The sequence below is a fragment of the Melanerpes formicivorus genome, unplaced genomic scaffold (genome assembly GCF_026170545.1).
Source record: "Melanerpes formicivorus ecotype bairdi unplaced genomic scaffold, bMelFor1.0.p_v2 SCAF_60, whole genome shotgun sequence".
In the NCBI taxonomy this organism is placed as follows: domain Eukaryota; kingdom Metazoa; phylum Chordata; class Aves; order Piciformes; family Picidae; genus Melanerpes; species Melanerpes formicivorus.
The window spans coordinates 3,408,283-3,471,677 of NW_027142412.1; the positions used below are offsets into that span (position 1 = coordinate 3,408,283).

The 63,395-nt window shown below is 56.8% G+C and overlaps 3 protein-coding genes and 1 gene segment (V, D, J or C); all 4 read right to left on the reverse strand.

Moving 5' to 3' along the window:
- Positions 1–3,754: 3,754 nt before the first annotated feature.
- On the reverse strand, positions 3,755–11,056 carry IGLL1 (immunoglobulin lambda like polypeptide 1). Its single transcript, XM_068161880.1, has 4 exons — positions 10,986–11,056; positions 10,561–10,858; positions 8,340–8,371; positions 3,755–4,262 (listed from the first exon to the last, which is right to left on the reverse strand). Exons 1-4 carry the CDS (start codon positions 11,029–11,031, stop codon positions 3,940–3,942), a joined length of 699 nt encoding a protein of 232 aa, XP_068017981.1. The 5' UTR covers positions 11,032–11,056; the 3' UTR covers positions 3,755–3,939.
- A 30,167-nt stretch (positions 11,057–41,223) lies between these two features.
- On the reverse strand, positions 41,224–41,789 carry LOC137452912 (Ig lambda chain V-1 region-like). The segment is given in 2 exon segments: positions 41,224–41,489; positions 41,735–41,789. Coding segments are annotated over 2 exon segments (321 nt in total).
- A 4,870-nt stretch (positions 41,790–46,659) lies between these two features.
- Positions 46,660–48,708, reverse strand: LOC137452903 (pre-B lymphocyte protein 3-like). The gene is made up of 2 exons (XM_068161721.1): positions 47,574–48,708; positions 46,660–47,338 (listed from the first exon to the last, which is right to left on the reverse strand). The coding sequence occupies exons 1-2, from the start codon at positions 47,620–47,622 to the stop codon at positions 47,007–47,009; spliced, it is 381 nt and encodes a 126-aa protein (XP_068017822.1). The 5' UTR covers positions 47,623–48,708; the 3' UTR covers positions 46,660–47,006.
- Positions 48,709–51,112: 2,404 nt separating this feature from the next.
- Positions 51,113–52,842, reverse strand: CHCHD10 (coiled-coil-helix-coiled-coil-helix domain containing 10). 2 transcript variants are annotated; one of them, XM_068161881.1, is made up of 4 exons: positions 52,740–52,842; positions 52,472–52,655; positions 52,023–52,161; positions 51,113–51,371 (listed from the first exon to the last, which is right to left on the reverse strand). In XM_068161881.1, exons 1-4 carry the CDS (start codon positions 52,793–52,795, stop codon positions 51,352–51,354), a joined length of 399 nt encoding a protein of 132 aa, XP_068017982.1. In that variant the 5' UTR covers positions 52,796–52,842; the 3' UTR covers positions 51,113–51,351. The 2 variants fall into 2 exon arrangements, with proteins under 2 accessions (XP_068017982.1, XP_068017983.1); XM_068161882.1 differs by having other exon boundaries at positions 52,023–52,158; positions 52,740–52,841.
- Positions 52,843–63,395: the final 10,553 nt, after the last annotated feature.

A 63,395-nucleotide genomic window follows, 5' to 3' on the forward strand; every position in this document is an offset into this window, starting at 1 on the left:
CTTTGCTGCCCCAAAGACAAGGGTCTTTGAGCTGTAGCTTGAGGGCACAGCTCTCACCGAGCTCCAGCCCTGCCATGGGACTCACTGCTTCTCTCTGCGGCTGCATAAAGGCTTCTGAAGCATCTTATTTACTAAATTAGCTTCTTCCCCATCTTAAAATTGATGCCAAGCTGGGAAAACAACAGCAAAAAACTGTTTAAAAGTGCAGCAAAGGAGGCAGAGGAGCAAGAGCTGCAGCTGGGGAGAGGCACAAGTCTTGGGTTCACTCAGCACCCCACCAAGGGCAGCTGTGGGAGCAGGATTGGCCTTTTCCTCCTGAGCATCTCTGCCCTCCTCTCTGGGAGCTGGATAGGGCCCTGCTTAGAACCATAGGATTGTCAGGGCTGGAAGGGAGCTCAAGGCTCAGCCAGCTCCAGCCCCCTGCCATGGGCAGGGACACCTCACACCACAGCAGGTTGCTCACAGCCACCTCCAGCCTGGCTGCAAACACCTCCAGGCAGGAGGCTTCCACCACCTTCCTGGGCAGCCTGGGCCAGGCTCTCACCACCCTCCTGGGGAACAACTTCTTAACATCCACTCTGAATCTCCCCACTTCTAGTTCTGCTCCATCCCCCCCAGCCCTATCCCTCCCTGACACTCTCAGCAGTCCCTCCCCAGCTTTCCTGCAGCCCCCTGCAGATCCTGGAAGGCCACCAGAAGGTCTCCTGGGAGCCTTCTCCTCTCCAGCCTGCACAACCCCAACTCCCTCAGGCTGTCCTCACAGCAGAGCAGCTCCAGCCCTCTGCTCCTCCTCCTGGCCCTGCTCTGGACACCTTCCAGCACCTCCAGATCCTTCCTGGCACAGAGGCTCCAGAGCTGGCCCCAGAGCTCCAGCTGTGGTCTCAGCAGAGTGGAGCAGAGGGGCAGAATCCCCTCCCTGCCCTGCTGGCCACACTGCTGCTGCTGCAGCCCAGGCTCTGCTTGGCTCTCTGGGCTACAAGTGCTCACTGCTGGCTCCTGCTGAGCTTCTCATCCCCCAGCACACCCAGGTCATTTTCTTCAGGGCTGCTCACAAGCCAGTCCCTGCCCAGCCCATACTGGTGCTTGCGATTGCCCTGCCCCAGCTTATGGCCCAGCAGGACCTGTCCCAACCTGAACCTGTGAAAAGCTCACTCCAGTGTCCTGTGACACAGGCTTTACCTGTGGGATCTGTGGAAAGCATTTCTCTTCCACTCCTTTCCCACCAGCCACCTCCTCCAACGTGGCATCTAGCAGGGTAGAACCTGTCAGCAAGGCTGGGGTAGGAGCTCAGGGGCTACCCCATCATTCACAACCACTGCCCAAGGATGTGGTTTGCCAGCTACTGGAATCAATAATTACTGAGGTTTGAGTTCCCAGTGGAGGAAAAAAGTGAGAATCCTTCCTGGCAGCAGGTCTGAGTCCTTGGGGCATGCTTGGCTGGCAGAGACCCAGGTAGCTGCTCTCCTGGGCCACAAGGCTGGCACACAGCTGGCAGCCCTGCTCAGAGCAGTGCTTTCTCCTTGCTGGCTGCTGGGAGCTTTGTCCCAAGCAAGGACAACGTGGGGAGTGCCCATCCCATAGAGGAAGTGTTGACTGCTCCCTGGCGTTCCCAGGGCAGCTGATTGTGAACAGGAGGCAGGGAGGAGTGAGCCATGGTGGTCATGGAGGTCCAGGTCCCTGGGGTGGGCTCAGGCATTGCTCTGAGTGGGGCTGAGGATGTCATTCCCCTTGGCTGTGCTCTCAGGGGTCTGGTCCTGCCTCCTGTGGTCCAGACTCAATACAAGATGGGAGGCTAAGGGATTGAGAGCAGCCCTGCAGAGAAGAGCTTGAGAGCACTGGTGGATGAAAAGCTGGGCATGAGCCAGCAGCAGGCACTCACAGCCCAGGAGGTCAGCCTTGGGCTGCACCCAAAGCAGCATGGCCAGCAGGTCAAGAGAGACGATTCTGCCCCTCTGCTCTGGTGTACTGTGGAGTACACCTGGAGTACTGTGTCCAGCTCTGGAGCCCTCAGCACAAGACATGGACCTGTTAGAGCAGGTCCAGAGGAGGCCATGAACATTACAGAGCGTTGGAGCACCTCTGCTCTGAAGCCAGGCTGAGAGAGCTGGGGCTGTTTAGCCTGGAGAAGAGAAGGCTTTGGGGATACCTTATTGCAGCCTTCCTGTACATAAAGGGAACCCCCAGAAAGATGGGGCCAGACTCTTCAGCAGGGCCTGTTGTGGCAGGACAAGGGCTGATGGCTTTAAATTGAAAGATAGGAGATTCAGACTAGGCAGAAGGAAGAAAGCTTTTGACAGTGAGGGTGGCCAAACACTGGCCCAGGTTGCCCAACACTGGCCCAGGTTGCCCAGAGGGGTGGTAGGTATCCCATCCCTGGAGACATTGCAGGTCAGGCTCCAGGGGGCTCTGAGCACCCAGCTCTAGAATGTGCTGCCCAGGGAGGTGGTGGAGTCCCCATCCCTGGAACTGTTCATGAAAGGCTTGGATGTGGCACTTGGAGCCATGGTTTAGTTGTCAGGAGGTGTTAGGGATTAGGTCACAGGTTGGACTCGATGATCTCTGAGGCAGTTTCCAACCTGGCTGCTTCTGTGATGCTAGGCTTCTGTGATTCTATCACTCTGTGGTTCTATGACTGTGATTCTATGTCCCTGCTGACTGCAGGGGAATTGAACCAGATGATCTTCAAAGGTCCCCTCCAACCCAAACTGTTCCATGGCTCTGTGATGCTGTGTCCCTAAGAAGGTGTCTGTAGAGACATGTGGCAACCCACAGCCTGGTGGGGCACAGGCACCCCACTGGCACTGTCATAGCTCAGGGAGGGGGATGTGGTGGGGCTGTGCCCTCTTTAGCAGAAGGCTGGTGAGAGGGCATCTCCCCAAGAAGTGCACACAGCATGGCTGGGTGCTCCCATCCCCCTCCCCTGTGCCATGGCACAGTGTGCAAGGGACAGACGGCTGCGTGTGGATGACTGGTGACTGCACTGCACCCCTAACCCAGGGGGCATGGTGCTGGCTGAGAAAGCAGGGACAGAACCAGGTCTGGCCAGCAAAGGGACCTGGCTGGCCATGGCCCCACCACAAGCCATGTGTCCCTGCAAGGAACCTGGCAAACAGAGGCCAGCGTACAAAGGATGAGGATGGCGCAGCCAGGGCCATGCGCTTGCTGTTGTCATGGGGATTCAGACCAGGCTGCTGCTCCTGGGTGCTCCTCCTCTGGCTTTGGTGGTGCCTGGGGGGTTCATGAGAGTCCCCAAAGATTGCAGGATACCAGGATGTCAGGGGTTGGAAGGGACCTCCAAAGACCATTGAGTCCAAGCGCCCTGGCAGAGCAGGAGCAGAGACTCCAGCACAGGGCACACAGAACACATCCAGATGGGGCTGGAGAGGCTCCAGAGCAGGAGACTCCACAACCTCTCTGGGCAGCCTGCTCCAGGGCTCTGGCAGCCTCCCAGGGCAGAAGTTCCTCCTCCTGCTGAGCTGCAACCTCCTGGGCTGCAGTCTCCATCCCTTGCCCCTTGGCCTATGGCAGGGTGCAGCTGAGCAGAGCCTGTCCCCTCCCTCCTGCCCCCCAGCCCTCAGAGATTCAGAAGCATTCCTTAGATCCCCTCTCAGGCTTCTCCTCTGCAGACTAAGCAGCCCCAGAGAGTCCCAAGGAGCCCCAGCAATGTGTGTGTGTGCTTCCACCTCACCCTCCCTCATCCTGGTGCCACCAGGGCGATGCTGGCCGGCGCTTAGGAAGGACACAGAGACAGGGATGCTGAGGCAGCACTGGTTCAGTGTCAGTCTTTATTTGTGTGATACTCTGGGTGGGGAGGCAGGAGAAGGGAAGAGAGGGATGAGGGAAGGGACATCGGTGGTGGTGGTGAGATGCTGCTCCCAGCATCAGGGAAGAGGGAGGGGGCCGGCAGGGGGCTGCCGGGCAAGAGAGATCCCCGCGGGCTTAGGTGCACTGGGATCTGCTCACACTCTTCTCCACGTCGCCAGCCTCGTGTGTGACCTTGCAGCTGTAGGTCTCATGGCTGTGCCACTCTGAGTAGCTCAGGGACAGGTAGCTGCTGGCCATGTACTGGCTGTTGCTCTGCCGCTGCGCCACGCTGGTCTCCACACCGCTGGTGAGCGGTTGGCCATCAGCCAGCCAGGTCACCTGCACCGAGCCGGGGTAGAAGTCTCCAATCAGGCACACCAGGGTGGCCCTGTCCTGGTTCGAGAGCTCCTCGGTGGACGGCGGGAAGAGGTTGACCCTGGGGGCGGCTGAGGGCTGACCTGCAAGGGAAGAGAGCAGTGCGGGTGTCACATATATGTGTGTATAGATATGTGTGGATATGTGTATATATAGGTATATATACACACACACATATGTATATGTACACACATCTATATGTATATATATTATACACATACACACATATGTATATCTATTGTTTATATATATATAATACATATATAACAGATATAAATAAATCTATCTATGAAAACCATGTCTCAATATATACAGACATCTCCAGTATAAATGGTGTCTGTGCATGTTCATGCCCCCAGTGTCCGTTCCAGATAGCCCTACAGACGGCCAATAAGCACCACACAGATGTCTGTGGGAGATCACCTACATAACATACACAAGGTCCTACCCATACGTGCGGGGTACCTTGCTACAGCAAAGCCTCTGTGCTCTGGGGGGGTTTATACAAACACACCTGCCCCTGTGGCCAGCGATATTCTGTGTTCTGCATTACACAGGGACTGTGTTTGACAGAAAATCTCTCTTACCTACGGTTTACATCAACTACCCTTTATATTTTCCCTATCAACAGATAAATTGCATGTTATGTTTTTTATGTTCATAGATAAACATATTTTATACATTTTTAGATGAGCTTTTTTATGTCTAGATAAACTATCCTTTGTATTTTTCTCTTTAGAGATAAAATGCATTTTATATATGGTCATATTTGTAGATGAACTATCCTTCTTATTTCTAGATGAAATACCTTCTATGTATTTCTAGATAAAATATCTTTTATATATTTATAGATTAAATATCTTTTATATATTTATAGATGAAATATATTTTATCTATTTATAGATAAAATATCTTTTATATATTTATAGATTAAATATCTTTTTTATATTTATATATTTATAGATAAAATATCTTTTATATATTTATAGATTAAATATCTTCTATATATTTATCGATAAAATATCTGTTATATATTTTTAGATGAAATATCTTTTATATATTTTTAGATAAAATATCTTCTATATATTTATAGATGAAATATCTTCTATATATTTATAGATAAAATATCTTTTATATATTTATAGATAAAATATCTTTTATATATTTATAGATGAAGTATCTTTTATATATTTATAGATAAAATATATTTTATATATTTTTAGATAAAATATCTTCTATATATTTATAGATGAAATATCTTCTATATATTTATAGATAAAATATCTTTTATATATTTATAGATGAAATATCTTTTATATATTTTTAGCTGAACTATCTCTTTTAATTTACAGACAAACTAGCTTTTCTCTTTTTCTATTTACAGATAAAATGTCTTTTATATGGCCTTATATTTTTAGCTGGACTATCTTTGTTTAATTTATGGACAAAGGATCTTTTATCTTTTCCTATTTCTAGATTAATATATCTTTTATAGCTTTTTATATTTTTAGATGAACTATATTTTTTTATTTAGAGATAAACTATCTTTTGTATTTTCATATTTATAGATCAAATGTCTTTTATCTATTTGTATATTTTTAGATGAACTAGCTTTTTTTATTTAGAGCTAAACTATCTTTTATATTTTCCTATCCACAGGTTAAATATCTTTTATCTATTTGTGCATTTTTAGATGAGCTAGCTTTCCTCATTTAGAGACAAACTCTCTTTTGTATTCCCATTTACAGAGAAATGTGTTGTCCAGCTTCATTTATAGACACAATATATTTTATGGCTTTCCTCTTTATAGATAAACTATCCTTTGTATTTTTAATTTATGATACTATGAAGGTATTTCATACTTTTAATTTGAAGAGAAAATAGATTTTATATTTTCCCCATGTACAGATAAATTATCTTTCCTATTTTTTTTTTAATTTATGGATAGATGTATTTCCTATTTTTTTATTTACAGATAAATGCATTTTCTATTTTTTGATTGATAGACAAATGTCTTTTCTGTCTTTAATTCACAGGGAAAAGACACCAGAGGTGGCTTCCCTATTGATATGTCACGTATATTTCCTAGGTCTGCATTTATAGACAGACTAACTTTTGTATTTTGAATTTATAGATAAACTCGATTTCATATTTTTTTCCCCTATTTATAGATAGATCATAAAATTGTCAGGGCTGGAAGGGACCTCAAGGCTCAGCCAGTTCCAACCCCCGTGCCGTGGGCAGGGACTCCTCACACTGCAGCAGGCTGCCCTGATAAAACTCTCTTTTATGGTTTTAATTTACAGGTGAACTGCCCTTTCTATTTTTAATTTACAGATAAGCTTTCTTTTATCTTTTTAATTCAGAGATCAGCTATCTTTTAGATTTTTTTTTCTATTTCTAGCTAAACTGCCTTTTCTAGTTTTCCTATTTATAGATACACTATTTATAGATATTTATATATCATTTTATATATCATTATAGAGAAAATTATCTATATTTATATATATAATTATACATATAATTGGCTGTATATTTTATATATATTTTATATCTGTATTTTTATATTATATATTTTATACATTATATATATTTTATATATATTTTATATGTATTTTATATATTTAATATATATTTTATATATAATATATATTTTATATATATTTTATATATATTTAATATATATTTAATATATTTATATATTATATTTTATATATATTTATATATATTAAAATGGTATCTATATAATGGTATCTATATAATTTTTTTGGGGTATATATTTATAGATAAAAATATTTTCAAGTATTTTTGTATCTATAGAACCCCCCAAAAAAAACCCTTTTTGGGTTAAATATACATATAATCCTCCCCCCTCCCCCTCAATAAAGTTACCTTAAGCCCATTTCTTTCCTTTGGCAAAGTTATTTTTCTTCTAAACACCAACATTTCAGAGCCAACCCCCGCCCTGCTCTCTGCCCAGTTCTGCTTTCAAACACTTGCAGGCTTGTCTCAAGGGAAAAAAGTATAACTAAGACTTAACCTGAGGGAAGGCAGAGAAAACATCTCTGGGCTTTCTGAGGTGGTTCTGCTGCCTCCTCAAATGTGCAACGTCTCTATTGCCTCTATCTCTGTCTCTCTCATCTCTCTCTCCATCTCTCTTATCTCTCTCTCTCTCTCTCATCTCTATCTCCATCTCTTTTCTCTCCATCCTCTCTATCTCTCTCTCTTCTCTATCTCTCTCTTCTCTCTCTCTCTTCTCTCTATCTCTGTCCTCTCTCTCTTCTCTCTATCTCTCTCCTCTCTCTCTTCTCTGTCTCATCTCTGTCTCCATCTCTATCTCCTTCTCTCTACCTCTCTATCTCCATCTCTACCTCGATCTCTTATTTGTAATCCAGGCCCTTTTCTACAGGCCTCTTGCCTTTAAAAATCTTTCTCCTTGAGGAAACTGTCAAACCCCATTTTAATTTCCACCCCCCCTCTATCTTCTGCCCCTGCAAATTTGCCTCCAGTTGGCATTTTTTTGGCCAAATTCCTTTACAGAAGGCAGAAACTGCTCCCAGCAGAGTTTTCGCCACAGTGTCCTCTGGGTTTGATGTGGCTTACCTGGGCAACCACCTCTCTAAGACACTCCTGGGAACATTTCTTGGGAGATGCCAGGAATGTGCACATCCCAAGACACAGCTGGAGGTGACTTCAGCCCACTCACAACCCAGGACCCACAGCCAACCCCCAGAGAAGTCCTCGCTCCTCACTGACAGTCCTCAGGACTGAGACTTGAGGGCTCGGACCTTAGACTGACTAATTCCCTTAACCAAGACAAAAAAATTGGCTTTCTTAGAGACCTAGCCCCAGGTCTCTCAAACAGGCTTTCTGAGACCTCAGGCACATTTTCTGGCCAAATTTGAAGACCCTTCAGTTGATAAAACACCCTCTCCCCCTGCCACCCCCCAAGTCTTCTGTGGTGCCTGACAGAGTCCTCTGACTCCGCAGGGACAAGTCACAGCCCACAGCCCTGCGCTCGGTGTCCGGCTCCAAACTGGCGTCAGAGCCCAGCCCAAGGACGAGTCCGGGGGGGAAACCCCCCAAAATCACGGAAAGTCCCCCAAAAGTCACAGTCTGGTGGTGGGGAAGGAAAGACCGAGAAGAAGTCGGCGACTCACCCGTGACGCTCAGCAGGGTCCCGGCCCCGAATACACCACACAGTGATACAGAGCCATACAAAAACCTCCTGGCTCGTGGCAGGAACAGTCCTGGGTCCCATGGGTGTGACAGGACGGTGGTGATGGGATGGAGATGCCTTGGTGGCTGCAGCAGGATGGAGGTGATGAGATTGAAATGCTCCAATGCGTATGGCAGGATGGAGGTGGTGGGATGGGATGGAGGTGCTCGAGCAGACACAGCAGAATGGAGGTGGTGGGGTGGGAGTGAGCCAATGGACTCAGCAGGCTTGAAGATGATAGGATGGAGGAGTCTGAAGAGACACAGCAGAATGGAGGTGATGGGGTGGAGGTGCCCCCATGGACTCAGTAGGCTTGAGGATGATGGGATGGAGGTGCCTTGATGGACACAGCAAGCTGGAAGCAGGGTGCTGGACATGTCTCAGTGGATATGACAAGGCAGGAGCACTAGGACAGCCACGTGGGGATGACTCCAGCACGTCCTTGCTGCAGGGGTCACAGCAAAATGGATGTCCTTAGCCCTACCATCTGCATGGTCCTTGTTGGCTGGGCTCTCCAGAGCCATGGCTGCACCACTGGCTGCTCCAGGGACACACTGCTACCCAGGACTCTGTGCCTTGGGCTCCTTACAAGCCCACAAACCAGCCTGTGATGCGGGGATGTTAATCCCAGGGGAGGAAGGACTGGTGGAGGCTTTGCATGCCCCTAGGGCATGACAGGCAGCACCTCGCCTGGACCTGCATTGCTGCCATGCAGGTGGCTGTGGGATGCTCTTGAGTGGCTCTGGCCACTGGAGGAAATGAGCACTTCCCTGCCTCACACCTGGCCTCTTGGCAATGGAACAGGCACTGGTGTGAGGTTGGTGCCAGTGTGGGGGAGTTCTGAGCCCCACACAGCCAATGAAGCCTGCCAGCATGGGCATGCCAGACAGTTTTCTTGCAGAGGAGCTAGGGAGACTGCAGAGACCTGCAGGTTTGCTCCAAGCACCATTCCAGCAATATTCCCTCCCCAGCCAGCAACTCAACTTCCTGCTCCTGGCAGAGCCCTACTACTAGCCCCTGCCTTCACAGCCCCTTGGAGCAGGAACATCTGCCAAGGGCCAGGGCATGCAAAGGAGGATGGAGAGGAGGCATCAGAGCCTGTTGGTGAAGAGGAAGAGCTGGGACTAGCAGAGAAAAGCAAGCAGGAGTGTGAATGCCTCCAGGTGCATAGCCAAGGCAGGGATGAGCCAAGATTGGTTTCAGCTGAGGCTGATTAACCTCAACATCTCTGGGCAAGGCTTGGCTGCTGCTTTGTAAAGCATTTCCCCAGGATGGTGCCAGCCCCACAGGGTGCCCAGCTCAGAGCACACAAGCTCTTGGAGCACTGACTTTCAGTAGTAGTACAAACTCCTCAGCTGAACCACAAGATACTCAAATGCTGTGGTTTGTGCAAGTGCTCATAGAGAGATGCAGGGTCAGGGAACCTCCTGAGTCACCAGCAAATAGAGGATGCTTCGAAGGTTTTGTGGTTTGAAGCACTTTCTGTCTCAGGGGTTTGGTTTGCCCCTGTGTAGGTGTCAGACATGGGTGCAAAGGCTGAAACTGGCCCAAAAGCTGACTGAAGTTGTCTGTGCCAGGCCTGTAGCTTAAGCCAGTGCCCATCTACTGTGGACAAGTGGTTTCAGTTCCATTTCTCAGACTGCAGTGGGCTTTTGGTTCCACTTTGTGGGAGGACAATAAAGGTGAGAAACCTTCACTTCCAAAGTCCAGCTCCTTGGAGGAGGAAATGGGGGAGTGGTGCTGTGCCTGGACACAGCCAGGCTGTTTGCTGTCCCTTCAATGCTTGCCTGGCACATGGTCTTGGCAGGAGTAGAGGCAGGTGAGGGCGTGCTTGTTCCTGATGGGGGGCACTAAGGAGACTAAGCACAGGTGCTGTGACCTCTCTCCAGGCAGGGAGCAGCCTGGCAGGGCCCTGGGTGCCAGCTGGGGAAAGCAGCATGGCCTTGGACCTGCAGTGTGGAGCTGCTGGGGGCCATAACCACAACAAATGACCAGGGACAAGCATAGACCTGGGGCTCTAAGAGATGGCTGAGCTGGGACACCAGGCACAGGGCAGCAAGGGCATCTGCCCCAGCACACCGAGGAGACAAGAGAGCCTCTAAGATGCCTTTGTGGTGACAGGAGGTTTTTGTATCACTTCCCCATTGCCACAGGTCACTGTGATATAACTGCTGCCATCGTAGCCACCACAGTAATAGACAGCCTCGTCCTCAGCCTGCACCCCAGTGATGGTTAAGGTGCCTGTGGTGCCAGACTTGGAGCCAGAGAATCGTGAAGGGATGTCTGAGGGTCTGTTGGTATTGTAGTAGATCACAGTGAGAGGGGCAGTGCCAGGCACCTTCTGCTGGTACCAGCCAACAGCATTGCTGCTGCCAAGCCCTGAGCAGGAGATCTGGACGGTTTCTCCTGGCTTCGCTGACACCGAGGGTGGCTGAGTCAGAGCTGCCTGGACCAGGGAACCTGGAGAGGGAGAGAAGAGAACACCAGAGTCAGCCAGAGCCCCAGGGGCACAGCCCTCCCCGGGCAGAGGGGCGAGACCCCTGTGCCCAGAGGCCCCTGGTGGGCTCAGCCAGTCCGGTCAGGGCACCTGGTCCGTGGGCGAGAACCGCAAGGAGGAGAGGGACCCAGGCCATGGTGCGGCGCCGCCAGATCCGTACGGCCACAGGGATGGTTCTGTGCCGAGGACCTCAATGCCCTTTTAAGCCCCTGCCCACCCCGGGCACGGCCCCTCCATGCAAATCTGAGCCCTCATGCCTGTGGCCAGATCCTGCCCATGTGCTTGTGCCCACCTCCTTCCCTGCTCCCCGCCCAGCCCAACGCTCCAGCACCCCCAGCTGCCGCGGGGCTTGTCCTGGGACACGGAGTGGAGACACAGCTCAGATCAGAGCCCCAGACTCTCCAGCAGGGACCTCTCGTCCCCGGGCAAGCAGCTCCAGGGCCAAAGGGTGCAGGAGAGCCCAGCTGCTGGATGCAAGGGAGTCTTGGTGGGGCAGGCATCGCTCACCGCCCCAGTGATGGGGGTGGGATGTCACCAACCTCAGCATCCCCCAACAAACTTTCCACATCTTCCCTCACTCTCGGCGTCCATGGCCTCATTTCTGCCCTTCTCTGATGCATGTGGGGCCTGGCAGTGCTGCCCTAGTCCCTTCTCCTGCTGCAGCCACCCAGTGCCCTTGTCCCCTGGGAGGGCACGCTGGGGCTGAGCAGCTGGCAGCCCCCTGGCAAAAAAGGCCCCAGGGGACCAGCAGGACAGCAAGCTACACAGGAGCCAGCAAAGTGCCCATGGGCTGTGTTAGCAGGAGCATTGCTGGCAGCCAGGGAGAGACACAGCCCACCACTGTGCCAGCTCTGGGCTCCCCAGGCATGGATGGGCACAGAGGGGAGCGAGGCCCACGAAGGGCTCTGGGGATGGTGAAGGACTCAGAGCATTGTTTTTACAGACAGAGGCTGTGCAAAGTGGGATGGCTGAGCCCAAACCAGGGACACTCAGGGGTCTCATCAATGTTATGAATACCTCTTGGGGGCAGGAGAGAAGAAAGAGCCAGGCTGCTCTTCGAGATGTCCACTGGTGGCACAGGAGTCAGCGGGCACAAGCTGAAGCATGGCAAATCTCCCTGAACACAGAAAGCCTTTTTCTGCTGCAAGGAGAGTCAATCACAGCAAGGGCTTGCCCACAGAGCTGTGACATCTCCATATTCAAAACCCACCTGGACATACTGTGGGCAACCTGAGGGAGCCAACCAGGCTTCAAGCAGCTGGCAGAACAAGACAATCTCCAGAGGCACCTCACTCCACTGTTCTGGGGCTTTCCCCAGCAAGAGCTGTAGGTTGCACCTGAAGGGACCAGGCTCACAGGATGTCAGGAGTTGGAAGAGACCTCTGAAGATCACTGAGTCCAACCCCCCTGGCAGAGCAGGAGCAGAGACTCCAGCACAGGGCACACAGAACACATCCAGATGGGGCTGGAGAGGCTCCAGAGCAGGAGACTCCACAACCTCTCTGGGCAGCCTGCTCCAGGGCTCTGGCAGCCTCCCAGGGCAGAAGTTCCTCCTCCTGCTGAGCTGCAACCTCCTGGGCTGCAGTCTCCATCCCTTGCCCCTTGGCCTATGGCAGGGTGCAGCTGAGCAGAGCCTGTCCCCTCCCTCCTGCCCCCCAGCCCTCAGAGATATTTAGAAGCAGTTATCTGAGGGCTGGGTGATATTGATCTAGATTGGGCTCTTCCATTAAGCTGGTTCTCATTTCCACACATGGATCTCCTTCTGTACTTCCAGTTCTCCTCTTCTGCTGGAGAGAGGTCGTTGGGTGATAGAGCAACTGCTGTAGTTTAGCCCCAGATATGAGCTAAGCACAGGCAGCTACAGACCTGCTGTTGCCCCAGGTGGAACAGGGATCTGCTGCAGGGAGTCCAACAGAGGCTCCCAGGATGAGTGAGGGACTGCAGCACTGCCCTGGGAGGAGAGGCTGAGAGCCCTGGGGCTGCTTAGTCTGCAGAGGAGAAGCCTGATCTAGCTGGGGATGTCCCTGCAGGCTGCAGGGAGGTTGGACTGGATGACCTTTGGAGTTCCCTTCTGGCCTGGACCATTCTCTGATTCTATAATCCTCTGATCCTATAATTTGATGATTCTGTAAGCTTACCTCACTCCCTTGGCCTGCTGAATGCCTTCTGCTTTGAGCAGCAGCTTGTTTCTCTTCTTTTCTGAGCTGTTTCTTGCTCCCTGCCTCTGCACCTGACCTTGCCTGCAGCCTGCCTAACCTTCTCTTTGGGCTACAAGGAATTGCAGGTAGAGGGAGAGCTGGGGCTGGAGGTAACACACAGCCCTCTGGGCCCTTTTGTGTCCAGAGAGGGGGTGAGAAAGCTGAGGTGTGTCCAAGGAGGGTGTTGTGGTGGTGTTAAACTGTGAGTTTATGTGAGCATATTTCATTTGTGTTCAGTGCTTTCTATCCTCTTACAGTTAGTCCTCTTTTGGGGGGGGTGTGGGGGGGTGGGGTGTTGTATATACAGTTTCATTTTGGTGTTTTTTTGCTTCCAAAATTCTGAGTGTGGAGAATTTACCCCAGGGAGCAAATTTACATTCACATTGTTGGGGACACACACCCACACTGATCCTAACCCACCACAGTCAGGAGGAGCCCAAACAAGACCAGGGACACAAGCAGGAGTCCACCTGTCCTCAGCAAGCTTCCCCTCTCTCTCACACTGAGCATGAAGGTCATGGCATGGAGCACACCTGCAGCCAGCACAGGTCAGCTGCCCTGGCTGACTGGAAGCTGCTAAGGGCCTGCAGGTCATGCAGGCTGCCCTGGGGTTGTGTCCCAGCAGCACCAGGACAGTGCCTCAGGTCTTCAGTGCTGGGGGCTGCAGTAGCCTTGATGAGCACTCCTGTCCCAGCCAGCACAGCACTCCACACACTCATGAGCCTTGGCCTCAGCTTAGGCACTAGCAGTGGCTGGGGTGGCTATGGGGAGCAGCATGTTCACAGGGGCTAGATGACCCCTGCCCAGCTAACCAGGGATGGGCACAGGCCAGGGGACCTAAGAGACAGCTGAGCTGGGACACTGGGCACAAGCACCTGCAGCACAGGGCCACGAGGGGCACAAACTCCACCATCCAAGGACAGCAGAGACTCCTAAGGGGCCCTGTGATGGCAGGAGATTTTGTATCACTTCCCCATTGCTCCATGTCACTGTGCAGCACTACTGCTGCTGTCATAGCCAGCACAGAAATAGACAGCCTCGTCCTCAGCCTGCACCCCAGTGATGGTTAAGGTGCCTGTGGTGCCAGACTTGGAGCCAGAGAATCGTGAAGGGATGCCTGAGGGTCTGTTGGTATTAGCATAGATCACAGTGAGAGGGGCAGTGCCAGGCACCTTCTGCTGGTACCAGCCATAGTAGCCATTGCTGCTCCCCAAGCAGGAGATCCTGATGGTTTCTCCTGGCTTCGCTGACACCGAGGGTGGCTGAGTCAGAGCTGCCTGGACCAGGGAACCTGGAGAGGGAGAGAAGAGAGGGGAGAAGATGAGGGTCAGCCAGAGCCCCAGCAGCACAGCCCTCCCCCCCCCAGGCAGACAGACGAGACCCCTGTTGCCCAAAGTCCCAGCCAAGTCCATCGGGTCTGGCCAGGGCACCTGAGGTGTGGACGAGCACCGCGAAGAGCAGAGGAGCCCAGGCCATGGTCGCCACCAGATCCGTGTCCCCACCACGATGGAGCTCTTTCACTGACCCCACCTTCCTTTTAAGCCCCTGCCCGGGTGGGGCACAGCCCCTCCATGCAAATGTGACCCCAGTGTCAGGGCTGGATCCTGCCCTCCGCGCCTCCCTCCCGCTCCCCACCCAGCCCCGACGCCGCAGGGAGCGGCGGTGTCCGCCCCTCCTGGTCACTGCACTCAGGGTGGGCACACGTCCAGCGCTGTGCCCAAACCACACCCAACACACACCGTGCCCAGCCTGTGCTGAGAGGGGGCAGGAGAGCCAGGCTGCTGGGGGCAAGGGGGAGGCCGGAGCAGGGCAGGCAACAGCCACAGCACCAACCTCCCCCTTGTGAGGGGTGCAGGGCAGAGAAACGGAGAGCCAGGAATGGAATGAAAATCCCTTGGCCAGGCTGCTGCCTCTGGTGGATTTGGGGTCCAGCTCTGCCCAGCTGGGCCCTGCCCGAGGGAAAGGGCTGGGAAAAGGCAGGAGCCAAAGTCCTGTTTCTGTCCCTGCAAGCTCCTCAGCTGAGCTTTATCTGTGCCCCTGAGCATGCAGGACCTTAACCTGGAGCGGGTGAGGAGTGTGGGGCTGGGAGCTGTGCTTGTTGGGGAACACAGGGTAGCCCTCAGTGCTGGGACCTCAGGCTTCTTGGTTCAGTTCTGCCATGCCCTGCTGGCCCCAGCCCTGCCCCCACCACAGCCCCAGGCACAGAGCTGAGGGACAAGGCACCTGGGCTCTGGCTGCCCACGTGGCAGCTCCTGACACCACAAATGCAGCCCCCACGGGGCCAAGGCTCCTGCTCTTAGCCTTGCTCTATTACACACTCTTGCCACGACCCTTATCCCCTGCCCCATTGCACACATGGGGGTGCAAGAAAGGTCCCTGCCAAAACCAAGCTGCCCCCCACTGCAGGGAGCAGCTGGCCCCTTTGTCCCCCGCGACAGCTCCGGTCCCAGAGTCCTGCAGCAGGGTGGGGGCAGGGGCAGGGTGCGGGCAGGGGCAGGGTGCTGGGCAGGGGCAGGGGCAGGGTGCTGGGCAGGGGCAGGGTGCAGGCAGGGGCAGGGTGCGGGCAGGGGCAGGGTGCTGGGCAGGGGCAGAGGCAGGGTGCTGGGCAGGGGCAGGGTGCAGGCAGGGGCAGGGTGCGGGCAGGGGCAGGGGCAGGGTGCAGGCAGGGGCAGGGTGCGGGCAGGGGCAGGGTGCTGGGCAGGGGCAGAGGCAGGGTGCTGGGCAGGGGCAGGGGCAGGGTGCGGGCAGGGGCAGGGTGCTGGGCAGGGGCAGAGGCAGGGTGCTGGGCAGGGGCAGGGGCAGGGTGCGGGCAGGGGCAGGGTGCTGGGCAGGGGCAGAGGCAGGGTGCAGGCAGGGGCAGGGGCAGGGTGCAGGCAGGGGCAGGGTGCTGGGCAGGGGCAGAGGCAGGGTGCAGGCAGGGGCAGGGTGCTGGGCAGGGGCAGGGGCAGGGTGCAGGCAGGGGCAGGGGCAGGGTGCAGGCAGGGGCAGGGTGCTGGGCAGGGGCAGGGGCAGGGTGCGGGCAGGGGCAGGGGCAGGGTGCTGGGCAGGGGCAGGGTGCTGGGCAGGGGCAGGGGCAGGGTGCAGGCAGGGGCAGGGGCAGGGTGCTGGGCAGAGGCAGGGTGCTGGGCAGGGGCAGGGGCAGGGTGCTGGGCAGGGGCAGGGTGCTGGGCAGGGGCAGGGGCAGGGTGCGGGCAGGGGCAGGGGCAGGGTGCGGGCAGGGGCAGGGGCAGGGTGCTGGGCAGGGGCAGGGTGCTGGGCAGGGGCAGGGGCAGGGTGCTGGGCAGGGGCAGGGGCAGGGTGCTGGGCAGAGGCAGGGTGCTGGGCAGGGGCAGGGGCAGGGTGCTGGGCAGGGGCAGGGTGCTGGGCAGGGGCAGGGGCAGGGTGCGGGCAGGGGCAGGGGCAGGGTGCGGGCAGGGGCAGGGGCAGGGGCAGGGTGCGGACAGGGGCAGGGTGCAGGCAGGGGCAGGGGCAGGGTGCGGGCAGGGGCAGGGGCAGGGTGCTGGGCAGGGGCAGGGGCAGGGTGCGGGCAGGGGCAGGGGCAGGGTGCTGGGCAGGGGCAGGGGCAGGGTGTGGGCAGGGGCAGGGGCAGGGTGCTGGGCAGGGGCAGGGTGCAGGCAGGGGCAGGGTGCTGGGCAGGGGCAGGGTGCGGGCAGGGGCAGGGGCAGGGTGCTGGGCAGGGGCAGGGTGCTGGGCAGGGGCAGGGGCAGGGTGCTGGGCAGCCCCTTGCCGCCACCTTGGCTGCCTTGAGGCTGCGATGGTTAACGTGGCTGTAGTGCCAGAGGAAAAACCAGACTGGGGGGCGCTTGGTATGGATCAGAGTGAGAGGGGCAGTGCCAGGCACCCTCTGCTGGAAGCAGCCATAGTAGCCATAGCTGCTCCCCGAGCAGGAGATCTGGACGGTTTCTCCTGGGGTCGCTGACACCGAGGGTGGCTGAGTCAGAGCTGCCTGGACCAGGGAACCTGGAGAGGGAGAGGGGAGAGGGGAGAAGATGGGGGTCAGCCAGAGCCCCAGCAGCACAGCCCTCCCTGGGCAGAGGGACAAGTACCCTGCTCCCAGAAGTCCCAGCCAAGTTCATCAAGTCTGTGCAGGGCAACTGATCCATGGGTGAGCACTGGAAGGAGGAGAGGGCCCTGGGCCCTGGTGTGGTGCCAACACAGCCATATTGCCATGGGGCTGTGCCAAGGACCTCAAATCCCCTCTAAGCAAATGTGACCCCTCACCCCCAGGGCCAGATCCTGTCCATGTGTCTCTCCTCACCTCTCTCCATGCTCCTTGCCCAGCCCAAACACCCCAGATGCTGCAGCTGAGACACAGCTGAGCTCAGAGCCCCCAGCTCTTCAGCAGGGACCCCTGTCCCCAGCCTAGGCCAAGCAGCTCCAGAGCCAAAGGGTGCAGGAGGGCACAGCTGCTGGAGCCAAGAGGGTCACAGAGGGACAGGCAGCTCTCACAGCTCCAGTGATGGGCATGGGATGCCAGCACTGTGCCAGCTCTGGGCACCCCATGCATGGGGACAGAGGGGTGAAAGGAGGATGAGGAATTGATGGCTGCAGCCAAGCTAGGGAGGCTCAGGGGCATCTTATCCACATTGTAGCTGGCTTCTGGGGGCAGGAGTGAAGAAAGAGCCAGGCTCCCCTCTGAGCTATCTCCTGGGAGCACAAGAGCCAAAGGGCCCAGGCTGAAGCACAGGAAATCCTTTTCCCTGCTGCAGGGATGGTCAGACACAGCCAGGCACTGCCCAGAGAGCTCTGCAGTCTCCATCCCTGGACGTACTCAAAACCCTCCTGGTGGGCTGTGGGCAGCCTGCTGTGGCAGCCAGGCTTAGAGCAAGCCATGAGATGAGAGAAAGCACATAAGCACTTTGCTCCCCACTGCTTCTGGGGCTTTTCCCAGCATCCAAGGGGACCTGGGGTGACAGTGAGTTTGTGTCCCACCCCCCAGTGAAGGGGGGGGAAGGACACTGTGACTGTCCTCAGCACTTTTGTCCCAGTAAGAGGCAGACTCTGCCTTGGCTTGGGCACCAGCAAAGGGTATTGTGGCCATGGAGGCTGGAAGGTTCCCAAGGCCTGGGGCTCTAAGGGGAGTCTGAATCAGGGCATCAGGCACAGCCACTGGCAGTACAGGGCAGCAAGGGCAGGCCCACAGTGGGCACCAGCCCTGCCATATAGCAGAGAGAACAGAGACTCCCAAGGGGCCCCTGTGAGGGCAGGAGGTTTTGGTATCACTTCCCCATTGCTCTGTGCCACCAATGCAGCTGCCATCCCTGGCACCACAGTAATAGACAGCCTCGTCCTCAGCCTGCACCCCAGTGATGGTTAAGGTGCCTGTGGAGCCAGATGCAGATCCAGAGAATCGTGAAGGGATGCCTGAGGGTCTCTGGGCATCCCAGTAGATCAGAGTGAGAGGGGCAGTGCCAGGCACCTTCTGCTGGTGCCAGCCATAGTTGCCATTGCCTCCAGAGCAGGAGATCTGGATGGTTTCTCCTGGCTTTGCTGACACTGAGGGTGGCTGAGTCAGAGCTGCCTGGACCAGGGAACCTGGAGAGGGAGAGGAGAGAGGGGAGATGATGGGGGTCAGAGCCCCAGGAGCACATTGCAGCAGAGAGGCAGCTCTGGAGCAGCTCTGGCAGAGAAGGGCACAGCCTGAACTTTGTAGGGACAGCAACAATGGCTCCGTGCCTCAAGGCCACCTCCAGGTCTCTGGGGCATGAAAGACATCTTCACAGGCATGGTTGTGCAGAGGGACACAAACCTGCCTCAGCTCCATGGCCATGACTCTGTCCAGGAGAGAGAATGTCTGGAAGTCTGCCTCTGATGTTGCAGTCAGTGTCACACTTCCTCCTCCTCAGTGCCTGCAGACACCATAGCTACCACTGCTGCTGTCGTAGCCACCACAGTAATAGACAGCCTCGTCCTCAGCCTGCACCCCAGTGATGGTTAAGGTGCCTGTGGTGCCAGACTTGGAGCCAGAGAATCGTGAAGGGATGTCTGAGGGTCTGTTGGTATTAGCATAGATCACAGTGAGAGGGGCAGTGCCAGGCACCTTCTGCTGGTACCAGCCAACAGCATAGCTGCTCCCCGAGCAGGAGATCTGGACGGTTTCTCCTGGCTTTGCTGACACCGAGGGTGGCTGAGTCAGAGCTGCCTGGACCAGGGAACCTGGAGAGGGAAAGGAGAGAGGGGAGAAGATGGGGGTCAGCCAGAGCCCTAGGAGCACATTGCAGCAGAGAGGCAGCTCTGGAGCAGCTCTGGCAGACAAGGGCACAGCCTGAACTTTGTAGGGAAAGGAGCAATGGTTCCCAGCAACAAGGACTGAAAACCTTCCTCTCATTTTTCAGTCTGTCTCTCACTTCCTACTACTATTTGTGACCAGACACCATAGCTACCACTGCCACTGCTGTCCCAGCCAGCACAGTAATAGACAGCCTCATCCTCAGCCTGCACCCCAGTGATGGTTAAGGTGCCTGTGGTGCCAGACTTGGAGCCAGAGAGGGGAAAGGCCCTGGGAGGGGAAAGGCAGAGAGGACCCTGCCTGTCTGAGAGGAAGGAGGAAAGAAAAGCAACTTCCCTGACACTCGTGGGCTCTGCCTGGGGCTCCATGAGATGAGCACTGCTGCCAGCTTTGCTCCCCCAGTAACACAGAGCTTCAGCCTTGGCTTGCACCCCAGCCAGGGTTAAGGTGCCTGTGGAGCCCGATGCAGATCCAGAGAATCGTGAAGGGATGTCTGAGGGTCTCTGATCATTGCTGTAGATCAGAGTGAGAGGGGCAGTGCCAGGCACCTTCTGCTGGTACCAGCCATAGCTGCCACTGCCCCCCGAGCAGGAGATCTGGACGGTTTCTCCTGGCTTCGCTGACACCGAGGGTGGCTGAGTCAGAGCTGCCTGGACCAGGGAACCTGGAGAGGGAGAGGAGAGAGGGGAGAAGATGGGGGTCAGCCAGAGCCCCAGCAGCACATTGCAGCAGAGAGGCAGCTCTGGAGCAGCTCTGGCAGAGAAGGGCACAGCCTGAACTTTGTAGGGACAGCAACAATGGCTCCGTGCCTCAAGGCCACCTCCAGGTCTCTGGGGCATGAAAGACATCTTCACAGGCATGGTTGTGCAGAGGGACACAAACCTGCCTCAGCTCCATGGCCAGCAGACACCATAGCTACCACTGCCACTGCCTTCCCTGCCACCACAGTAATAGACAGCCTCGTCCTCAGCCTGCACCCCAGTGATGGTTAAGGTGCCTGTGGTGCCAGACTTGGAGCCAGAGAATCGTGAAGGGATGTCTGAGGGTCTGTTGGTGTTATCATAGATCACAGTGAGAGGGGCAGTGCCAGGCACCTTCTGCTGGTACCAGCCATAGCTGCCACTGCTCCCCGAGCAGGAGATCTGGACGGTTTCTCCTGGCTTCGCTGACACCGAGGGTGGCTGAGTCAGAGCTGCCTGGACCAGGGAACCTGGAGAGGGAGAGGAGAGAGGGGAGAAGATGGGGGTCAGCCAGAGCCCCAGCAGCACAGCCCTGCCTCGGCAGAGGGCCTGGGTTCTTTTGCACAAAGAGCCTGACTAGGTGCAGTCGGTCTGGCCACGGTACCTGATCCATGGGTGAGTGCTGCAAGCAGGTGAGGGCCCCAGGCCATGGTGCACTCCACCAGCTCCAAGCCTCCATGACAATGGGACTGTGCTGGGTACCCATCTTTTACACCCCCACTTGTCCAGGGCACAGCTCCTCAGTGCAAATGGGCACCCTCATGTCCCCTGGTAGCTCCTGTGCCAGTGCTCCCCAGCCCACCAAGGGCACCACAACCACAGCAGTGCTGCTGTCCTGGCCACCACAGTAACAGAGCACAGGCATGCTTCAGGCGGGCAGGGAGCCAGATGTGGGCCTGGAGACATGCAAAGGAATGCCCAAGCACAGCTAATAATGACAGGAGCACTGCCAGGGACCTTCTGCTGGTACCAGCCAGAGCAGCTGCTGTCATCCCCAGAGCAGGGGATCACCACACACCATAGCTACCACTGCTCCAGTCCCAGCTGCCACAGTAATAGACAGCCTCGTCCTCAGCCTGCACCCCAGTGATGGTTAAGGTGCCTGTGGAGCCAGATGTGGAGCCAGAGAATCGTGAAGGGATGTCTGAGGGTCTCTGGTCATTGTAGTAGATCACAGTGAGAGGGGCAGTGCCAGGCACCTTCTGCTGGAACCAGCCAACATTATAGCTGCTCCCCGAGCAGGAGATCTGGACGGTTTCTCCTGGCTTCGCTGACACCGAGGGTGGCTGAGTCAGAGCTGCCTGGACCAGGGAACCTGGAGAGGGAGAGGAGAGAGGGGAGATGATGGGGGTCAGCCAGAACCCCAGCAGCACATTGCAACAGAGAGGCAGCTCTGGAGCAGCTCTGGCAGAGAAGGGCACAGCCTGAACTTTGTAGGGACAGCAACAATGGCTCCGTGCCTCAAGGCCACCTCCAGGGCTCTGGGACATGAAAGACATCTTCACAGGCATGGTTGTGCAGAGGGACACAAACCTGCCTCAGCTCCATGGCCAGCAGACACCATAGCTACCACTGCCACTGCCTTCCCTGCCACCACAGTAATAGACAGCCTCGTCCTCAGCCTGCACCCCAGTGATGGTTAAGGTGGCTGTGGTGCCAGACTTGGAGCCAGAGAATCGTGAAGGGATGTCTGAGGGTCTGTTGGTGTTATCATAGATCACAGTGAGAGGGGCAGTGCCAGGCACCTTCTGCTGGTACCAGCCATAGTAGCTGCTGCTCCCCGAGCAGGAGATCTGGATGGTTTCTCCTGGCTTCGCTGACACTGAGGGTGGCTGAGTCAGAGCTGCCTGGACCAGGGAACCTGGAGAGGGAGAGGAGAGAGGGGAGAAGATGGGGGTCAGCCAGAGCCCCAGCAGCACAGCCTTCCCTTGGGAGTGGGGCAGGATTCCTCTGTCCAGAGTTCACAGACTGGGTGGAGTGATTGTGGACAGGGCACCTGAGCTGTTGGAGAGCAAGAGGAGGAGCAGGGGGACACAGGCCATGGTCTCACCCCACCAACAATGGCAGTGTGCCATGGCCCCCAGCCATGCAAGCACAGCCACCCAGTGCAAAGGGAGACCACAGGACCAAGGAGAAAGCCCAACCTGTCCAGCCTCACACCTCCCTTCCCAGGCCTGTCTGCCTTTCTGTGCTGCTCCTAAGCAGGTGGCTGGAGGGGTCTGCCACAGAGCTTGCAGCCCTTGGGCATCTCCCACAGAGCCTCAACTGCTTTGGGGCTGCCTCTCGGACGCAGAGCAGGTTCCCTCAGCCCTTGGAGCCTGCTCACACCTAATTCCAGCCCCACCTCAGCCGTTAGAAGCAGAAGGAACTGCATCCAGACACAGGGAGGCAGGGATTGCTCAGGCCGTGTTTGCCTGCACCAGAGGCTCAATGCCAAGCTGCCAGCAGCCTCTGCGACTGCCTTAGGCCAGGAACACAGCAGCTCCTGCCACACAGGATATCTTCCACCGGCGGCTTTCTCTGCATCGCTCCTCTCTTGTCCTTCGGGCGCGGGCTGGGCACCCACACGGGCGCTGCTCCCAAGCTCAGGGCAGCGAAGCTTTGGCTGCTTTAGAGCCCCGCGGCAGCAGCGCCCTCTCGTGGCCGCCCCCGCAAAGACGTCAGGGGAGGGAGGGAAGGCAGCGAGAAGTCACCAGGAAGGTTTGACCACGAGTCACCGCTCCTTGAACTCAGTTCTCTCTGCTTTCACAGCATCCTCAACCAAGCCACAAGTGTGGAAGCCTGGAGGTCCATCAGGACAAAGGAAAGGAGGATGTTCCTGTCAAGAAAGCTCAGCCTGCTGAGCATCCCCACCAGCTCCCACTTCTCACTGTGGCCATCCCTTCTGTAGGCTCATCCTCCGGGTTGCCAAGTGCTGCAGGGCTCTGGGAAACACTGCAGCTTGCAGGCACAGATAGAAGCGTCTCAGGCAGAGCTGCACTTAGCCTAGAGCAGCCCTCCAGGGAACAGCACAGCCCAGGCCAGGTCAGGCTCAGAGGTTGGCCTCCAGGCACAAGGACTGCCCAAGGGCACATAATGACACCACAGCAGTGCCCAGATGCCACTCCGTGGGAAGAAGGGGCCAGCCACAGCACAGCTCTGCATTCCACATCCTTCTGCAGCACCATCAGGGCCTCTGTCACTCACACACAGCAGACAGCAGTGGTCAGGCCAGAGCACAGCACCATGCACAGCACCTGGATGCCAAGCAGTGCTGCTCTCCTGGCCACCACTGGAATAGAGAGCAGTGAGCTCAGCTGGGAGCCCAGGGAAGGCTGTGGAGCCAGACATGGATCCAGAGAATTGTCAAGGGATGCCTGAGGGTCTCTTGGTGTTATCATAGCTCACAGTGACAGAGCATGGCTGGAAGTCTGCCTCTGATGTTGCAGTCAGTGTCACACTTCCTCCTCCTCAGTGCCTGCAGACACCATAGCTACCACTGCTGCTGTCGTAGCTGCCACAGTAATAGATAGCCTCGTCCTCAGCCTGCACCCCAGTGATGGTTAAGGTGCCTGTGGAGCCCGATGCAGATCCAGAGAATCGTGAAGGGATGCCTGAGGGTCTCTGATCATTGCTGTAGATCACAGTGAGAGGGGCAGTGCCAGGCACCTTCTGCTGGTACCAGCCATAGCTGCCACTGCTCCCCGAGCAGGAGATCTGGACGGTTTCTCCTGGCTTCGCTGACACCGAGGGTGGCTGAGTCAGAGCTGCCTGGACCAGGGAACCTGGAGAGGGAGAGGAGAGATGGGAGAAGATGGGGGTCAGAGCCCCTGGAGCACATTGTAGCAGAGAGGCAGCTCTGGAGCAGCTCTGGCAGAGAAGGGCACAGCCTGAACTTTGTAGGGACAGCAACAATGGCTCCGTGCCTCAAGGCCACCTCCAGGGCTCTGGGGCATGAAAGACATCTTCACAGGCATGGTTGTGCAGAGGGACACAAACCTGCCTCAGCTCCATGGCCAGCAGACACCATAGCTACCACTGCCACTGCCTTCCCTGCCACGAGAGTAATAGACAGCCTCGTCCTCAGCCTGCACCCCAGTGATGGTTAAGGTGCCTGTGGAGCCAGATGTGGAGCCAGAGAATCGTGAAGGGATGTCTGAGGGTCTCTGGTCATTGTAGTAGATCACAGTGAGAGGGGCAGTGCCAGGCACCCTCTGCTGGAACCAGCCATAGTTGTCACTACTCCCTGAGCAGGAGATCTGGACGGTTTCTCCTGGCTTCGCTGACACCGAGGGTGGCTGAGTCAGAGCTGCCTGGACCAGGGAACCTGGAGAGGGAGAGGGGAGAAGGCAGAGCTCAGGTAGTGCCTCATGGGCACAGCTACCCTGGATAGCAATACAGAGCTTTTGTGCCCACTGGCCTTGGTAGCCCAGGTGACACCAGGGCAAGCAGAGACACAGGCTCAGGGGCTGAGGAGAGAGCTCTGGGACCCTGCAAGGAGAGCAGGCAGCAGCAGCAGGACAGAGGGGCCAGCATCTAGAGGCAGTGGGGCTGGTGACAAGGGGATGCCATCACTTCTGTATGGATGGGCAGCAGCTGCACACAGCTGCAGAATCACCTCCTGCCCCATGAAGCACAAGGGGGACACAAGGCTGCCCTTCTGCCCCAGCTCCACAGCCCTGCTCAGCCATGAAGGAGAGGGGCAGAAAATGCCCATATCAACTTCTCCTGTAGCTCACTTCCCCCTCTCTGTGTCACTACAACAGCATCACTGCTGCTGTCCCAGCTGCCACAGTAATAGACAGCCTCGTCCTCAGCCTGCACCCCAGTGATGGTTAAGGTGCCTGTGGTGCCAGACTTGGAGCCAGAGAATCGTGCAGGGATGTCTGAGGGTCTGTTGGTATTAGCATAGATCACAGTGAGAGGGGCAGTGCCAGGCACCTTCTGCTGGTACCAGCCAACATAGTTGCTGCTGCTAAGCCCCGAGCAGGAGATCTGGACGGTTTCTCCTGGCTTCGCTGACACCGAGGGTGGCTGAGTCAGAGCTGCCTGGACCAGGGAACCTGGAGAGGGAGAAGAGGGAGGGGAGAAGATGGGGGACAGTCACTGCCCCAGGAGCACAGCCCTCTACAGACAGCAGAGTGGGCACAGTGCTGCAGAAGCCAGCCAGGGAGTGGCAGAATTGCAGCAGGGTCTCAGTCAGTCTGTGGGTGTGTTATGGAGGGGCAGAGCCCTGCCCTGCACAGACACCACTCCAGCAGCAAGAAAAGGATGAGGCTGTCAGGAGCAAGAGGCTGGCCACAAGACAAGGCTATGACTTCTCAAGTGACAGCTGTGAGGTGCACAGAGCCCCAGAGCCGCCTCACATGGGACACAGCACAGCTGGGAGAACAGCCACAGTCACATCGTGGGAAAGGGACAGAAACCTTTCCCAGCCCTGCAGCCCCCCTCAGCCATGAAGGGCAAGGGCTAAAATCTCCAGTTTTAAACTCCTCCTCCTCACCTCCATCTCTCTGTGTCACTCCAGCAGCATCACTGCTGCCTTCCCTGCCACCACAGTAATAGACAGCCTCGTCCTCAGCCTGCACCCCAGTGATGGTTAAGGTGCCTGTGGAGCCAGATGCAGATCCAGAGAATCGTGAAGGGATGCCTGAGGGTCTCAGGTCACTGTTGTAGATCAGAGTGAGAGGGGCAGTGCCAGGCACCCTCTGCTGGTACCAGCCAACAGCATTGCTGCTGCTAAGCCCTGAGCAGGAGATCTGGACGGTTTCTCCTGGCTTAGCTGACACCGAGGGTGGCTGAGTCAGAGCTGCCTGGACCAGGGAACCTGGAGAGGGAGAGGAGAGAGGGGAGAAGATGGGGGTCAGCCAGAGCCCCAGCAGCACATTGCAGCAGAGAGGCAGCTCTGGAGCAGCTCTGGCAGAGAAGGGCACAGCCTGAACTTTGTAGGGACAGCAACAATGGCTCCGTGCCTCAAGGCCACCTCCAGGGCTCTGGGGCATGAAAGACATCTTCACAGGCATGGTTGTGCAGAGGGACACAAACCTGCCTCAGCTCCATGGCCATGACTCTGTCCAGGAGAGAGAATGTCTGGAAGTCTGCCTCTGATGTTGCAGTCAGTGTCACACTTCCTCCTCCTCAGTGCCTGCAGACACCATAGCTACCACTGCTGCTGTCGTAGCCACCACAGTAATAGACAGCCTCGTCCTCAGCCTGCACCCCAGTGATGGTTAAGGTGCCTGTGGAGCCAGATGTGGAGCCAGAGAATCGTGAAGGGATGTCTGAGGGTCTGTTGGTATTACTATAGATCACAGTGAGAGGGGCAGTGCCAGGCACCCTCTGCTGGAACCAGCCATAGTAGCCATCGCTGCTCCCTGAGCAGGAGATCTGGACGGTTTCTCCTGGCTTTGCTGACACCGAGGGTGGCTGAGTCACTGCTGCCTGGACCAGGGAACCTGGAGAGGGAGAGGAGAGAGGATTGGGGCCAGAGCCCCAGCAGCACAGCCCTGCGTCGGCAGAGGGACAGGGAGTGCCACTGCTGCTGCAGAACAGACACGGCTGTGCTCACAGGGAAATTTCAGTGGCAAAGCTCAACACAGCACTTCCCAGCACAGGCACAGCTCTGGCAGCAGCAGCAGGACGTAGTCACTGCCAGCAAGAGGCATCAGTGTAACAGAGGAGGACACAGTTTGGACTTTGTAGGGACAAGAACAACATTTCTCCCTTCAAAGTCACCTCCACACCAGTGTGCCACAGGCAGGTGTGGCAGAGCAGAGGAAAGTGGAAGCTGCCACAGCTCCCCAGCCAGGACTCTGTTCAGCCAGGAGGGAGAAGGACTGAAAAACTTCCTCTCTTTTTCCACTCTGTCTCTCGCTTCCTAACACTCCTTGTCAGCAGGCACCATAGCCACTGCCATCCCAGCTGCCACAGTGATAGACAGCCTCGTCCTCAGCCTGCACCCCAGTGATGGTTAAGGTGCCTGTGGAGCCAGAGAATCGTGAAGGGATGCCTGAGGGTCTCTGGTCATTGTAGTAGATGACAGTGAGAGGGGCAGTGCCAGGCACCTTCTGCTGGAACCAGCCATAGCTGCCGCTGCTCCCCGAGCAGGAGATCTGGACGGTTTCTCCTGGCTTCGCTGACACCGAGGGTGGCTGAGTCAGAGCTGCCTGGACCAGGGAACCTGGAGAGGGAGAATGGAGGTCACCCAGAAAACAGGGAGCAGAGAGCCCTCCCTGGGCAGCAAGGCAGAAGATGACAGAAGGTGGAAGGGAATGGACACAACACAAGCTGAGTCAAATCTTAGGAGCAGAGCACAGCCCAACACATCCCAGCAGAGAGGCAGCTCTGCCAATCCCAGGAGGTCAGGGGGAGCAAGAAGCACTGGGCTGGCAAAGTCACACTCTGAAATTCTAGAGGCAGGAACAATCATTCCCAGCCACAAAGTCACCTCCAAGAGCCAGGGGCAAATAAGGGAGGCCATTCACAGCCATGGCTGTGCAGAGAGCAGGGGAGCCTGCTTCAGCTTCACAACACTGGACAGGCAGGAGGGCAAAAGAGCTGAAAGGTCTTCCCCTGGCTTTGCACTCTGTGTGCCACTGTAGCTCACAGTCACCAGACACCATAGCCACTGCCACTGCTGTCCCAGCTGCCACAGTAATAGACAGCCTCGTCCTCAGCCTGCACCCCAGTGATGGTTAAGGTGCCTGTGGAGCCAGACTTGGAGCCAGAGAATCGTGAAGGGATGCCTGAGGGTCTGTTGGAATTAGTATAGATCACAGTGAGAGGGGCAGTGCCAGGCACCTTCTGCTGGTACCAGCCATAGTCACTGCTGCTCCCTGAGCAGGAGACCTGGCTGGTGTGTCCTGAGTTCAGTGACTCCCTGGGCAGCAGGATGAGGAATGCCACAGCCAGAGGGGAACAGGCCCGGAAAGAGTCACAGGCACACTGGGAGAGCAGAGCCTGGCCCCACACAGCCCAGCAAAGAGGCAGCTCTGGAGCAGCTCTGGCAGAGAAGGGCACAGCCTGAACTTTGTAGGGACAGCAACAATGGCTCCGTGCCTCAAGGCCACCTCCAGGGCTCTGGGGCATGAAAGACATCTTCACAGGCATGGTTGTGCAGAGGGACACAAACCTGCCTCAGCTCCATGGCCATGACTCTGTCTGGCCAGAAAAGAGTATGGGTGGAATTCCTCTGATGTTGCAGTCAGTGTCACACTTCCTCCTCCTCAGTGCCTGCAGACACCATAGCTACCACTGCTGCTGTCGTAGCTGCCACAGTAATAGACAGCCTCGTCCTCAGCCTGCACCCCAGTGATGGTTAAGGTGCCTGTGGAGCCAGACTTGGAGCCAGAGAATCGTGAAGGGATGTCTGAGGGTCTCTGGTCATCCCAGTAGATCACAGTGAGAGGGGCAGTGCCAGGCACCTTCTGCTGGAACCAGCCAACATTATAGCTGCTCCCCGAGCAGGAGATCTGGACGGTTTCTCCTGGCTTCGCTGACACCGAGGGTGGCTGAGTCAGAGCTGCCTGGACCAGGGAACCTGGAGAGGGAGAGGAGAGATGGGAGAAGATGGGGGTCAGAGCCCCAGCAGCACATTGCAGCAGAGAGGCAGCTCTGGAGCAGCTCTGGCAGAGAAGGGCACAGCCTGAACTTTGTAGGGACAGCAACAATGGCTCCGTGCCTCAAGGCCACCTCCAGGTCTCTGGGGCATGAAAGACATCTTCACAGGCATGGTTGTGCAGAGGGACACAAACCTGCCTCAGCTCCATGGCCAGCAGACACCATAGCTACCACTGCCACTGCCTTCCCTGCCACCACAGTAATAGACAGCCTCGTCCTCAGCCTGCACCCCAGTGATGGTTAAGGTGCCTGTGGAGCCAGATGTGGAGCCAGAGAATCGTGAAGGGATGTCTGAGGGTCTCCTGTCACTCCAATAGATCACAGTGAGAGGGGCAGTGCCAGGCACCTTCTGCTGGTACCAGCCATACCAGCCACTGCTCCCCGAGCAGGAGATCTGGACGGTTTCTCCTGGCTTTGCTGACACCGAGGGTGGCTGAGTCAGAGCTGCCTGGACCAGGGAACCTGGAGAGGGAGAGGGGAGAAAGCAGAGCTCAGGTAGTGCCTCATGGGCACAGCTACCCTGGATAGCAATACAGAGCTTTTGTGCCCACTGGCCTTGGTAGCCCAGGTGACACCAGGGCAAGCAGAGACACAGGCTCAGGGGCTGAGGAGAGAGCTCTGGGACCCTGCAAGGAGAGCAGGCAGCAGCAGGACAGAGGGGCCAGCATCTAGAGGCAGTGGGGCTGGTGACAAGGGGATGCCATCACTTCTGTATGGATGGGCAGCAGCTGCACACAGCTGCAGAATCACCTCCTGCCCCATGAGGCACAAGGGGGACACAAGGCTGCCCTTCTGCCCCAGCTCCACAGCCCTGCTCAGCCATGAAGAAGAGGGGCAGAAAATGCCCATCTCAACCTCTCCTGTAGCTCACTTCCCCCTCTCTGTGTCACTACAACAGCATCACTGCTGCTGTCCCAGCTGCCACAGTAATAGACAGCCTCGTCCTCAGCCTGCACCCCAGTGATGGTTAAGGTGCCTGTGGTGCCAGACTTGGAGCCAGAGAATCGTGAAGGGATGTCTGAGGGTCTCCTGTCATTGTAGTAGATCACAGTGAGAGGGGCAGTGCCAGGCACCTTCTGCTGGTACCAGCCAACAGCATAGCTGCTGCTAAGCCCTGAGCAGGAGATCTGGACGGTTTCTCCTGGCTTCGCTGACACCGAGGGTGGCTGAGTCAGAGCTGCCTGGACCAGGGAACCTGGAGAGGGAGAGGAGAGAGGGGAGAAGATGGGGGTCAGAGCCCCTGGAGCACATTGTAGCAGAGAGGCAGCTCTGGAGCAGCTCTGGCAGAGAAGGGCACAGCCTGAACTTTGTAGGGACAGCAACAATGGCTCCGTGCCTCAAGGCCACCTCCAGGTCTCTGGGGCATGAAAGACATCTTCACAGGCATGGTTGTGCAGAGGGACACAAACCTGCCTCAGCTCCATGGCCAGCAGACACCATAGCTACCACTGCCACTGCCTTCCCTGCCACCACAGTAATAGACAGCCTCGTCCTCAGCCTGCACCCCAGTGATGGTTAAGGTGGCTGTGGTGCCAGACTTGGAGCCAGAGAATCGTGAAGGGATGTCTGAGGGTCTGTTGGTGTTATCATAGATCACAGTGAGAGGGGCAGTGCCAGGCACCTTCTGCTGGTACCAGCCATAGTAGCTGCTGCTCCCCGAGCAGGAGATCTGGATGGTTTCTCCTGGCTTCGCTGACACCGAGGGTGGCTGAGTCAGAGCTGCCTGGACCAGGGAACCTGGAGAGGGAGAGGAGAGAGGGGAGAAGATGGGGGTCAGCCAGAGCCCCAGCAGCACAGCCTTCCCTTGGGAGTGGGGCAGGATTCCTCTGTCCAGAGTTCACAGACTGGGTGGAGTGATTGTGGACAGGGCACCTGAGCTGTTGGAGAGCAAGAGGAGGAGCAGGGGGACACAGGCCATGGTCTCACCCCACCAACAATGGCAGTGTGCCATGGCCCCCAGCCATGCAAGCACAGCCACCCAGTGCAAAGGGAGACCACAGGACCAAGGAGAAAGCCCAACCTGTCCAGCCTCACACCTCCCTTCCCAGGCCTGTCTGCCTTTCTGTGCTGCTCCTAAGCAGGTGGCTGGAGGGGTCTGCCACAGAGCTTGCAGCCCTTGGGCATCTCCCACAGAGCCTCAACTGCTTTGGGGCTGCCTCTCGGAAGCAGAGCAGGTTCCCTCAGCCCTTGGAGCCTGCTCACACCTAATTCCAGCCCCACCTCAGCCGTTAGAAGCAGAAGGAACTGCATCCAGACACAGGGAGGCAGGGATTGCTCAGGCCGTGTTTGCCTGCACCAGAGGCTCAATGCCAAGCTGCCAGCAGCCTCTGCGACTGCCTTAGGCCAGGAACACAGCAGCTCCTGCCACACAGGATGTCTTCCACCGGCGGCTTTCTCTGCATCGCTCCTCTCTTGTCCTTCGGCCGCGGGCTGGGCACCCACACGGGCGCTGCTCCCAAGCTCAGGGCAGCGAAGCTTTGGCTGCTTTAGAGCCCCGCGGCAGCAGCGCCCTCTCGTGGCCGCCCCCCGCAAAGACGTCAGGGGAGGGAGGGAAGGCAGCGAGAAGTCACCAGGAAGGTTTGACCACGAGTCACCGCTCCTTGAACTCAGTTCTCTCTGCTTTCACAGCATCCTCAACCAAGCCACAAGTGTGGAAGCCTGGAGATCCATCAGGACAAAGGAAAGGAGGATGTTCCTGTCAAGAAAGCTCAGCCTGCTGAGCATCCCCACCAGCTCCCACTTCTCACTGTGGCCATCCCTTCTGTAGGCTCATCCTCCGGGTTGCCAAGTGCTGCAGGGCTCTGGGAAACACTGCAGCTTGCAGGCACAGATGGAAGCGTCTCAGGCAGAGCTGCACTTAGCCTAGAGCAGCCCTCCAGGGAACAGCACAGCCCAGGCCAGGTCAGGCTCAGAGGTTGGCCTCCAGGCACAAGGACTGCCCAAGGGCACATAATGACACCACAGCAGTGCCCAGATGCCACTCCGTGGGAAGAAGGGGCCAGCCACAGCACAGCTCTGCATTCCACATCCTTCTGCAGCACCATCAGGGCCTCTGTCACTCACACACAGCAGACAGCAGTGGTCAGGCCAGAGCACAGCACCATGCACAGCACCTGGATGCCAAGCAGTGCTGCTCTCCTGGCCACCACTGGAATAGACAGCAGTGAGCTCAGCTGGGAGCCCAGGGAAGGCTGTGGAGCCAGACATGGATCCAGAGAATTGTCAAGGGATGCCTGAGGGTCTCTTGGTGTTATCATAGCTCACAGTGACAGAGCATGGCTGGAAGTCTGCCTCTGATGTTGCAGTCAGTGTCACACTTCCTCCTCCTCAGTGCCTGCAGACACCATAGCTACCACTGCTGCTGTCGTAGCCACCACAGTAATAGACAGCCTCGTCCTCAGCCTGCACCCCAGTGATGGTTAAGGTGCCTGTGGAGCCAGATGTGGAGCCAGAGAATCGTGAAGGGATGCCTGAGGGTCTGATGGTATTGGTATAGATCAGAGTGAGAGGGGCAGTGCCAGGCACCTTCTGCTGGTACCAGCCATACCAGCTGCCACTGCTCCCCGAGCAGGAGATCTGGACGGTTTCTCCTGGCTTCGCTGACACCGAGGGTGGCTGAGTCAGAGCTGCCTGGACCAGGGAACCTGGAGAGGGAGAGAAGAGAGGGGAGAAGATGGGGGTCAGAGCCCCTGGAGCACATTGCAGCAAAGAGGCAGCTCTGGAGCAGCTCTGGCAGAGAAGGGCACAGCCTGAACTTTGTAGGGACAGCAACAATGGCTCCGTGCCTCAAGGCCACCTCCAGGGCTCTGGGGCATGAAAGACATCTTCACAGGCATGGTTGTGCAGAGGGACACAAACCTGCCTCAGCTCCATGGCCAGCAGACACCATAGCTACCACTGCCACTGCCTTCCCTGCCACCACAGTAATAGACAGCCTCGTCCTCAGCCTGCACCCCAGTGATGGTTAAGGTGCCTGTGGAGCCAGATGTGGAGCCAGAGAATCGTGAAGGGATGTCTGAGGGTCTCTGGTCATTGTAGTAGATCACAGTGAGAGGGGCAGTGCCAGGCACCTTCTGCTGGAACCAGCCATACCAGCCACTGCTCCCCGAGCAGGAGATCTGGACGGTTTCTCCTGGCTTTGCTGACACCGAGGGTGGCTGAGTCAGAGCTGCCTGGACCAGGGAACCTGGAGAGGGAGAGGGGAGAAGGCAGAGCTCAGGTAGTGCCTCATGGGCACAGCTACCCTGGATAGCAATACAGAGCTTTTGTGCCCACTGCCCTTGGTAGCCCAGGTGACACCAGGGCAAGCAGAGACACAGGCTCAGGGTCTGAGGAGAGAGCTCTGGGACCCTGCAAGGAGAGCAGGCAGCAGCAGCAGGACAGAGGGGCCAGCATCTAGAGGCAGTGGGGCTGGTGACAAGGGGATGCCATCACTTCTGTATGGATGGGCAGCAGCTGCACACAGCTGCAGAATCACCTCCTGCCCCATGAGGCACAAGGGGGACACAAGGCTGCCCTTCTGCCCCAGCTCCACAGCCCTGCTCAGCCATGAAGGAGAGGGGCAGAAAATGCCCATCTCAACCTCTCCTGTAGCTCACTTCCCCCTCTCTGTGTCACTACAACAGCATCACTGCTGCTGTCCCAGCTGCCACAGTAATAGACAGCCTCGTCCTCAGCCTGCACCCCAGTGATGGTTAAGGTGCCTGTGTGTGCCAGATGCAGACCCAGGGAATCGTGAAGGGATGCCTGAGGGTCTCAGGTCACTGTTGTAGATCACAGTGAGAGGGGCAGTGCCAGGCACCTTCTGCTGGTACCAGCCAACAGCATTGCTGCTGCTAAGGCCTGAGCAGGAGATCTGGACGGTTTCTCCTGGCTTCACTGACACCGAGGGTGGCTGAGTCAGAGCTGCCTGGACCAGGGAACCTGGAGAGGGAGAGGAGAGAGGGGAGAAGATGGGGGTCAGCCAGAGCCCCAGAAGCACATTGCAGCAGAGAGGCAGCTCTGGAGCAGCTCTGGCAGAGAAGGGCACAGCCTGAACTTTGTAGGGACAGCAACAATGGCTCCGTGCCTCAAGGCCACCTCCAGGTCTCTGGGGCATGAAAGACATCTTCACAGGCATGGTTGTGCAGAGGGACACAAACCTGCCTCAGCTCCATGGCCATGACTCTGCCTGGCCAGAAAAGAGTATGGGTGGAATTCCTCCTCTGATGTTGCAGTCAGTGTCACACTTCCTTCTCCTCAGTGCCTGCAGACACCATAGCTACCACTGCTGCTGTCATAGCTGCCACAGTAATAGACAGCCTCGTCCTCAGCCTGCACCCCAGTGACGGTTAAGGTGCCTGTGGAGCCAGATGTGGAGCCAGAGAATCGTGAAGGGATGTCTGAGGGTCTCCTGTCATTCCAATAGATCACAGTGAGAGGGGCAGTGCCAGGCACCTTCTGCTGGTACCAGCCATAGTAGTTGCTGCTCCCTGAGCAGGAGATCTGGACGGTTTCTCCTGGCTTTGCTGACACCGAGGGTGGCTGAGTCAGAGCTGCCTGGACCAGGGAACCTGGAGAGGGAGAGGAGAGAGGGGAGAAGATGGGGGTCAGCCAGAGCCCCAGCAGCACAGCCCTGCCTCGGCAGAGGGCCTGGGTTCTTTTGCACAAAGAGCCTGACTAGGTGCAGTCGGTCTGGCCACGGTACCTGATCCATGGGTGAGCGCTGCAAGGAGGTGAGGGGCCCAGGCCATGGTGCACTCCACCAGCTCCAAGCCTCCATGACAATGGGACTGTGCTGTGTTCCCATCTTTTAAACCCCCACTTGTCCAGGGCACGGCTCCTCCTTTTTTTTTGTGTAAATTGGCAGTGGGTGCAGTGGCCAGGGGCAGCCATGGTTGTGACTCACAGCAAAATCTCCCTAAAGAAATCAGTGTCGACCCAGAGCGAGGAAGAACAGAAGCAGGTAGCTCTCCAGGTATCTGGCTGTAGAGAATGCTGGAGCCTGGCACGTGAGACACAGGGTAGTGGGGGCAACTCTTGCATAAGGTGTGAGCAGGTTGACTATCTGCTTAATATGGTGGCCAGACTGAGGGATAAGTTTGCTAGCCTTAGAAATGTAAGGAAATGTAGGAAAGGGATGAACCAGAGGAGGAAGGAGATGGGCCAAAGAGGTGAATCAGAAGAGGAAAGAGTTGAATGGGAGTAAGCAGGCTCTGCAGGCTCCCCCAGCAGAGGCTGGTTATTCAAAAAGCAGAGGGGAATGGACGCAGGTTACTCTCAAAAGACGCAAAGTTAAACCTCCTTGCCTCCCCTCACCTTCCCCGCTGCTCTTGGAAAGCAGATATGGAGCACTGGAGATGGAGGGTGAGGTGGTCCTGATGCCGGAGGACACACCATCTGGGGTTCTCCCTAAGGCTAAGCAGCCTAAGGTCAAACAGCCTTCCCCTGGCATCAGGACCTGTTCCCTCAATAAAAAGAGGAGGGTAATTGTTATTGGTGATTCCCTTCTGAGGGGAATGGAGGGCCCTATATGTTGGCCTGACCCATCTCACAGGGAACTCTGTTGTCTGCCAGGAGCCCAAGTTAATGATGTTACCAGTAGGCTGCCTAAACTGGTACAGCCCTCTGACTACTACCCCTTACTAGTAATGCAGTTAGGGAATGATGATGTTGCAACCAGAACTCCCAGGGCTATCAAAGATGACTTCAGGGCCCTGGGAGACCTGGTTGAGGGGTCAGGGGCACAAATAATGTTTTCATCAATACCCTTAACTGCAGGAGGGAATACAGTAAGGAACAGGTCAGCAGCTAGAGTTAACAAGTGGCTTCGAGGCTGGGGCAGTCAAAAGAATTTTGGGTTTTTTGATATTGGGAAACTTTCCACTGCACCAGGCCAGCTGGCAACAGATAGAGTACATCTGTCCCAGAGAAGGGGAAAGATCACTGTATATGAGAACGGACTGTCCCCCAAAGGTAAAAAGATCCTGGGTAGGGAATTGGCAGGTCTCATCGACAGGGCTTTAAACTAGTTTTGAAGGGGGAAGGGGCTGAAAAGAGTCCTCTCAGACAAGAGTCTGGGGGCGACAAGCTCGAGTCGGAGGTGAAACCAGCAGCCCAGCTGAAGTGCATGTACACTAATGCACGAAGCATGGGTAACAAACAGGAGGAGCTGGAAGCCTTGATGCAGCAGGAAAGTTATGATGTAGTTGCCATCACAGAGACGTGGTGGGACGACTCACACGACTGGAGCGCTGCAATTGACGGTTACAAGCTCTTCAGGAGAGACAGGCGAGGAAGAAGGGGTGGAGGGGTGGCCCTTTACATCAGGAAGGCACTAGATGCCATTGAGATGGAGACTAGGAACGATCGGGTTGAATGCTTGTGGATAAGAATTAGAGGGAAGAGCAGCAGGGCAGACACCCTGGTTGGAGTCTGTTATAGAACACCCAACCAGGAGGAAGATGTTGACGAAGCATTCTATAGGCAGCTTAGGGCTGTCTCAAGATCTCCGGACCTTGTTCTCATGGGTGACTTCAACCTGCCTGACATCTGCTGGGAACTCAACACGGCAGAGAGGAGACAGTCTAGAAGGTTTTTAGAATGCATGGAGGACAGCTTCTTATCCCAGGTGCTGCGAGAGCCTACCAGGGGCAAGGCTATGCTTGACCTCCTCTTCACCAACAGGGAAGGACTGGTGGGTGATGTGGTGGTTGGAGGGTGTTTGGGGTCCAGTGACCACGAGATAATTGAATTCTCGGTTTTTGGTCAAGCCAAGAGGGGCGGCAAGAAGACCTCCACTCTGGACTTCCAGAGGGCAGACTTTGGGTTACTCAAGGAACTAATTCAGAGGGTTCCTTGGGATAGAGTCCTTAAAAACAAAGGGGTCCAGGAGAGCTGGACCTACTTCAATGAAGAATTGTTGAAGGCTCAGGGACAGGCTGTGCCAATGTGCCAGAAGATGAGCCGCCGGGGCAGACGGCCAGCCTGGATGGGCAATGAACTTTTAATGGAACTGAGGGAAAAAAAGAGGGTGTATCACCTTTGGAAGAGAGGGGAGGCAACCCACAGAATGTTTAAGGATGTTGCTAGATGTTGTAGGAAGAGAATTAGGGAGGCAAAAGCACACTTGGAGCTTAAACTGGCCTCTACTGTGAAGGACAACAAAAAGTCCTTCTATAAATACATTAATAGTAAGAGGAAGGGGAAGGACAACCTCCACTCCTTGGTGGACACGGAGGGGAACATTGTAACCAAGGATGAGGAAAAGGCAGAGATACTTAACACCTTCTTTGCCTCAATTTTTACTAGAAGGGCAGAACGTCTTCCAGACAGCTGGCCTGCAGAGCTGGCAGAAGGAGCCAGGGAGCTGCACAGTTTCCCTATGTTCCATGAGGCGGTGGTTGGAACTCTCCTTAGCAGCTTGGATCCCCACAAGTCCATGGGACCAGATGGGATTCATCCTAGGGTGCTGAGAGAGCTGGCAGATGAGCTGGCCAAGCCGCTCTCCATCATTTTCCAGCAGTCCTGCCTCACTGGTGAGGTCCCAGAGGACTGGAAGCTGGCCAACGTGGTGCCCATCCATAAGCAGGGCCGGTTGGATGAGCCAGGGAATTACAGGCCTGTCAGCCTGACCTCAGTGCCAGGCAAGATCATGGAACAGGTCATCCTGAGTGCAATAACACAGCACTTAGAGGATGGCCAAGGGATCAGGCCTAGCCAGCATGGATTTAGGAAGGGCAGGTCCTGCCTGACCAACCTGATCTCCTTCTATGATCAGGTGACTGCCTGGTGGATGTGGGGAGGCCTGTGGATGTAGTCTACCTGGACCTCAGCAAGGCCTTTGACACCGTCCCCCATAGCAAGCTGCTGGCCAAGCTGTCAGCCCATGGCTTGGACGGGAGCACACTGCGATGGGTTAGGAACTGGCAGGAGGCTGAGCCCAGAGAGTGGTGGTGAATGGTGCCACAGCCAGCTGGCAGCCAGGCACTAGTGGTGTGCCCCAGGGAGCAGTGCTGGGCCCTGTGCTCTTTAACATCTTTATTGATGATCTGGATGAAGGCATTGAGTCCATCATCAGTAAATTTGCTGACGACACCAAGCTGGGGGCAGGAGTTGATCTGCTGGAGGGTAGAGAGGCTCTGCAGAGGGACCTGGACAGGCTGGGCAGATGGGCAGCATCACTGCTGCTGTCATAGCTGCCACAGTAATAGACAGCCTCGTCCTCAGCCTGCACCCCAGTGATGGTTAAGGTGCCTGTGGTGCCAGACTTGGAGCCAGAGAATCGTGAAGGGATGTCTGAGGGTCTCTGGTCATTGTTGCAGATCAGAGTGAGAGGGGCAGTGCCAGGCACCCTCTGCTGGAACCAGCCAACATCATAGCTGCTGCTAAGCCCCGAGCAGGAGATCTGGACGGTTTCTCCTGGCTTTGCTGACACCGAGGGTGGCTGAGTCACTGCTGCCTGGACCAGGGAACCTGGAGAGGGAGAGGAGAGAGGGGAGAAGATGTGGGTCAGCCAGAGCCCCAGCAGCACATTGCAGCAGAGAGGCAGCTCTGGAGCAGCTCTGGCAGAGAAGGGCACAGCCTGAACTTTGTAGGGACAGCAACAATGCCTCCGTGCCTCAAGGCCACCTCCAGGTCTCTGGGGCATGAAAGACATCTTCACAGGCATGGTTGTGCAGAGGGACACAAACCTGCCTCAGCTCCATGGCCATGACTCTGTCCAGGAGGGAGAATGTCTGGAAGTCTGCCTCTGATGTTGCAGTCAGTGTCACACTTCCTCCTCCTCAGTGCCTGCAGACACCATAGCTACCACTGCTGCTGTCCCAGCTGCCACAGTAATAGACAGCCTCGTCCTCAGCCTGCACCCCAGTGATGGTTAAGGTGCCTGTGGAGCCAGACTTGGAGCCAGAGAATCGTGAAGGGATGTCTGAGGGTCTGTTGGTGTTATCATAGATCACAGTGAGAGGGGCAGTGCCAGGCACCTTCTGCTGGTACCAGCCATAGTAGTTGCTGCTCCCTGAGCAGGAGATCTGGACGGTTTCTCCTGGCTTCGCTGACACCGAGGGTGGCTGAGTCAGAGCTGCCTGGACCAGGGAACCTGGAGAGGGAGAGGAGAGAGGGGAGAAGATGGGGGTCAGCCAGAGCCCCAGCAGCACAGCCTTCCCTTGGGAGTGGGGCAGGATTCCTCTGTCCAGAGTTCACAGACTGGGTGGAGTGATTGTGGACAGGGCACCTGAGCTGTTGGAGAGCAAGAGGAGGAGCAGGGGGACACAGGCCATGGTCTCACCCCACCAACAATGGCAGTGTGCCATGGCCCCCAGCCATGCAAGCACAGCCACCCAGTGCAAAGGGAGACCACAGGACCAAGGAGAAAGCCCAACCTGTCCAGCCTCACACCTCCCTTCCCAGGCCTGTCTGCCTTTCTGTGCTGCTCCTAAGCAGGTGGCTGGAGGGGTCTGCCACAGAGCTTGCAGCCCTTGGGCATCTCCCACAGAGCCTCAACTGCTTTGGGGCTGCCTCTCGGAAGCAGAGCAGGTTCCCTCAGCCCTTGGAGCCTGCTCACACCTAATTCCAGCCCCACCTCAGCCGTTAGAAGCAGAAGGAACTGCATCCAGACACAGGGAGGCAGGGATTGCTCAGGCCGTGTTTGCCTGCACCAGAGGCTCAATGCCAAGCTGCCAGCAGCCTCTGCGACTGCCTTAGGCCAGGAACACAGCAGCTCCTGCCACACAGGATGTCTTCCACCGGCGGCTTTCTCTCCATCGCTCCTCTCTTGTCCTTCGGGCGCGGGCTGGGCACCCACACGGGCGCTGCTCCCAAGCTCAGGGCAGCGAAGCTTTGGCTGCTTTAGAGCCCCGCGGCAGCAGCGCCCTCTCGTGGCCGCCCCCGCAAAGACGTCAGGGGAGGGAGGGAAGGCAGCGAGAAGTCACCAGGAAGGTTTGACCACGAGTCACCGCTCCTTGAACTCAGTTCTCTCTGCTTTCACAGCATCCTCAACCAAGCCACAAGTGTGGAAGCCTGGAGGTCCATCAGGACAAAGGAAAGGAGGATGTTCCTGTCAAGAAAGCTCAGCCTGCTGAGCATCCCCACCAGCTCCCACTTCTCACTGTGGCCATCCCTTCTGTAGGCTCATCCTCCGGGTTGCCAAGTGCTGCAGGGCTCTGGGAAACACTGCAGCTTGCAGGCACAGATAGAAGCGTCTCAGGCAGAGCTGCACTTAGCCTAGAGCAGCCCTCCAGGGAACAGCACAGCCCAGGCCAGGTCAGGCTCAGAGGTTGGCCTCCAGGCACAAGGACTGCCCAAGGGCACATAATGACACCACAGCAGTGCCCAGATGCCACTCCGTGGGAAGAAGGGGCCAGCCACAGCACAGCTCTGCATTCCACATCCTTCTGCAGCACCATCAGGGCCTCTGTCACTCACACACAGCAGACAGCAGTGGTCAGGCCAGAGCACAGCACCATGCACAGCACCTGGATGCCAAGCAGTGCTGCTCTCCTGGCCACCACTGGAATAGAGAGCAGTGAGCTCAGCTGGGAGCCCAGGGAAGGCTGTGGAGCCAGACATGGATCCAGAGAATTGTCAAGGGATGCCTGAGGGTCTCTTGGTGTTACCATAGCTCACAGTGACAGAGCATGGCTGGAAGTCTGCCTCTGATGTTGCAGTCAGTGTCACACTTCCTCCTCCTCAGTGCCTGCAGACACCATAGGCACCACTGCTGCTGTCGTAGCCACCACAGTAATAGACAGCCTCGTCCTCAGCCTGCACCCCAGTGATGGTTAAGGTGCCTGTGGAGCCAGACTTGGAGCCAGAGAATCGTGAAGGGATGTCTGAGGGTCTGTTGGTATTGGTATAGATCACAGTGAGAGGGGCAGTGCCAGGCACCTTCTGCTGGTACCAGCCATAGTAGTTGCCACTGCTCCCCGAGCAGGAGATCTGGACGGTTTCTCCTGGCTTCGCTGACACCGAGGGTGGCTGAGTCAGAGCTGCCTGGACCAGGGAACCTGGAGAGGGAGAGGAGAGAGGGGAGAAGATGGGGGTCAGCCAGAGCCCCAGCAGCACAGCCCTGCCTCGGCAGAGGCCCTGGGTTCTTTTGCACAGAGAGCCTGACTAGGTGCAGTCGGTCTGGCCACGGTACCTGATCCATGGGTGAGTGCTGCAAGGAGGTGAGGGGCCCAGGCCATGGTGCACTCCACCAGCTCCAAGCCTCCATGACAATGGGACTGTGCTGGGTACCCATCTTTTAAACCCCCAATTGTCCAGGGCACAGCTCCTCAGTGCAAATGGGCACCCTCATGTCCCCTGGTAGCTCCTGTGCCAGTGCTCCCCAGCCCACCAAGGGCACCACAACCACAGCAGTGCTGCTGTCCTGGCCACCACAGTAACAGAGCACAGGCATGCTTCAGGTGGGCAGGGAGCCAGATGTGGGCCTGGAGACATGCAAAGGAATGCCCAAGCACAGCTAATAATGACAGGAGCACTGCCAGGGACCTTCTGCTGGTACCAGCCAGAGCAGCTGCTGTCATCCCCAGAGCAGGGGATCACCACACACCATAGCCACCAGTGCTCCAGTCCCAGCTGCCTCAGTAATAGACAGCCTCGTCCTCAGCCTGCACCCCAGTGATGGTTAAGGTGCCTGTGGAGCCAGACGTGGAGCCAGAGAATCGTGAAGGGATGTCTGAGGGTCTCTGGTCATTGTAGTAGATCACAGTGAGAGGGGCAGTGCCAGGCACCTTCTGCTGGAACCAGCCATAGTTGCTGCTGCTCCCTGAGCAGGAGATCTGGACGGTTTCTCCTGGCTTCGCTGACACCGAGGGTGGCTGAGTCAGAGCTGCCTGGACCAGGGAACCTGGAGAGGGAGAGGGGAGAAGGCAGAGCTCAGGTAGTGCCTCATGGGCACAGCTACCCTGGATAGCAATACAGAGCTTTTGTGCCCACTGCCCTTGGTACCCCAGGTGACACCAGGGCAAGCAGAGACACAGGCTCAGGGTCTGAGGAGAGAGCTCTGGGACCCTGCAAGGAGAGCAGGCAGCAGCAGGACAGAGGGGCCAGCATCTAGAGGCAGTGGGGCTGGTGACAAGGGGATGCCATCACTTCTGTATGGATGGGCAGCAGCTGCACACAGCTGCAGAATCACCTCCTGCCCCATGAGGCACAAGGGGGACACAAGGCTGCCCTTCTGCCCCAGCTCCACAGCCCTGCTCAGCCATGAAGGAGAGGGGCAGAAAATGCCCATCTCAACCTCTCCTGTAGCTCACTTCCCCCTCTCTGTGTCACTACAACAGCATCACTGCTGCTGTCCCAGCTGCCACAGTAATAGACAGCCTCGTCCTCAGCCTGCACCCCAGTGATGGTTAAGGTGCCTGTGGTGCCAGACTTGGAGCCAGAGAATCGTGAAGGGATGTCTGAGGGTCTCTGGTCATTGTAGTAGATCACAGTGAGAGGGGCAGTGCCAGGCACCTTCTGCTGGTACCAGCCAACAGCATTGCTGCTGCTAAGCCCCGAGCAGGAGATCTGGACGGTTTCTCCTGGCTTCGCTGACACCGAGGGTGGCTGAGTCAGAGCTGCCTGGACCAGGGAACCTGGAGAGGGAGAGGAGAGAGGGGAGATGATGGGGGTCAGAGCCCCGGGAGCACGTTGCAGCAGAGAGGCAGCTCTGGAGCAGCTCTGGCAGAGAAGGGCACAGCCTGAACTTTGTAGGGACAGCAACAATGGCTCCGTGCCTCAAGGCCACCTCCAGGTCTCTGGGGCATGAAAGACATCTTCACAGGCATGGTTGTGCAGAGGGACACAAACCTGCCTCAGCTCCATGGCCATGACTCTGTCCAGGAGAGAGAATGTCTGGAAGTCTGCCTCTGATGTTGCAGTCAGTGTCACACTTCCTCCTCCTCAGTGCCTGCAGACACCATAGCCACCACTGCTGCTGTCGTAGCCACCACAGTGATAGACAGCCTCGTCCTCAGCCTGCACCCCAGTGATGGTTAAGGTGGCTGTGGAGCCAGATGTGGAGCCAGAGAATCGTGAAGGGATGTCTGAGGGTCTGTTGGTATTGGTATAGATCACAGTGAGAGGGGCAGTGCCAGGCACCTTCTGCTGGTACCAGCCATACCAGCCACTGCTCCCCGAGCAGGAGATCTGGACGGTTTCTCCTGGCTTCGCTGACACCGAGGGTGGCTGAGTCACTGCTGCCTGGACCAGGGAACCTGGAGAGGGAGAGGAGAGAGGGGAGAAGATGGGGGTCAGCCAGAGCCCCAGCAGCACAGCCCTGCGTCGGCAGAGGGACAGGGAGTGCCACTGCTGCTGCAGAACAGACACGGCTGTGCTCACAGGGAAATTTCAGTGGCAAAGCTCAACACAGCTCTTCCCAGCACAGGCACAGCTCTGGCAGCAGCAGCAGGACGTAGTCACTGCCAGCAAGAGGCATCAGTGTGACAGAGGAGGACACAGTTTGGACTTTGTAGGGACAAGAACAACATTTCTCCCTTCAAAGTCACCTCCACACCAGTGTGCCACAGGCAGGTGTGGCAGAGCAGAGGAAAGTGGAAGCTTCCACAGCTCTCCAGCCAGGACTCTGTTCAGCCAGGAGGGAGAAGGACTGAAAAACTTCCTCTCTTTTTCCACTCTGTCTCTCGCTTCCTAACACTCCTTGTCAGCAGGCACCATAGCCACTGCCATCCCAGCTGCCACAGTGATAGACAGCCTCGTCCTCAGCCTGCACCCCAGTGATGGTTAAGGTGCCTGTGGTGCCAGACATGGATCCAGAGAATCGTGAAGGGATGCCTGAGGGTCTCTGGTCATTGTTGTAGATCACAGTGAGAGGGGCAGTGCCAGGCACCCTCTGCTGGAACCAGCCATAGCTGCTGTCAAGCCCTGAGCAGGAGATCTGGACGGTTTCTCCTGGCTTCACTGACACCGAGGGTGGCTGAGTCAGAGCTGCCTGGACCAGGGAACCTGGAGAGGGAGAGGAGAGAGGGGAGATGATGGGGGTCAGCCAGAACCCCAGCAGCACATTGCAACAGAGAGGCAGCTCTGGAGCAGCTCTGGCAGAGAAGGGCACAGCCTGAACTTTGTAGGGACAGCAACAATGGCTCCGTGCCTCAAGGCCACCTCCAGGGCTCTGGGGCATGAAAGACATCTTCACAGGCATGGTTGTGCAGAGGGACACAAACCTGCCTCAGCTCCATGGCCATGACTCTGCCTGGCCAGGAAAGAGTATGGGTGGAATTCCTCCTCTGATGTTGCAGTCAGTGTCACACTTCCTCCTCCTCAGTGCCTGCAGACACCATAGCCACCACTGCTGCTGTCGTAGCCACCACAGTAATAGACAGCCTCGTCCTCAGCCTGCACCCCAGTGATGGTTAAGGTGCCTGTGGTGCCAGATGTGGAGCCAGAGAATCGTGAAGGGATGCCTGAGGGTCTGTTGGTATTGGTATAGATCACAGTGAGAGGGGCAGTGCCAGGCACCTTCTGCTGGTACCAGCCATGCCAGCTGCCACTGCTCCCCGAGCAGGAGATCTGGACGGTTTCTCCTGGCTTCGCTGACACCGAGGGTGGCTGAGTCAGAGCTGCCTGGACCAGGGAACCTGGAGAGGGAGAGGGAGACGAGAGAAGATGGGGGCCAGAGCCCCAGCAGCACAGCCCTGCGTCGGCAGAGGGACAGGGAGTTCCACTGCTGCTGCAGAACAGACACGGCTGTGCTCACAGGGAAATTTCAGTGGCAAAGCTCAACACAGCTCTTCCCAGCACAGGCACAGCTCTGGCAGCAGCAGCAGGACGTAGTCACTGCCAGCAAGAGGCATCAGTGTGACAGAGGAGGACACAGTTTGGACTTTGTAGGGACAAGAACAACATTTCTCCCTTCAAAGTCACCTCCACACCAGTGTGCCACAGGCAGGTGTGGCAGAGCAGAGGAAAGTGGAAGCTGCCACAGCTCCCCAGCCAGGACTCTGTTCAGCCAGGAGGGAGAAGGACTGAAAAACTTCCTCTCTTTTTCCACTCTGTCTCTCGCTTCCTAACACTCCTTGTCAGCAGGCACCATAGCCACTGCCATCCCAGCTGCCACAGTGATAGACAGCCTCGTCCTCAGCCTGCACCCCAGTGATGGTTAAGGTGCCTGTGGAGCCAGATGTGGAGCCAGAGAATCGTGAAGGGATGCCTGAGGGTCTCTGGGCATTGTTGTAGATGACAGTGAGAGGGGCAGTGCCAGGCACCTTCTGCTGGTACCAGCCATAGCTGCTGTCAAGCCCTGAGCAGGAGATCTGGACGGTTTCTCCTGGCTTCGCTGACACCGAGGGTGGCTGAGTCAGAGCTGCCTGGACCAGGGAACCTGGAGAGGGAGAGGAGAGAGGGGAGAAGATGGGGGTCAGCCAGAGCCCCAGCAGCACATTGCAGCAGAGAGGCAGCTCTGGAGCAGCTCTGGCAGAGAAGGGCACAGCCTGAACTTTGTAGGGACAGCAACAATGGCTCTGTGCCTCAAGGCCACCTCCAGGTCTCTGGGGCATGAAAGACATCTTCACAGGCATGGTTGTGCAGAGGGACACAAACCTGCCTCAGCTCCATGGCCATGACTCTGCCTGGCCAGAAAAGAGTATGGGTGGAATTCCTCCTCTGATGTTGCAGTCAGTGTCACACTTCCTCCTCCTCAGTGCCTGCAGACACCATAGCTACCACTGCTGCTGTCATAGCTGCCACAGTAATAGACAGCCTCGTCCTCAGCCTGCACCCCAGTGATGGTTAAGGTGGCTGTGGAGCCAGATGTGGATCCAGAGAATCGTGAAGGGATGCCTGAGGGTCTCTGGTCATTCCAGTAGATCACAGTGAGAGGGGCAGTGCCAGGCACCTTCTGCTGGAACCAGCCAACATTATAGCTGCTCCCTGAGCAGGAGATCTGGACGGATTCTCCTGGCTTCGCTGACACCGAGGGTGGCTGAGTCAGAGCTGCCTGGACCAGGGAACCTGGAGAGGGAGAGGAGAGAGGGGAGAAGATGGGGGTCAGAGCCCCAGTAGCACAGCCCTGCCTCAGCAGAGGGACAGGGAGGGTCACTGCTGGAGGTTTGAAGCTCCTACCTCAGCTCCAGGGCCATGACTCTGTCCAGGAGGCAGAAGGACTGAAAACCTTCCTCTCATTTTGGACTCTGTGTCTTCCCTCCCAGTGCTCATTGGCACCAGGCACCATAGCCACTGCCATCCCAGGCACCACAGCAACAGACAGCCTCGTCCTCAGCCTGCACCCCAGTGATGGTTAAGGTGCCTGTGGTGCCAGACTGGGATCCAGGGAATCGTGAAGGGATGCCTGAGGGTCTCTGGTCACTTCAGTAACCACAGCAACAGGGGCACTGCCAGGGACCTTCTGGTACCATCCAACAGGATTGCTGCTGCTAATCCCAGACTCAGCAGGTTCTCTCAGCCCTTGGAGCCTGCTCACACCTAATTCCAGCCCCACCTCAGCCGTTAGAAGCAGAAGGAACTGCATCCAGACACAGGGAGGCAGGGATTGCTCAGGCCGTGTTTGCCTGCACCAGAGGCTCAATGCCAAGCTGCCAGCAGCCTCTGCGACTGCCTTAGGCCAGGAACACAGCAGCTCCTGCCACACAGGATGTCTTCCACCGGCGGCTTTCTCTGCATCGCTCCTCTCTTGTCCTTCGGGCGCGGGCTGGGCACCCACACGGGCGCTGCTCCCAAGCTCAGGGCAGCGAAGCTTTGGCTGCTTTAGAGCCCCGCGGCAGCAGCGCCCTCTCGTGGCCTCCTCCTGCACAGACCATGGACGTCGCCACCCACCACCCCGTGTGGGGTCCATGGGGGTGATACAGCTCCACCCAGGCCCGACCAAACTCGGTACCCGAACTCAGGTACCCCAGGGCGCATCGGCACCCATGCAGAGAGACGCCCGAGGGGCTCCTCAGGGCTCCACCTACCTAGAATCAACCGTAGACCTACTGGGCTTGGAAAAGACCTTTACACCCCGAAATCCCACAGTGAAGCCAGGACAGAAGCCACATATCTAAGAATTAGACTTTATTTATTACCAGGTGAGCCAAACTGCATAGAAACCCAAACCAGGATCAAGCCCACCTTGTGCCAAGAGCTGGAAGAGTCCAGGAGAGCCAGGTCATGGCAGAGCCCACTGCAGCAGGAGACCCCAGCTCCTGGGTGTTCCTGGGCAGGTCTCACACTGTGTCCAGGCTGCCTAGTGCTCCATGGGGTTGGAGAGAAGGCTGCTGCACCTCAACAGTGCAACACAGGGCTGCTGGGCTCGCTCAAGCACGCAGACATCATTGTCCCATCCCTCCTGGGGCTGCTGGCGGCCCTGTTGAGGGCTTTGCTTCAGCGTTGCCAGGGAAGAGGCAGCAAGCTTTTGTCGCCGTTTCTAGGCCCATTGGAAGGCAAGGGACAGGGAGCAGTAGTAGCTGCCGCTGTCCTCCTGGCGGGCAGAGGCGATGAGGAGGATGCAGGCGTTGCTGGCGAGGTCCTTGGTAGCAGAGAAGCGGTCGGGAACCCTGCTGGGCTTGTGCTTGTCTCGCTCAGAGTTGTAGTAGAGCAAATACCTCAGGGCCACCTGCCCCGGGCGGCGCTGGAACCAGGCGATGCCAAAGCCGCTGATGTTGTAGGGGGGGCTCAGGGTGCAGGACAGCCGAGCCGTCTGCCCGGGCAGCACCACCACGGCAGGCGGCTGGAGCAGCACGGGCTGAGCCCGGGCAGCTGTGTGCACCAAGGAGGCAGTTACTGAGGGGCCGAGCCACGTCCCCCCAGCCCCACAACGTGCCACCCCCTCCCTTCAGGCAGCCTCATTACCCAACCTCCATCCTGCTGTCACAGCACACAGCCCCGGGGCAAAACGCTCTCCTCAGATTGCCACCTCCCTTGGAAGAGCCCAGTCCTGCCCTCCCCCGTGCCCTCACAGACAGCAGCCTGCTCAGCCACCCACCACCCTTACCTGTCCTCACCATCCCCACCAGGAGCAGCACCATGAGGCCCAGGGCCATGCTTCAGAGCGGGTGTGTGGTGCTGCACAAGCCTGGCTTGTGAGCTGCTGCTGCCCCTGGGGCGTTATGTAAATGACTCAGGGGGCTCAGGGACCCAGCTCCCAGCTTGCTCACTTTGCTGCAGCTGGGCTTCAGGGAAGGGGCTCGAAGCAGTGGGGCAAGAGCTGAGCATTGTGACCCACCACCCACCTTCACCCCCAGGCTAGGCCATCTCCTCCCGGTGTCCTGATGCAGACCCAGCCCACCCCACCAGCCTGGGCATCAGGGTATGGTGGGGGGACATCGATGACTCTCTCTCCTCTCTGATGGAGGGAGCTCTTACACTCACATCTTTTGCCTCAGGCCCTCATCCACCAAGTGTGCAGGATGGCAGGAGCCTCAGCTGCACCATGCCAAGGCTGTCCTGTGGCAGCAGCAGGCTGGGGGCCATCTGGCTCTGCTGCCAACAGAGAGAACGAAGGGCAGGGCAAGGCAGAGCCCCTCCAGCAGCTGTTTCACTGCAGAAGCAATACAAGGAGAGCTGCTGCTCCATTCTCCATGCAGCCCCACTGCTGTGACAACAGCCCCACAGCACAGGCTGGGAGCTGCTGACAGTGCTGAGAGCTCTGCCCCTTTGCCAGGGCAGCCTCAGGAGGAGCAGCCATGGGTGAGCATGCAGGGGTGGCTGCTGAAGTCACCTGCCAGAAGGGAGGCACTGCAGCAAGACACAGCTGCAGCTCAGCTGGTGCCTTGTGCAGAAGGGCAGCAGACTGTGACAGCAAGAGGCTGCCAGGCTCACTGGGCACAAAGCCCCTCCTGCCTCTGCCACCTATCACAGACACACCACAGTCCACAGCCAGCCACAGCCACATCACTGCCCCCTCCCACCACCAGCCCATGGCACTGCCTCACAGCAAGGTGGTCAGCAGGCACTGCACAGTGTCAGAAGCTCACAGGATGTCAGGAGTTGGAAGAGACCTCTGAAGATCACTGAGTCCAACCCCCCCTGGCAGAGCAGGAGCAAAGACTCCAGCACAGGGCACACAGAACACATCCAGATGGGGCTGGAGAGGCTCCAGAGCAGGAGACTCCACAACCTCTCTGGGCAGCCTGCTGCAGGGCTCTGGCAGCCTCCCAGGGCAGAAGTTCCTCCTCCTGCTGAGCTGCAACCTCCTGGGCTGCAGTCTCCATCCCTTGCCCCTTGGCCTATGGCAGGGTGCAGCTGAGCAGAGCCTGTCCCCTCCCTCCTGCCCCCCAGCCCTCAGAGATTCAGAAGCATTCCTCAGATTCCCTCTCAGGCTTCTCCTCTGCAGACAAACCACCCCCAGGTCCCTTAGCCTCTCCTTGTCTGGTGTCACACACTGACCCTTTCACCAAGCTCCAGGCAGATCAAGTCCATGGATCAGACAGGCTGTGGAACAAAGAGCCACCGAGGCAGAAGGCAGTCACCTCCTTGTGCAAGGAAGGGCAATTTGGAGAAAGGGAATCTGTCCAGAGAGCAGTGAGCTCTGGACATGCAGTACAGCAGCACTCTTACAGGTTCCCACCACCCAGGTCCTCCACCTCTGCTGGTGAGCTTGGGCACACCACTTCATCCATACATCTCAGCAGGAAAAGTGGATGATGCCACAGGGCTCCCAAGCCCTGCTTGCAGGATCACTTGCACAGCAACATTTGGGCACCAAATGGAAGGTCCAGCTGAGCTACAAGCCCTGCACATCACCCTGACAGCCCAGGGGGGCAGGAAAGCAGCTAGCTGTGCAAAGCTCAAGAGCAGGTATCAGCTTAGTCTGTTCTGCCAGCTTTATAGCCTCCTGCAGAGGGTAGGAGAGGTGCTGAGTGAACAGAAGGTAGCCACCTTCAGCAGGAGCTGCGTGCTCAAGGCAACAAAGCCAGCAGCCCACCTGGAAAGAGAAACCATACAATGAGGAACAAGACAGTCCCAGACCCAGGCTATCACTGTTGGACTGAACCATCATGAGGGGAGGGAAAACTTCAGTAGTTAGGGTTACACTACCCAGAGATCTTTGTTCAGGTTCCCCTCTAGGGGCACTCAGCTCAAGCTGGTTCCCACTGTGCCATCTGAACCAATGATTTCTGTTCCCTGAGCTTCTGCTACTGGGCACCTGGGGTGAGGAAACTCCTCTAACATTGGCACTTGGATGCCCAGTGGCTAGGGAACAGGCAGGAGAGCTCTGCCAGAGACCATCAGCATCCTCTGCCTTGTGCTTGTGTTCAAAAAGGAGAAATCTCTAACCCCTCCACAACAAATCATGGAAGAAAACCACCCCAGCAGAGGTGAGTTAATAGCAGGGAGGCCAGAAGCAAGGGTGAGCTCCCAGCCTGGCAGCTCTGGGGAATCACTGGAAAGGGCTCTGCTTATCTAGACACACTCAGAAGAACCACAGGGCAGCAGTGACCTGCTCCAGGCTGTGTGCACAGAGCTCCCTGGCCCAGATCCTGGTCATGGGCTTGAGAGAGCAGCTATGTGCAGCCCGTGGGAGGGAACAAGCAGACCTTGTCCTGGCCTTGCCCAGTTGGCCAAGAGCCTTTGCCTGGCTCCAGACACTTGCAGCTGAAGCTGCCAGACACACATGGTCCTAAGCCTTTGCCCCCTGTGTTATCTGAGTTGGATCCCCAGCTCTGACTGCTGACGTGTGTCAGCCTCAGGGATGCCTCACTCACAAACTCGGTCAGAGTTCACAGCCAAATCATCCCCCCCTGCCTCAGCCACATTCCCCAGCTCCTTCCCCTTGTGACTGGGACAAGGGAAAGGGACTGGGAAAGGTCAGGGCTCCTTGCTTTTCCCTCCTCATGTTTCATGAGGCAAAGTTGAAGGACTGAAATGTCACAAACTGGAATCATTTACCCCAAATCAAAAGTGTTTGTCCCCACTCCTAGCCTGGAGCATTCCCAGCACCACCCCCCAGGGGATGTGGCTCCAATACAGCAGCTCAGCAGCCTGCTGGCTGCCACAGAGGGGTCCTACCTTTGCTGGCCACAACCTTCACACCAACAGGAGCAGCAGGGTCCCCTACTGGAGGCCAGTCTGCAGACAGTACTGAGACTGCTCTGCCACGGTCAAAGGAAAGCAGCTCCAAGCTTCACCTGGGCCTGGTGACCTCGAGAACATTGCATAACCTGCTAAGGCTTTTAAGTCAGATCAGCCAGCTGTATCCCAGGGGCACAGCCAGACAGGTCACCCCTCTCAGCTGCAGGGTCAGAAGAGCTCTTCAGGAAGGGGATATAGGCAGAACAAAAAGTGTTACTGAAAATACTGCAGGACACATCTCAGGTTACCTCTCTCCAGCCTCTCCCCTGCCTGGAGGGCAGCCAAGCCAGCCCCAGCTCAGCTGCAGATCTGCTTTTGCACAGTCATGCAGGCACAGTCCTTGCTAGCCTGATGACAGGAAATACACAGCTGTGCCTTGTCCTGGGAGTGGCTGATGCTGCCAGCATCTGGAGAGCTGAACTGCACCTTGAGACTTTAAACCAAGAACATGCACCAGGGGTAGGTCCAAATCAGCTCCTTTATTTCTCTGTAGTGAATACAGCACTACCTGAGTTCTGACATCCACAGATCCAACCATTCCTCTCCTTCCCTACTAGTCTAGAAGTGAATTACCACTAGAAGCCTCCTGCCTGGTCAATCTGTTGCCTCCACCTCATTCCCTGAATGCCTGTCCTTCGCTCCCTGCAGGCAGCAGGACTCGACACCAGACTCCTCTTCCCTACCAGGGGGCAGATTCTTCACAGGAGAGAAGAAACACCTACAGAGGAGAAAACACAAAGTGAGCAGGAGGTGGAAGCTCCAGCAGCTGGGCTTAATAAAAGCTCTTACCTAAGGCAGCTAAATTAAGACATAACTACTGACATCTGCTTTTGCCAGGTGCAGCAGGAACTAGGGAATCAAGGAGGAAAAGCAGGAGGCTTCCCATGGCAGCAAGAAAGGAACAGAGTCTCAAGCTGCACCAGGGGAAGTTTAGGCTGGAGGTGAGGAGAAAGTTCTTCCCAGAAAGAGTAATTGGCCACTGGGATGTGCTGCCCAGGGAGGTGGTGGAGTCACCACCCCTGGAGGTGCTCCAAAAAAGGTTGGATGTGGCATGGAGCCATGCTTTAGCTGTCAGGAGGCGTTAGGTAACAGGTTGGACTTGATGTCATCTCTGAGGTCTTTTCCAACCTGGTTAATTCCATGGTTCTGTATCTAGAGCCTCCTCACCTCCAGAAACACGGTCAGGATGGTTCCTCCTGCCCTTTCCAGTTCTGTTCTGTGTTCCAGAGCACAGGAAGAGCAGAACTGTTTCCTGTTGAAAGCCCTGAAGAGCCCTAGGACCTCAACAGGCTGCTTCTGCAACCTGTGCCCCTGCGGGGGGTACCCTCCTGGCAGCAGGGTACCCTGTGGGGCCAGGGCACAGACTCACCGCTGCTATACTTGCACTGCTTCAGAGCCTCGTTGAAGCCCTCGCACAAGGTCAGGTCCTTCTGGTTGGTAGCACACTCCAGGAACTGCTTGATCTCGTAGTGGCAGGGTCCATAGGGCGACTGCTGGTACGCAGGCTGCTGCGGGCAAGGTGCGGGTTAGGGAAGGAGACCTGGGGCAGAGGCGCAGCGGCTCCCTGTCCCCTCTCGGCAGCGCAGCCCCGCCACCTTGGGCTCTCCCTGTCACCTTGGGCTCTCCCTGTCCTTCAGCACACGGCTCAGGCGGCCTAGGAACCGCCGGCGGTCCCCGCTTCCCAGGACCGGCTCTGCCCGCCCAGCTCCCACCGCTCCTCCCCGTCCAGGACCCGCAAGCCACGGCCCACGCCGGTGCCGGGCTCGCCGCGCAAGGGCAAGTCAAGGACGGCCGAGCCCAGCCTGGTTCCGCTCGTACCTGGGCTGGAGCCGCCGGCTTGGCCGGTTCGGAGGAGCCGCCGCTGAAGGCGCCGGTGAGGGCGCTGCCCACGACGTGTCCCACGGCGGAGCCCACGGCCACGCCGGCCGCCGTGCTCGCCATCTGCGCCATCAGCCCGGGCTGGGCTGGCTGCGCCGCCGGCATCGGGGCCGCTGGGGCCGGGCTGCGGGGAGAGGCGAGTCAGAGAGGGGCAGGGGGGGCCGGACACAGCCCCTGCGTGCCGAGCCGTGCCCCGCCGCCCCGGTACCTGGCGGGGGCCGGTGCCGCCGCGGGCCGCGACACGCTCCTGCCGCCGCGCGCCATCCTCCGCCAAGCTCCCGCTGCCCCCTGGCGCCGCCTTAAGAGCCGCCGCCGCCACGCGTCACCCGCGGCGCGCTCCGCAGGCCCCTCCCCGGCCCCGCCCCGGCCCCGCCCCACCGCGCCGCGGGACGGCCTCTCCCCCATCCCACCCTGCCCCGGCGGCGCCCCCGGCGGCGCCCCCCGCGATGCCGCCAGAGGGCGCCCTCGGCTCGCTGGGCCCAGCCCAGCCCTGGTCCGAAGCCGGCGGCAGCTGTCGGGGGTCCGCGGAGCTTTCCTCTGCCCGCAGGGCGGGCACGGACTTGTTCTCGGCCTCGGGGCTCCCGCCTGCGCCCGGCCTTGTCCCCAGCAAAGCAAAGGAACGGGGCCCGGGTGCTTCTTTATATAGACAGGAGGCCTTGAGTCTAGTGTAACACAGCTGCTTTCCCCCCCTGTTGCAAACAAAATTATGTTGGTGCTTTATAACAGTCATGGTACAAAACAATTAGTAACAAAATAGCATTTGTAGCTCAGACTTCCCTGGTGAAACAGACTGACTACGGTGAGGCTCAGCGTACCAGGTGCAGCCCTGCAGCAAACAGGCATTGGGCATCTGGAGGCAATGCCTGTCAGAAACACTGCAGCTGCAGAGCACAGAAATCTCACCCTGACTGCATGCACTGTTACAGAAGACGTTGCTCCTTCTGAGGGAGAAAGACCTCAGTCAGGGAATACAGATAACAGGGAGTCACAGAACGGGCAGGCTTGGAAGGGACATCAAGGATCATCCAGTTCCAACCCCCCTGACGTGGGCATTGATGGGTGAGGTGGCATCAATGTGTGAGCTGGTATCAATGTGTGAGCTGGCATTTCGTGGTGCCCAAATTCAGCACCTGCAGGTGAAGCAACAGGCCAGCTCTGGAGCCACTGTCCCACATGTGGCTCAGCTCAGTTTTAGGCTCCCACCACTGGATGAGCACCGCAGAGCCTACAAGGGACCAAGCTGTGTGCAGTCCAGGCAGGGCTGAAGAAGCAGCAGCTGGGTGCAGGCAGCAGGAGGGAGCAAGGAGGCCCTGCCAGCAGGTGATGAGCACAGCTCTGCAGCTCTGCTGTGAGGGCTGCTGCAGATGTCATGATCACGGAATCACAGCATGTCAGGGGCTGGAAGGGACCTTGAGAGATCATCCAGTCCATCCCCCTGCCAAAGCAGGACCACCTCTATGATAATGGAGAGTTTCAAGGAGGGCAGTGTGGTGGCTTTGCAAATGCTCAGAGGCTGCTTCCCCCAGGTGTGGAGCACAGCAGGAGAGAGCATGAAGAGGCTTGTTGGAGATGGGCAACAGAGACAGGCTCCTGTTGCATGGGAGATGATGGGTGGGAGAGAGGTGGATAATGAAGGGCTGGGAGAGGGAAGATGAAGAGTCCACAACTGGGACAGAGAAAAAGAGGGTGCCAGGGAGGAGTGTGGGGAGGAATGATGTGGTCTAAGACAGTGGCCAGCATAACAGTTTTTGCAGCAGCCCTCTGGATATAAAGCAGCAGATCAAGGAACCCTTTGGAAGGTGTGGACGTTGTGGGGAGGTAGGAATCCAGGGAGAGATGATGATGATGAGCCCTCAAATCCCAACCAGACAGGCTGGGCGACGCCAGTTGTACCTTCAAACCAATTTCCTGACAATCATCTCTTCCCTGGCACCCCAGCTGGCCTCTGGGCTGTCTGTGGGTCCATGTCTGCTCAGTGTTTCCCCAGGGTGGGCCTGGCTGCCTGCTCCACTTTTCTTTGCATCTTCTTTAAGCCTTTGTCCACTGAAAGATGTTTCCAAAACTGAAAAGGAGCCTGAAGTTGTCCAGGAAAAGAAAAATCAAACCAAAGCAAACCAAAAAGTAAACCAAAGCAAACTAAACAAAACCCAACAACAACAACAACAAAAATCAACAGAAAGAACAACAACAACAACAACAAAACCCAGACCCAAACCCACACCCCAGCTTTGCTGTGTCTGCAGGGCCGTGTTCATGCACTCAGCAAGTGATGCAAACCAGCTCCTTGGGCTGGTTCATTGACTGGCAGGAATTAGAGAGCTAAGGCACCGCGGGGCTGGCAATTAGCTGCTGTGTGTTGTTGTAGAATCGAATTTCCAGCACGAGGGGAAGGGAAAAGTGTTTGCAAAGGAAGCCACCCCCACGGCACCGGAGCTGGGAGGGCAGGGGGAGACCTGCAGCTCCTGCACTTCCGAGGAAAGGGAGTTGTGCCTCACACAGACACGACTGTGGGCTCCTCTACTGAGGGGCAGCAGCCCCAGATCCTCCCCCCGGCGGTGCCAGGAAGCTCGCTGGCCCCGGGGAAGCGGAGCTGTGCAGCTCTGCTCTCAGCTGGAGCAGCGGCGTTTTACGTTCAGCTTTTGGCTGGCGTTTGCTGGCTAACAGCAGAGGGGGCAAGCAGCTGCAAAACCAGAGGAATGCATCTGGGAAGCCCCTGCATCGGCAGCACCTGCACTTCTCCCAGCCATGCATCCTGGGGGAGCGGGGGTCCCTCCTCAGTGCCCCTTCGGCCGAGCCACAAGCACTTGTGGGGAAACAGAGGTCTCAAAGGCATGAGGGGAAAAGGCAGGAGGAAAGAAAAGAGCGACCTCAGGGAGCCCCTCGCCGAGAGAAACCCCCTGGGGTGAGAGCCCAGCTCTCTGCCATCAGCGGCTACCACGGCACGGCCGTCCCCGGTCCTAGGAAGAAACTGAGCATACGCTGCGGGGAGGAGGGGAGGGATTTGCAGGGGGCACGGGGAATGCCAGCCCTCCAGCCAGAAGAAATCGAGGTTCATTAGTTCCACCACGCACAGCACCGCTGGCTGAAGGAGCCTGGGTTTCAAGCTGAGCACGGCCCTTTCAGCTGCGTCTGGGGGGACCCTTTGATTCGGATAATTAGACAGGAAGGTTTTCTGTGCTGTGGGAGGCCGGGTATGTGCTGAGGAGCACAGCTACCCCGGCTTTACTAATGAGATAATTTATTGTGGCTGTCTGAGAGGCTGAGTGTACACAACTCCACCCGCACACACACACCACCCACTCCAAGCCCTCTGCTCCCAGCTGGAGACTCCTCAGCGCTGGAGGTGGAAGTACTCCGTTAGCTCTCCCTGCACCATCCTTCTCTCAGGACACTCTGGCAGCAAGGGCTCTGTTTGCATCTAAATAATTCCCCCCAACAGTTTTCACTGCTTCCCTGCCCAAACTGCCTGATCCCTCTATTTCTCAGCCTAAATTTGATCTTTGACTCCACCAAGGAGCTTGGTTTCTGCCTCTCTCTCTGTCCCTGCTCCAGAAGATCCCTGCTTACACAGCTCAGATGTCAGGGCTTGCCTGCACTTGAAGGTTAGCTGGATTAAGGGACATACAAAGCTGAACAGTTTTGGAAACCTTTGCTGAGCACCTCTCATTTCTGAGCACCTCAGTGCACTGGCTGGGCCTGTGCATTCCCTCCTGTCAGCAGCAGGATCAGGTAGGACAGGGTTTGGAAAAAGCAGGTCTGTTTTTCTTTCCAGCTGCTTGCTCCCCGTTGCTCCGAGAGCAGATAATCATCTCCCTCTTCAGAGTTCAGAGCCTCTCGCTGTCGCAGCTGGACCGTGGCGACAAAGGGAGCCAGGAATTCCCCAAGTGTTTGGATCACAAAGGGTTGATTTCACAGGTAAGGAATGCGGGACCCGGCCTCCCTGGGTCTCCTTCCTGTCTCTGCCCCTCCATCAGGTGACAGAGTGGGTCTGTCCTTACCCGCTGCGGCCTCACAGGGCATTTCCCTAGGCGAACGCTGCCCCCCGCCCGTGGCGCGCTGCCGCAGAAGCCTGCTCCGCACATCCGTGCCGCGCCGCCCTGCATCCCTGCCCCGTCCCTGCCACGGGCCCGCCGCCAGCAGGTAGCCTTTGTGGAGATGCTGGTGGAACCCTCCTGCCTCCCCGAGCTGCAGGTTTGCACTTGGAGAGCCCTAATTATTGCGTGCAGGGGCAGATCTGGGCAGTGCTCTCGAGCGTTCCCCTGAACGTAAGTTATTTAGGTTAACAGCAAATGGGATGGCTGCTCGGGGATCTGGGCAAACTATTCAAAGCAGAAGAAAGCTTCTGATGAATTAGCCAACATTTTTGTTTGTGGACAATGCCCCCCCTCAGCCCCTCCCCCCAAACCTCACAACAACACCCAAACCAAAACAAAACACCCAAGCAGCTCAAACCTCTGCTTCTTACCAAGGTGTTTGCTGCTCGAAATGACTCCATGAATCATTCATGACTGACTCCGCTGCAGCCAGCGGGTTCCTCCTGTCCTGCTTTTGTGTTCATCTCTCAACCCCTGGCTAGTCCTAATTCTGCTTGTGCCTGGTGGCTGATTTCAGCCTCCCAAGTCCCCACGGTGCTCTCAGGTCAGATGTTGATAGGCAAGCGCTGATTTTTTTTATCCTAGAAAGGGTTGGGTTTAGGAGGTTTTGGTGGGGTTTGGGGGGCTTGGTTTGGTTGTTTGGTTGTGTGGTTTGGTTTGTTGGTTTTGTCTGGGGGTTTGGTTGGGGTTTTGGTTTGTTTGGGGTTTTTTTTTGTTTGAGTTTTTTGTTTGGGGTTTTTGTTTGGGGTTTTTGTTTGGGGTTTTTGTTTGTTTGGGTTTTTGTTTGGGGTTGTGTTTGGGTTTTGTTTGTTTGGGGTTTCTCTTTCTTTGGGGTTTCTCTTTCTTTGTTTTTTTGTTTGTTTGGGGGTTTTGTTTGTTGTTGGTTTCCTCTCCCCCCACACCCCCAAACAGAAGCTGCAACTTAAAAACCAATCAATCAATTGATCAAACAAGCAAACCAACCCCCAAACAACAAAACCCAAGAAACTGCCACCACTAAAAGGCCCTCACAGATTTGTTTCCCACAAGCAAAGGGGCACATTTCCCACAGCCCTTCCACCCTGCCCTCCCCCCCAAGGGAGAACAAAGCAGCGGTGCTCACAGGTAGGTGACAGTCAATGGCGCTGCCCCGCGGGGTGGCACACAGCCCTGTCTGCCACCGGCTGCCACAGGCCTCCAGCATACCTTCCCCAGCCTTCTTTTTTTCTAGCCAAAAGGCAGAAATGAAGTCACTGTGCTGCGAGAGTCGGAGATGAGGCAAGGGAGGGAGGGAGGAGTGCGGCGCCTGGCTGGAGGAGCTGCAGATGGCGAGGCCTGGCTGCAAGGGGAGGGAGGCAGCGCCGCAGCCCCAGTTCAGCTTTCAAGTCTCCTGCTCCCGGGATCTACATGCCATGTCTTGGATGTGGTTTGCCCCCAGGGCAGCCTCAACAGCTGTGAAGTTTCAGCAGATGAACAATGTAGTTTTCAATACCTTTCACAAAGCAAAGGGAAGGGTTTTTAACTCGTTCGTGCTGGGCCCCTTTCGGTCTGAAGGCTTCTTCGAGCCCCCCCAATCCATTCACACCACCAGTGTTTCCTGTTTGAACCCCAGGGCCTGACTGCTGGAGCACACCTGAGCTAGACTGCTCTGCTCTGGGTTTCCAGAGGTTCCTGTCCCCATCAGAAGAGGCTTCCCTCAGCCATGTCCATGGGTCCTGGGAGGCGCAGGTACATCTCTGCTTTTACCTGTGCCACTTAAACCTGCCCAGTTTGGTGACTGGAGGGTCTGAGCAATGGACAGTGCCCTTTGCTGCCTCTCCTGTGGCTGGGATCTGCCAGGGACTTCCAGGGAATGCTAAGCAGTGAGCTCACACCCCTTGCAGGAGATCAGAGCACTGAGTGGGGCCTGGAGGGCTCTCACACCTTTACAGGCTCCCTGTTTGCCTGCTGTCTTAGACTTAGGGCTTAGCATTTCCTCTTCACACCAATGTCTGCCTAGAGGCCATTTCCTTCCACTCTTGCACATCTGCTCCCTGGCTGGTCTGGTTCCCCCCCTCTGTTGCAGACACCTAGCAAACATCTCTGGAAAGCTGCACTCTGTGGTTCCCCAAGCACAGCTCCAAGGGAGATTGCAACAGCTTCAAGATGCCTGTAGTAAAGCAACTCTTAAGCAAATAGGGAAGGCAGCATAGGGGCTGTGTGTAAGGCAGAGGCATCTCTGGCCTTCTGGGAGGCTGTTAGCACCAACACATGAACAGCTACTTCTTTGAACTAGAAAACTACAGCAACTACCTGCCCCCATCTCCCCCTGCCCAAGCAAAGGCATGGTGCATCCAGCAGCCAGAGACACCTTGTGTGGTTCTGCAGCCTCTGCACAAGCAGTTCACAGCCACCTGGGATTCGAGGTCCTTTGTCTTAGCTCTCCAAAACATCTTATGACTTCTAATCACCACACAGCTCTCCCTGCCCTCTTGAGGCTGACCAGACACGAACTTCCAACATCTCTTCTCAGCTGGAAACTAAATACTGGAGCCCATCTTCTCTTTCCTCGGGAGAAGCAGCCAGTGGGTAACAACCCAGAGCCTGACAGCCACTTTATTGAAGTACCATTTGTTAGTGACAACACAGCACAGGTCCCAGGTATGTCCTTCCCCCCAACACCTAGGGTAGCATGAACCTGGGATTGCAGGGCACTGCCATTACTGCTGCATGAACTCCAAGCCATGAGAACCAGCTTTGCATCCCAGTGGGAGCCAAGAGCACACTCACACCAACCAAAGCCCACACCTCCATCATCTCTCTTCCTGGTTATCCCCTCTGCATTCAGTTTGCTTGTTCTCTCCTGTCATTCTTCCCTCCTGGCTCACATCCTTGTTTCTTTCACTCAGTCAGAGCCCACAGCACTGCCCTGATGCTGGGCAGAATCCCTGCAGGTGCCTGTTTGTGCTCACCCTGCACCAACCAGCCCAGCTACTTCCCTGCCGTGAGCAGAGCCGCCGCCAGACCTGCCGAGATGCAGGGAGCGCTCTCCCTGCTGCTGGCCTGGCTTGCCAAGCTGGCCTGCACCTCCTGGGGATGGACACCTTTCTTCCACTCGAGAACAGCACTGAGGGAGGCTGCCAGGACACTGCAGAGGGGCAGGAGGGTCGCAGCAGTGAGGCTGAGCCCAGAGGGGCCGGGGGAGTGGTACCTGTTGCAGAGAGGAGAGTTCAGTGCGTTTGCTGGGGAGAGAGAGGGGAGATGAGGGGGTTGGCTGCTCTGAACTGAAACGTGCGTGAAGAAAAGCCTCGACCCACGCCCTGAATTCCACAGCTCGGCTCTGGGGACAGGGGGAGGGAGGACAGGACGGGACACTTCCAGCAGCCCCCCGACTTGTTTGTAAAAGCCTCATCTCCCCAGCCCTGCAGCCTCCTCCCCATCGCCCCCACGGCTCACGCTTGGTTTCATTAACTCAGTCCCCCTCAGGCTAGAGGGAATCACATCCCAGGAGACATTCCAGCCCCAGCCCCGCTTAGGAGGGGATCAGAGGCAGCCAAGGGTGGGGGGCGTTTCACCGGGAGGTTTCGTTTGCGGGGAGCTGGCAGGTTGGGAGCGCTGCAAGGCAGCACTACAGCCTCCTTCTCAGGCAGCAGAGTCTCTGCTCAGCTCTGAAGCTCTGCTATCTGCTTTGCCGGCTCCCTGTCTCGGTCGTTTCTGCCTCGTCTGCTGGCTGGAAGCTCTTCACCTGAGCTCTGCTGAGCGCTGGGTGCCCGGCTGGGCACAGGGAGCCCGGGCAGGGAGTCTCACCCTTTTGTTCAGGTGATGAACACAACTTGGCGACGTGCAGCCGGGTCGGGGCTCGGCCCGCGGTCAGCGCCCTTCCCTCAGCACCCACAGGGCCTCAACCGGCAGCTCCTCGCAGCCTCCGCAGCAGTCGGGGCTGACACCTCTCGCCAGGAATGGGAGCTGGCTCCCCAGCGTCTGGCTCCCCGGGTGAATTGCGGTGTGCCCTGAGCCTATGCCAGGAAAATGCCAGCAGATGAAACTCCATCTCAGGCCAAGAGACACGAGATGGATGTGTTTTCCTTGCCTGGCTTATCTCTCCGGCAGCGCCTCTCGGCGGAGCCCGGCACCGTCTGTGTGCGCTCGGCTGCTGGCATGGGGGCAGGAGGTGGTTAAAACACAAACACTGTGGGTACCTCTGCCGGGGCTGCAGCCTGCGCCTGCCCTGCCCAGACCACGGAGCAGCAGGGATCTGCTTCCCAGGAGCTGACTGCCGAGGCTGCCTGTTGCTGCACCGGGGCTGCAGGGGAGCGAGGGGGAAGGAAGAGCCACACGACCCTGCAGCTGCTCAGGCACCCCATGAGCTGCAGTGTGAGCTACACGGGGTACAGGGCTGTGGCTGCCTCAGCTGCCCGACCCCACTCTTGTCCTGGGCCCTGTGGAGATGCAGTGCACCTCTGCAAGGTGAGGTGCAGGACAATCCTGCCACCACCTTGCTTGCTCCGAGGCTGGAGGAGGCAGCAGTGCCAGCCCAGCAGCCCTGCAGGGAGCTGTGAGCTCAGCCCAGTGGCTCTTCATTCCTGAAACCCCTTGGTCTCACAAGGACAACACACCAGGCAGATCCCTACCTCACAGACTCTGCCCAACCCAGGTTTAAGGTCAGTGAAGGTTTTGGTTTTGGTTTTAAAGGCAAAGCCAAATAAATGCTGAATAAGTGGTAGTGGATCAAGGCCAAACTCTCTGGAAGTTCATGGTGAGACTGCTGCGTTGGCCTAGGGAGCTGAAGTCTATGACAACCCCAAAACTTCTCACTTTGGCAGTTGCAGGGTGGACTGCTTGGCTCCAGGAGAGCCTGCATAATTCCATCCTTTTCCATTTGAAAGGTTTTAAAAAGATAAAGGGGGCTTGAAGCAAAGTCTTCTGCTGACCAGCAGACATTTTTAGATGTTATTTTACCTTTCCACTTGTGAGCCCAGGCCGAAGGTCCTGACTCCACATCCTCTTTGCCCTCTCCCCATGCCCATGGTGCTGAGGACAAGTACCAGGTAATTCAAGGCCTGTTCAAGAGCTACTCCTGATCCCTGCTATTTACAAGGGCAGTTCACTGTGCCTGACCCCCAGCCTTGTTTGCACCTACCACCACCTGTACAAACACCCACTTGGGCTGCCCAGGAGAAAACAAGATGCCAGGGCCAAAGAAAATGGGAATCCCTAAAGCAAGAGGGTGAGACCAGAGCCTTGCCTGATGGGGATGTGTTCCTGTGTGTCCCCCACTGAACAATGATGCTGGAGACATCAATTCACCAGGCCATCACCTACTGAGAGAAGAGGACAGACATTAGAGGAGAGAAATCAAAGGAGGAATCTCTGTCCTGGGGATTTGGCTCCTGGACCCTCTTCCAGCTGCTCAGGGAAATGCCCAGGAGGTGTAAAGCTCCATGCTGACTTTGTAGGGAACCTAAAATCAGGCCCTCAACCACAGAGAGTACCTCTGTGAAAGTCACACAGGGAGGCAGCAGGAAACAAGGGACTTTGGACAGACAGGCTTAATCCATTACACTCAGTTTCTCTCACACTCCTCCCTCCTTTCCCTTTAGCTCTCACCAGAGACCTCTTCCCCCACCTCCTCTCAGTCCCAGTTGCCTTACAGCAGGTTCACACCCATGGCCCGTGGATTGAAAGAGTTAATCCACATCTTTGCTGCTCACAGCAGAGCAGAACCAGCCCTGGCCTTCCCTTCTTCCCTCTTGTGCTGTGTCTTTCCACCAGACACCTGCTGGGGATGGGCCTGCTGAGGGATGCAAGTCCCCACTGGTGATTCCTGCTGAGACTCACATCATAATGCTGCTTTGCCTGCCCAGTTCACAGGGTCCCTCCTCGGTGGAAAGCCTTAGAGGAGTGGGAGGAGAGCTTATGTTTGTGGCCAGAAGGGCCTGGAAAACCCATGACATCTCTGCTAGGACTGGAAGGCATTGAGGCAGACCTGGAGCAAGGAGTGCCACACGTGGGGATGCTGTGCCAGCCACATCAGCAGCCAGCAGGACCTCCTGAACACAAAGGCTTCCACTGAGATCCTGCAGACAATCATAAGATTCCTGAACCCCAAATTTGGCTCCAGCCTGGCAGGAGCTGCAGGAAAGCAAGCAGACAGGGCCTGCACTGAGAGGTGTCAGACTGTCAGTGCTGTGGGGCTGGGGTGGGAGCCCTGTGCTCATCTGCCAGCAGTCTGTATGGTCAGCAGGGTGCAGACTGAGGTAGGGATGAGGGCTGCATGGACAGACAGTGGCTGAGAGAGCTCCCAGCACAGAGTGCTAGCAAAGGAAGGCTTCTGCAGGCTGCACACAGGACCCTCTGCAGAAGGTGGGCACCCACCCACTTCCCTGCTGCTAAACATCTACTTGCTTGGTCGGGAAATGTTTGTAATCCCAAACATACCATGCACTTTCCTGTGTGTTAAGTGCCTTGGCAGCAGCCAGCAGTTCCCTGACACTGTCCCATCTCTGCAGCAGCCATGCTTCCCAGAACATCCCCTCCAAAAGTCTCCCTTTATTAAGAAGAGCCAAGTTGCCTGTTGCTGCCTCTCAGGCTGCTCCCACGCCTCTCCCTCCTTCCTCAAGGCACCAACAAGCTCTGCCACCACGGGCTGGAAGGCACCGAGCTCCCAGAGACACCAGCACTCAAAGGAAAGACACTGAAGAAAAGGACAAAGGCAGGAAAGCTTTTCTTGCTGGGACCCAGCTGCCTGGCTGAGAGCAAGGCAGGAAAGTAGGATCTGCTCTGCAGTCCCAGAGCACAGCCAGAGGAGGAGG

Bases quoted from the DNA above. Each gene is read 5' to 3' on its own strand.
- IGLL1 (XM_068161880.1), bottom strand. From the start codon at position 11,031: ATGGCCTGGGTCCCTCTCCTCCTTGCGGTTCTCGCCCACGGACCAG. The intron at 8,372-10,560 runs CACAGTGACCTG...ACTGTGTGGTGT, and splicing joins TACGATGGCAGCAGTTATAT to ATTCGGGGCCGGGACCCTGC. The intron at 4,263-8,339 runs GTGAGTCGCCGA...CTTCCCTTGCAG, and splicing joins GACCCTGCTGAGCGTCACGG to GTCAGCCCTCAGCCGCCCCC.
- LOC137452903 (XM_068161721.1), bottom strand. From the start codon at position 47,622: ATGGCCCTGGGCCTCATGGTGCTGCTCCTGGTGGGGATGGTGAGGACA. The intron at 47,339-47,573 runs GTAAGGGTGGTG...TGGTGCACACAG, and splicing joins GGTGGGGATGGTGAGGACAG to CTGCCCGGGCTCAGCCCGTG.
- CHCHD10 (XM_068161881.1), bottom strand. From the start codon at position 52,795: ATGGCGCGCGGCGGCAGGAGCGTGTCGCGGCCCGCGGCGGCACCGGCC. The intron at 52,162-52,471 runs GTACGAGCGGAA...CCTTGCCCGCAG, and splicing joins AGCCGGCGGCTCCAGCCCAG to CAGCCTGCGTACCAGCAGTC. The intron at 51,372-52,022 runs GTGAGTCTGTGC...TCTCCTCTGTAG, and splicing joins GCAGTGCAAGTATAGCAGCG to GTGTTTCTTCTCTCCTGTGA.